This window comes from Necator americanus, chromosome V (assembly GCF_031761385.1).
Source record: "Necator americanus strain Aroian chromosome V, whole genome shotgun sequence".
NCBI lineage: Eukaryota > Metazoa > Nematoda > Chromadorea > Rhabditida > Ancylostomatidae > Necator > Necator americanus.
In genome coordinates, this window is record NC_087375.1 from 13,888,545 (window position 1) to 13,939,385 (window position 50,841).

At 39.9% G+C, this 50,841-nt stretch overlaps 5 protein-coding genes across 8 annotated transcripts; 2 read left to right on the forward strand and 3 right to left on the reverse strand.

Moving 5' to 3' along the window:
- Window positions 1-291: 291 nt before the first annotated feature.
- RB195_013812 (uncharacterized protein) lies at window positions 292-9,711 on the forward strand (the record flags this gene model as incomplete). The annotated part of the gene is made up of 13 exons (XM_064203804.1): window positions 292-420; window positions 2,272-2,338; window positions 2,520-2,607; window positions 3,933-3,989; window positions 4,066-4,161; window positions 4,401-4,647; window positions 7,472-7,540; window positions 7,629-7,677; window positions 7,926-8,018; window positions 8,076-8,172; window positions 9,330-9,395; window positions 9,454-9,521; window positions 9,596-9,711. The coding sequence occupies 13 exons, from the start codon at window positions 292-294 to the stop codon at window positions 9,709-9,711; spliced, it is 1,242 nt and encodes a 413-aa protein (XP_064059685.1).
- Window positions 9,712-10,820: 1,109 nt separating this feature from the next.
- Window positions 10,821-17,829, reverse strand: RB195_013813 (uncharacterized protein; the record flags this gene model as incomplete). 2 transcript variants are annotated; one of them, XM_064203805.1, is made up of 16 exons in its annotated part: window positions 10,821-10,950; window positions 11,274-11,410; window positions 11,597-11,677; window positions 11,744-11,893; window positions 12,139-12,223; window positions 12,710-12,822; window positions 12,878-13,000; window positions 13,060-13,197; window positions 13,551-13,709; window positions 13,772-13,915; window positions 13,975-14,057; window positions 14,938-15,041; window positions 16,661-16,697; window positions 16,763-16,782; window positions 16,877-16,941; window positions 17,611-17,829. In XM_064203805.1, 16 exons carry the CDS (start codon window positions 17,827-17,829, stop codon window positions 10,821-10,823), a joined length of 1,788 nt encoding a protein of 595 aa, XP_064059686.1. The 2 variants fall into 2 exon arrangements, with proteins under 2 accessions (XP_064059686.1, XP_013303853.2); XM_013448399.2 differs by lacking the exon at window positions 17,611-17,829 and having other exon boundaries at window positions 16,661-16,782; window positions 16,885-17,016.
- Window positions 17,830-18,528: 699 nt separating this feature from the next.
- RB195_013814 (uncharacterized protein) lies at window positions 18,529-25,956 on the forward strand (the record flags this gene model as incomplete). 2 transcript variants are annotated; one of them, XM_064203806.1, is made up of 20 exons in its annotated part: window positions 18,529-18,637; window positions 19,086-19,096; window positions 19,295-19,366; window positions 20,758-20,880; window positions 20,947-21,003; window positions 21,532-21,625; window positions 21,675-21,751; window positions 21,811-21,953; window positions 22,017-22,116; window positions 22,345-22,449; window positions 22,525-22,677; window positions 22,742-22,902; window positions 23,285-23,360; window positions 24,220-24,369; window positions 24,467-24,525; window positions 24,579-24,689; window positions 24,991-25,103; window positions 25,157-25,269; window positions 25,323-25,445; window positions 25,816-25,956. In XM_064203806.1, 20 exons carry the CDS (start codon window positions 18,529-18,531, stop codon window positions 25,954-25,956), a joined length of 2,091 nt encoding a protein of 696 aa, XP_064059687.1. The 2 variants fall into 2 exon arrangements, with proteins under 2 accessions (XP_064059687.1, XP_013303851.2); XM_013448397.2 differs by lacking the exons at window positions 18,529-18,637; window positions 19,086-19,096 and having other exon boundaries at window positions 19,298-19,366.
- Window positions 25,957-27,718: 1,762 nt separating this feature from the next.
- Window positions 27,719-33,991, reverse strand: RB195_013815 (uncharacterized protein; the record flags this gene model as incomplete). Its single annotated transcript, XM_064203807.1, has 16 exons — window positions 27,719-27,771; window positions 27,826-27,908; window positions 27,991-28,119; window positions 28,199-28,329; window positions 28,416-28,475; window positions 28,567-28,650; window positions 28,727-28,834; window positions 28,903-28,977; window positions 29,070-29,213; window positions 29,272-29,426; window positions 29,492-29,591; window positions 29,666-29,731; window positions 31,625-31,703; window positions 32,764-32,849; window positions 33,779-33,844; window positions 33,974-33,991. The coding sequence occupies 16 exons, from the start codon at window positions 33,989-33,991 to the stop codon at window positions 27,719-27,721; spliced, it is 1,437 nt and encodes a 478-aa protein (XP_064059688.1).
- A 1,388-nt stretch (window positions 33,992-35,379) lies between these two features.
- On the reverse strand, window positions 35,380-49,171 carry RB195_013816 (uncharacterized protein; the record flags this gene model as incomplete). Of its 2 annotated transcripts, none has more annotated exons than XM_064203809.1 (25): window positions 35,380-35,492; window positions 35,883-35,974; window positions 36,039-36,151; window positions 36,221-36,390; window positions 36,648-36,749; window positions 36,806-36,859; window positions 37,293-37,443; window positions 38,582-38,668; window positions 38,730-38,853; window positions 39,046-39,145; window positions 40,508-40,628; window positions 40,732-40,833; window positions 40,935-41,083; window positions 41,145-41,334; window positions 41,466-41,612; window positions 42,294-42,438; window positions 42,527-42,660; window positions 42,855-42,957; window positions 43,242-43,332; window positions 43,417-43,513; window positions 45,072-45,155; window positions 45,233-45,304; window positions 45,371-45,552; window positions 45,615-45,746; window positions 49,150-49,171. In XM_064203809.1, 25 exons carry the CDS (start codon window positions 49,169-49,171, stop codon window positions 35,380-35,382), a joined length of 2,877 nt encoding a protein of 958 aa, XP_064059689.1. The 2 variants fall into 2 exon arrangements, with proteins under 2 accessions (XP_064059689.1, XP_064059690.1); XM_064203808.1 differs by having other exon boundaries at window positions 45,212-45,304.
- Window positions 49,172-50,841: the final 1,670 nt, after the last annotated feature.

Sequence of the window (50,841 nt, forward strand, 5' to 3'; positions counted from 1 at the left end):
TCGTTTCCCTGTTTTGTCTGCTTTTTTTCTGCCCTGCTATGCTATACTGGAAAACTCGTTTTCCCCATTCCTCGAAGTCGAACCCTTTCTAAGCGATTTTGATCTAAGTGATCTTTTGCTGATTTCGACCTTGTCACGACATGACATATTGAAGAAAAACACGAAGACCCCGAAAAATTGCTGTGCTCTCTAGCACTCGCAATTCTTGCCTTTGACAATCTGCTCATAAATCACTTTTTATCGCATCTTTTTATTTTTTTCTTTGCACTGACCTTTGATTGTTTTCAGGATATGATCCTCTTATTCTGTGCCGCATTAGTGCAAATTGTCTCCTCATGGCCTGATGGAGCACCATGTTTGCATGCGGCATATGAAAGTATGAATCCTTTGGAAGCAGTGGAACATCAAGGAGGATTGCAGGTAGTGTTTCTTGATAAATGGACGAAAACTCATTCTAATCGTTTCCATTATCGCAGAAGATTCAAAATACATTATTCAAAACAAACAGCTGCCTCCATCAAATGAGTCTTAAAAAAACGTCTTAACTCATCTTATCTACGCTCTTGGTTAATCCGGTTGGATTTACGAATAGATCTTAACCCATATAGCTACGACCCTAAATGTACGAGTGACATAACAACTAATGCGCACGTTGCCCACTTCCGTGGTAGATATAAGTAAGACATCCATCGAAATCGCTTCGATCAAGAAAAGTGACATTTCGCGAACATCCAGCGATTAATACTTAGTCATAGTTAGGCGCGACACTTGATGAACAACATTCTTATGATGCAACTGTGCTCTGACTGACCTGTCACGAACAAAAGAAACAATCATTTTTATTTCATTCCATAAATGAACGACATAAATCATTTCGAATCACAGGATTCGGTCACGTTCGAAGAAAGTGTCGCTTTGTCGCGCTTAAAAATAGAAGTTTAATCAGAGGAGAAGTCAGCAGCTGATTTTTTCATTTATTAGAAAACATCCACATGCATGTCATAAACAAAAACAACAAAAGATAGACCTCATTACAGTTGCGCTCAAACTGTATATGTAGAATGAACTCCAACAATAATTTAGTTTGCTCTACACGATTAGTGGCATTTTTTCCAAACTCCTGATAGTATGATAGTATCCTGTTATCCTTCTTTTTTGGTAATAAAACCCGGTACAATTTGCATGCAGATGACCGCTGTGGATCCGCAGCATTTCGTTCATGCTTCTAACCGACGATCCCGCTGCTCTTCGCTTTGCTCCAGTCGAACGCGCACCGTGTCCACAGTCGTAAGATTCGCGCAACAGAGCTAGCGTTTGCGATCGCTGCATGACATTCATTTGCTGCAGTCGAATTGCAGAATTAACTAAGGTCCCACATCGATCGCTGCTCCGCCGCGCCACTTCGAGCACAGCCACCTACGCAACTTTGAGCCGTTTTGACTAGAAGGAACAAAATGAAATCATAACAACTTCAAAGCATGAATGATAGAATTCTATGGGGATTCTCTCCAGGCCGCGAATATTATTGTTATTAATATTTTCAATTTTATTTTTTCCTATTCAACTTAGAATGTCTATTTTGTTTGGAAAATTCTAGATGTTCAAAGATAGAGGGGAATGATTACAAGTACTATGTAGTATATTAGTAGTACACAAATATTCTAAACATGGAATTTTTATTTTGGAATTTTTATGGACATTGAAGCGATGTCATCAAATATTACATCTGTTGGTAGTTTGCCATCGTATTTCATCGTTACTGGCGAATACCTGCTTGAAGTCTTGACGGAACCAGCTATTCTTCATCTGAAAACCGATTAATCACTGCCTGTGTGACCGTGATGGTGACGGGCTGATCTCCTGGCACTGTCCTTATCGTTGGAACCTATGGCTGTAAGAGGCTTATTTAAGGAAAATGATATTAGAATATCTCTACAGCTCGTTCGAAACTATTCACAATTTAGCGATTCACATCGAGTGCAAAGCTGGTGCCAAACTGTGTGCCTTTCGTCGTATGTTTTGGCAATTTACTAAATGTATGGAGATAGAGAAACTTTTCGATTTGTTTTGGAACAACTTCAACACTTACTATGATGGAACCCATATCCTATGAGCTGACGAAATAACAACTTTAACAGCACAAAGCAGATACATTATTTCGATCACTAGTTGTTTTACCCAAGCGCTTTAAGAAAAACTAACTATTGCAGTCAGAAATAACTGCAAAGCATGTGATTTGTTACTGTGAAAACTTCTGTCTGAAATTTTCAGCTAACAGAACCACCGTACGAAATCAAAGTAGATCAGAAATGTTACTGGAGGAATCAACCGCTTACACGTAAGTAATTAAGAGCTGTTAAGCAAATTTTTCATGATATTTTTATTTGGGAAAAAAAGTGTCACTGTCATTGCCCTGTCGTTTCAATACAAGCAACACATGCACATAAAGAAGAAAATGCTCACTTACGGCATTCCTCAGACGAATATTCGTTTTCGATCACGAAAATATTCCATTTCAGTGCACCTTCAAGGTCTTAATGAGAGCGTATGGTATAAAGGATTTGTTATTCAACCATTCGAATGGAGAGATGGTCGATTAGGTGAAAGGTATGCGAAACAGAACCATGGCTGAGGATTATGGGACTTGGTGGATGTGATGTAGCTGTTTAGATGCAGAAATTCTTAGCAATCATCTAAAATTCATAGGATTAAGGAGACGACAAACATGGCGTTAATTCTTCATAAGTTGAGTGACAATGTAAAAATCAAAGTTTTCGTATAGAACATATATGTAAAAACTATCTCTGAACATCCTGTCATAATATACGTTCAAGGCACTTCTAGAATGCAAATTAGAGGATTACATAGAAAATTTCATTTGTTCATATTCAAAATCGATCAGTCGTTCTTATTTTTTTAACCTATCGATGGCATTCCACCTCATGTATGGTCGCATGGTCACGGAGATCAGAAATACTTCTCTGGTTTCAGGTCACAAGAAACCAAAATGCGTGTAACCTGGAGAGATCAGTGAAAACGGACGACCCCTGGACTGTTTCCTACGACGAGTTCTGTTGCAATGTGCAACCTCTGCGCCCCGCCCATCCTGCGGTTGGTCCGAATGGATTTTTGACGAGTCGCAGGCGGGCGCACACCAATAGAGGACGTCGTAGGAAACATCGTTCCGGTGGTCCGTTTACACTGATACAGGCAGAGATGAACGGAATCACCCTCATCCCCACAATCTACGACCCCGTATAGGCACTACTCGCCTGAAAACCGTACCACCTCACATGGGGTGATGCCTTTAAGCAGGACCTAAAAATTGCAATGTGCATGAGGCCTAGTGATTTATTGCTAATTGAGACAACAGTTTGCTGGGGGCATAATTTTTGATTTTCCTCTGGACATTATGCAATCTGCCAAAAGAAGGGGACATTGGACATTTAAATACCTAATTTTAAGTAAGATAGCAGAAAAAAGAGGTAATGCAAACAAACAGCTTTTAAAAAAAATCCAATTGGCTAGCGAATTCGGCACGAAGTAGTACAAATATAAAAATATCAATGGATACAGCAATGGTACGATTGTTCAGGAAAATAATAGCTTAGAACAACGCGGAGGTTGAAAATGAAATAAGAAAAGGATGGATGAAGAGGGTAAAAGAGAACGAGGAAAGTAGAGTCTCAAAACCCTTGCGGAAAAGCCTAGAATACGGATCCATGCTCGCGCTAACCTCGCAGTGTGCCACAAACGCGAGATCGCAGCCTTCCTTGGAGTGGTTGCTGGTACCTCTGAAGTGGCTGGGTACTTTGCGCGTAAGTAGAGACAGATCGAGTGAATTCAGATGGATCCGTGTATCCGTGATCACACATTTCTATTTATGTGATTGGATTTAATTGCTTTTGACCATCAAAATCAATCCTTTCCAGGATGGGACAACTGATGAGGTTGGACGACAACGGTTCGTGGCAACAACAATGTTTTCGGTACGACTTCTAGGAGTTAGACCACTCGGTCGCAAATGTATGAGCTTCCTTCCGTCACTCATTTAACTCTTTGTAGGTTCAAAAATTCCGCCACACATTCTCATGATGAGAAAAAGAAGCATATGCGATTATGGTGGAAAATCGATGAGGACAGTCGAACAGTGCAATTTGTGTACGAGTTTTCATCTATTTTTAACCTTTTTTTTTTCCTTGGGGCGCCATAGATTGCTCTAAAAATAACGAGCAACTTCTGTCTAAATTTCAAAAGAGTTATCATTACTGATGGAATAAAAAATCCTTCCAATAGGATGATGTTATGACGTTACTTTAATGGTGCATACGCATGAGATTTGTTCGAGTTAATGTTTTTTCTTCTTCAGATCAGAAAGCTAGTTATTGTTATTGTTACAGTGCTACTGTAGTGAAGCATCAGACGATGTTCTGGGTGAAATCCGTGCTATCGAATCCAATTCCACCGTGTCGAGTTTCAAAGACTGGCATCGAGAACTACCAGAAACCAATGCCAACACTTCCGCCACCAGTGAAACAATTCAAAATGGACACTATCAAAGCATTCGGCACCGAACGCATTCAGCCACCACCTCAGCTTCAGCTTCCGCCTCAACCTCAACCTCCGCTGCAATCTCAACGTCAGCCGGTTCGTAGTCGTACTTCTATCAATAGAGGACGTTTTCGCGGTGTGCCTCGCCCACGATTTTTCAGACCTTCCGTTCCTAGGTAGACGTTGTTAGCTTGCTATCGTGCACTTTACTCACAAATGCATATCCAGCCTCACACGGAACACTTAGAAATTTACCTCAACGTCTGGGATGTTAGTACAATCAAACATGCCTCAACTCCTATTTCTCTTAAACTAACAAATCACCTCATTACGAACTTGTCATTGAACATATACTTTCCTTCGTCGATCATACTAGCTGCACATCACATTCTAATATTTATAATAAATGCCATGTGCAAATGCTGTGTTTCTCGGCTCAAGCCTTGCTTTTAACACGACTAATCCTGGATCACCGAACTGCACTGGGTTTGTTGTGCCTTTTCAGTATTGCCGAGTGTATCGCTTTCATTATAATAAAATATTAGCGAATTACCTCACTTTTCAGGAATATCAATTCCATAGTAGCCGTTTTTCTCTTCATTAGGTAAAGGAACTGACTTTAGTATCCGGCTGAAGTACTTCAACCACAGTTGAAGCTTTGTGTAATAATTTCGTTTATTTAGGGGACTTAAATGTGTGTTGGAATTCAGGAAGTTTATTTGAAATTCAGACTGTGTTGAATATATGAAACCAAAAATTAGAAAGACATATTTCTGCTCTTTCTCTAGAAATGCGATTACTTATCACTCTGTAACTGGAGCTACTGAGGTTTTAGGAAATTTCATTAAAAACTCAACAAATCTGATAGGGATCTGAAAAACTTGTCATAAAAAGAGGTTATCTATCATAATTTTTGCCATACGGGCAAAAGAGAGTTGAATGGAATAAGTGCTAAGCAAGGAATGTGCAAGAACTGTTGCTTGCAGATGCGTCGCGGTTACACGAGCAAACATATTTTTCTTGAAGTGACCTGATGGTGAAACACTTCTAACTGATAGGTCCTGACATTGTTCATTTCTCGAAGAGGAATAATTTGGTTGCTTGCCTAGGAGTCGATAGCACTGAATCTTTACGTATTGAGATATTGAATATCCAGAACACTTGCAATTAACAAAAATGATACTGAAAAGTGAGGATTTGGAACTTAGAAGGAGTTTGATGCTTTCATAATTTTGAAACCTGCTAAACTATGAAAAGGAAAGAACCAAAATTCATTAAAGCCATCACCCCACGAATCCGGAGTGGTGCGGATTTCAGGTGGTGTATTCGTATACGCGATCGTAGATTATGGAGAGGTGGGTGGTTCCGTCCATTTCTTGCCAACTGCCGTGAAAACGGCTCGGAAGAAGAGAAGAGAGGCGCGTGCACAAGGCTAGCGCGCTCCAATCGAACTCATTGTAGGAAATAGCGCGCCGAAACGCTTCATCTTCCGGGCCGCTTTTTACGCCAATTAGGAAGAAATGGACGGAATCACCCACCTCTCCATAATCTACTATCCCGTGAACGAATACTTCACCTGAAATCCGTACCACCTCAGATTCCTGGGGTGATGCCTTTAAGTGAGCAGCTGACTGTAGAGAATACATTGCGCTAGCATACTGTAATACGAGAACCAGTGCCCCTATTTCTGATTTATTTGCTGAAAATTCCTAGTTTTGTGAACTATGCTTTTGGGGAACATTTATCATGAAAGTCATAAGTCATAGGAAAGAGCATTAAAAGGTCTTAAACAAAGGCATCTTCTGTTCTGTTCAAGATGAAAACACGGCAAAATACGAATCGCATTCATGGCTTATTTCACATAGCGCTCAAGAGCAAACAGAAGGCGATTATACAAATCTGAGCAAGTTTTCAACTCCTCTTCCTTTCCGACTGGAAATTATCTTGCTTATTTCTGACCTTCAAATAACTCGAAATCCTTTAAGCCACCAACGCTTTGTCCCCGTCGCCACTACCAAAATGAATTCGAATGAATTCGCGGGGGGGATTTCCGGAATAGCATCATCTCATCGGTATGGCTTTTTGACGTGTGAAACTTTCAGAGACAGGCGCGCAGAGATCTCTGAAAAAGAGCTTAGCTAAGTAGCGTATGAATCCACGTAACCTATTACAGTCCTTTATGAACCTACTTTATAAACTTTATAAAAGTTTATAAACCTACCTAGCTTAAATCCTTTGTGAACTCCCAAATGGGACATTTCCAACTGCACAGTAAGAAGGAACTTTGTGATCCCATTATAAGTTGATTTAAACCAACTCCTATAACATAATTGCATGTAGGAAGCCATAAAGGATAACATCTAGACTCATTTCTTAACATTGGTGCGCTCAATTGGAAATTAAGTGATCCGAAAATCGAGACTCGTGCTCCTACCATCTAGACTAAATCTTAATCTCGACGAACTGTTGGCCAGCCGTGTCCAGGGGCAAAACTGGTTACAGATACGGAAGCCGTACATGCATTCACAGAGAGTGAGCAAGTTACACAGCTGCTGATGCCATTTCGTCAGTATTCATCATTATTCGGGCGGCTGTGACGCCTTGGATGTAAATAGAACTCTTTCGCGGTCCAACGGAGTGCCTGCGTCTGGTTCCCGATCAAACATGGGTGCAACACCGCGGTCATGCAGGCGAATGTAAGTATGATCGCCTACGGTCTGGCACTCCATCATCAGCATAATATTCAAATGAAAACAGCAGAGGTGCTTCTTGCGCGGCCTGGAGATGTAACAGTGTGTGCTATTCTGTGTTCACATGCTGAAATGATCTGCTTTACTAATCAACACTGACAGCTAGAACGATAATGTTTTAAACCGTCTCTAGCTAAATGTTCATAAAGTTATATTTTTGTAAATTTAAGGATATAACATTCACAACAAGAATGTCGTCGCCAGTTCCTGTCACAACTCCCTCACCACCACCACCGCAAGTGGGTAGCCATCTTATTTTGAAAAAATTTCAGCTTAGCTGAGGTGAAGCAAAATAACAGCAATTCTGACCGTTTTCTGCTCTTTTAGCTTGTTGGATCCTCGTCTACGCGAATGAAACAGATCATACCCGTGGCAGGTATGGAGGTCATGCACCGACGTGGGTTCATGCTTTGTTCCTCGAAGAGCACTGCATGCATTCACGATACTTCTTTCGGGCTTTTTTATTAGTTCATCTCTTCCCATTTCCCATCAATATCACTACATTTTCCTAATACTCAGATTTAAGAAACCTCCAGAAATGTAGACGATCACTCTTAAGTGTTCATAAGTTAACCAGCTTCTTCTTTCCTCAACTCTTTAAGCCTTATATTTATAGTATTTCAGATGGTTTCCAAGGAAGACAAGTATCTTTTGAACCTGGACTTCAATCGAGAACAGTTTCGAACGCTGGGATTCAAGCAAGGCCAGCGCCGAGTGGTGGTTTCAAACAAAGGCGCATATTTACGGGTGTAACAGCAACGAACACAGCTTCAGACAATCGGATGACAATGACAAATACTCCTTTTCCTACCACTATTGGCACAAGAATACCGACATCACAGCAATTCTCGCAACCGTCGACACAGCGAATGTGAGTTGAAAGAAAAAATTGACGGAGTTTCTCTAGGCTAACCTACCTTCAGTATAGAAACTTCTTAGAAACAAGTCTCTACCGTATCCATCCGCTAGGGATGCACCAACGCGTTTTAGCTGCAATTCGTAATCGTTGAGGTTTTGGAACGCGTGTTGGCCTGTACAATGACTTGCGGGGGCCAGTCGATGATCAAGTCAGTGTTTTTATCCTCGCAGACAAGTCTGGCACCAATTTATCGACTCCGGAGGGATGAAAGGCCTGGATAGCACTAGGCCGGCTTCGAACCATTGCGGTCACAGCGGACATCTTATCGGTTTACTTCGTAACCGACTATGAATAAGGAAATCCTTCGTACTGTATACTTTTGCGTCTGTACTAAACGAATCAGGCGATTGCATCTCCTGCTCTTTCAAATTCGTTCCTGCCGTAAGCTCTTCCCCACACAATGACACGTGAGCTATTAAAAATCATCAGTAGCCATTTTCTAACCATGCAACCTCAAAAGAAGGTTGGAAACCGCCTCACTTTCTATGATCATCATTGCTCGTGCTTACATGGGTGACCGCACTGCAACTCATGCATCCACTCATGACCTCTGACACTTTTTTTGCCCTTTGCAACGCATTCATCGAACTCGCATTAAACGTATATAACGGTTGCCCTACGAAATGACACAAAAATGAAGCCTTATGGAATTGCGTAAGCGGCAGCGCTGAAAGAGGTGGAGCTCCTCCTCATCGCTGCAGACCGATTTGAGATAGCGCGGGTCCCACCTCGATCGCAACCGCTCAAGAAATCACACGAAGCTTTAAGTTGTTAGGACCCGTCTGTACAGCATGGCTGAAACGACATGAAGAACGGCGCAGTTGTGGGAGTATGGCGAACTACAGCGAGGAGTGGTGTCCATAAGTGTCCCCTCTAGTTTCCCTATCGCGTGCGCTTAAAGATCGAAGGCCAAGCTGCATGTTTATTGGCAGTTTGCTTCCCCACCGTTAGCTCTTGACGAATGTGACACGATGCAATTACCCATTTTACTGTTTCTTGAAATTCAACTATTCATGACTCCTCCAGTCCGACGAAGTCTTCACCACCTTTATCAAAAGTTCTCACTGTTTCAAAACTTTAGTTATTGATTAGTACGGTCTACTTTCCAGTACAATCTTACGACCAGAAACTTCATTCAGACAGCAAAATTCATTCAGTGCTTCAATCCAGACCAGGTATTCAAGTCTAGAATATAGTTCTGCTATATAGAAAATAAACAAAATATAGTTCCAGACCAAGCTCTGTACCACTACAATTTCGATCCACACCTGACGTACGACGTCCAACAGTTATGGTGCGATGTAAGTTAGGAACTACGTTGCTTACAAGTGAAGAAGAAATTCAAGATAACATTGATAATCGTATTCGTTTGCAGTCTGCTTTGATCGTGACGGTGCCGATCGTTGCGCTGATTGGGTCCCATACTGCAGAAGTGAACGATTTTATGCCTACATGAGGTCTTATTGTACCAGATCATGTGGATTCTGTTGATCTCATTTGAATATATAAATTTGGAAATTTACGTGTGTAGATTTGGGGGGAGGATGTTGGGCCAACAAAATCTTGACCTTTAGCAAACGAAAAAAGCTTTTTCTCTTAAACTAGTCAACAAAAGAGCTAGATCACTCGCAGTGTTGAGCTGCTCTTGAGAAGAACAATATACGTAATGCTTTATGACAATATAACATAACAAAAAAAAACCAAATTATCCGTTCTGCTAAGCTTATGTAACCAGATGTGTTTTTTTTTTTAAATTAAGTTCAATGCATTCCAAAAATTCCACCTATCTAGCTTTGACCATTCTCTTGAAAAACGAAAACGCCTTCAAAAATACATTTTTTTTTCAAAGCGGTAAGCAAGGACTTTTTTGCAGCACCACTAATTATACTAGGTAATTCGCCATCCAAGTAGTTACAGTCCCTTACAGCCCCTCAATTTTGTAACGATAATACAGCATAACACTCGCTATCTCTCGAACACTGTCGTGGACAATACTTCAAACTTTATTAACTACTATCTTTTTCACTGGTCAATTGGAAGAAAAACCAAAAAGGCGACAACGTATAACAGAACAATGTTACTTCAAAGAAAGCACTATTTTCTATTACCTAACATGCAACCCTATGGATAAACCACAATTCACGCGACACTAGTTCAAACCTCCCGCTCCTCCGAGATACACACCTTTCCTATTCTTTTGTGATACATAACGGTCACAAACACAAAATTACCTCCAACATTTACGAACAATCGATTTTTCTTTTTTTTTCGATGCTTTGCAATATTCGATTCTAAAAATTTCAATGCTGGAGCCATAAGCAATATTTTCCTAATGAACCCTTTAAAAGTTGAGAAGCGTTCGGTCGACACTAAGAGCACACAGTCAAACTGCGTAACATAGGACCAGACGAGGACCTTGGATGACATGAAAAAGAAGACATCTTCGTCAAGGTCAAAAGTAGAAATCTATGACATGCACATGCACGTGTTAAACTAGCAAAACGAAACGCCTTTGGAGAGACCACATTATGTGTTGCTCAGAGTTAAAAGTTAGATGAAAGTTCTGTGCCTAATCACTGAGTAAATGCCGCTGCGAAATTCTACAGAAGCATCGTATGTGGCTTCTCTAAGAATTCCTTGAAATGGCGCAACCAAACGGCTCCGACAGCACCATCAACAACACGGTGGTCACAGGATAATGTAACTTTCATAACTTTGACACTGCGATATCTGAAATTTTCCTTTTGATAATGAGCAAACAAACAATGTAAATGTAAAAATGTATTGAAGCTCTAGATTAATCAGTTATTAAGAATTCAAAGTCACTAGTCAAAAGATTTCTATCGCCGTCCTTGTAACTTCTGCACTTCTATGATAAAAGAAGCATAAGGAGCATTCGCAGAGAGCAGAAGATGGAATAAAAATTAGGAAAGGATTCCCTTTTCGAGAAAAAACATATAAAAATGATAATTTAAGCAACAATATATGAAGATCCACGAGGCTAGGAAAGTGGAAATTACAGCTACACAACAAGAAAAGTAGTGGAACATTACCCTTGCTCTTCGCACGGAACCATCTTTGTTTCTGCTCCACCGATAGCAAGAATGCACGACTGCGGAGGATTGATTATGGCAGTGAAGTCGCTAACGCTGCCAAACATTCCGAGGTTTGATACAGTGAAAGTGCCGCCCTAAATCGAAATTCATTTCTTTTCTCAGAGACCAATTTGGTGTTTTTCCTTCTTCACAATCACTCATCCTCAAAGCCTTGGAGGAATCAAAAATCGCAACATCTCATAGCTTCCCAAATAAGAGAACAAAGAAAGCATGCGTTGCACAAGAAACTATTTCTGAAAACTATCTAAAAAGATGCTAACCTGGTACTCTTGCGGCTGAAGTTTCCCTTCTCTCGCACGAGCAGCTAACTCGGTAACCTCGCTCGATATGGTAGCAAGGCCCTCAATAAAAATATAATAAAGGTCTGGAAAACACCAATATCTCCAAGAAAAAAATTCGAGACTAACTTTCGCATGAGCATTAAAAATGATTGGGGTGATCAATCCAGCTGGAGTGCTAACCGCTACGCTTACGTCAACATTGTTGTTTTGACGAATGAATGATTCCATCCAAAAGCTGTTCGCTTCTGGAACACGAAGACATGCCAGCGCCGAAGCCTATAAAATGATTTGCAGGGCTTCCGATCTATTTACTAAATCTCGAAGCTTGGCAGATGCTCACAGACACGTGTTGGGGTGCCTGGATTGACTTTCCCAACCATTACACTTCAACTTCTGAACCCCTTTTTGCTCTTGACACTTGCACCAAGGCGCTTTATTCTAACACGCGTCGCGATCGCCGGATCAACACAAGCATCGGTGCTCCAATATAATTCGATAAAAAGATAATTTTAAAAAGTCACCTTAACGATAAAATCGTTTATGGAGATCTTTGTTGAACCAGAAGCTGATCCCTTTTCTAGCAGAGCATTTAGTTTTTCACGCACTCTGAAAAGTTGCAAAATGGTACTTCAAACGAACGAAATAATGAAGCAACAGTATATATCAAACATAAAGTGTACGAAACCGCCAGTTTTCATGCCCTTATGAACCATTTCCAAAATAAGAGACCTTCAAAACTCTGGGTGAGTCCGTCTCCACAAATCATTTGTAGTTAATCAGATTATTACTTCCCAATAATGCTACATGCTTTACGAAAGATTATTCGTATGTATGAGGTTGAATGAACTACACACCAACTACTAGACGTTCCCTGGACTTTGTAGATGCAAAAATTGGGCCAAAATTGTCATCTGATCAAAGAAGAGCAATCCTTCAAGTAATGATATGTTTGAAGTTTAGATAACGCCAGCGTTAAGATTACCATAAGAGCTGTCAACTGATTAAATAATAATTTCCAAGTAGAAACTGGATGTTAATTAACTAGATATCGAACCACATTTGTGTTATTCAAAAATCTAAACACTTGCTTACTTGAGTAGAGCATCGATATTGATTTCGGAAGTTAGGTAGTAATGAGGTATAGTACTCTTGCTCTCCGACAATCGTTTTGCAATGGTGCGTCGCATGTTTGTCAACGGAATATCCTTAAGAAATTAACAATATATCTCCATTTTAAGATCACAATTTTGCCCAACTCACGGTATAGTCTGCGCCCGGAACAGATGGAGCCCTCGCCACTCCTGGTGCAGCAGCTGCACCACCAGGAGCTCCGGCAAGGTCTGCGGCAAGTATACGCCCACCTGGACCTGTTCCTGTAACTGCCTAAAAGTATCTCATTTATTGTCGTATACCGACAAGGAGAAAACAAATACGACACTCACTCCCAAATCAACACCACGTTCAGCAGCAAGTTTCCTAGCGAATGGTGTCGCACCTACATGTGCTCCTGGAGGAGGAGCAGCACCCGGTGCTGGAGTAGGAGCTGGAGGAGGTGGTGGTGGTGGAGGTGGAGCGGCAACCTAAAGAGAAATATTCAGTCCCTTCCAGATAAAGGAAGACACCAAATAATGATGAAATTATTTTTAAAAAAATGATGATAAATTTATCTGCAAGTAGCACTTGCAGAATTCCAAATTTGTCCAACAACGCTTGAGCTTGCACAACATGAGATTGTGAACAAGCTTGACCGTTGATGATTCTATGTCTGCAGTTCAAACCACCTCAAGACTTTTTAATATTCCAGAGGCTTCTCAATGTAACTGCGCTCAGCGGTTATGATCCAAATAGTAAGCAGTCGGTGCTTACATTGTCATCTTATTACCTACTTATGCATACTCCACTACCAATTCCTGAAGACAAAAAACACCCATACTTGAGGAGGAGGTGGCGGAGGTGCCGCTGCTTTAGCAGCTGGTGGCGGTTGCGGAGGAGCAGCAGCAGCCGCAGCAGGCGGAGGAGCTCCTGACGAATCATCCTTGAAGTCTTTGAATGCGGCTACATCATCTTCGCTATCCACAATAATGCACAACAACTAGAAAAAAAAACAGTTATGAATAGTGCTTAGCTTACAACATCCTGGCAGAATAAACACACCTTTCCTATGGGCACGTCCTTTGAGCCTTCAGGTATTAGTATCTTCGCTAGGTAACCCTCTTCCGGGGTTTCAAAACCCATGGTTGCCTTGTCAGTTTCAATTTCGCACAGCAAATCACCTTCACTCAGCTGATCGCCTTCTTTCTGAATCATTTAACAGAAAAGACTAAAGTGACGGTAGAATTAAAAAAATCGCACCCCACCTTCTGCCAGCTGACCACAGTTCCGTGCTCCATTGTAGGAGACAGGGCTGGTAGCGTGACGCGCTTATGTGATGGTAGATTTCCTAAAAATAGAAGTACTTGAAATGATTAAAATACGTAATTCTCGAAGCAGAGTATTTGCCACCTACAACTTGTTCAATTTACATAACAGACTATTGAATGTGAGACCATACAAAACAACAAGACACTACTGAAACGGCGCAAAAGAATTTTCAAGTAAAAATGCATGATTGTATGATCGGTCACCTTTTCAATTTAAGAATTCCGCAAGTTGGTTTTCCCATAAGAATGCTTTGAAAGTATGAAAACAAACAAAAATCTCAATTTCTATCCGGAACAGTCCTTCCTGAACAGGACTTTCCGGATATCGCTGGACTTTAAAGAAATGCAACGAAAAAAAAAAGACGGGTCACACAACAAAGGACATAGCAGCTGAAAACAACCAACGTTTTCCACACTGACAATTGAATAACATTGTTTATCCGATTAAGCGGAAAACATACACGTCGCTGACTATTGATCATGATCAATGATACAGCGCCAAGATTCTGAAAAATCTTCCAAGCTGATAAAAGTTATTTACTTTAGAAATGAGCCGAAGGACTGCACAAGAACCGCAGCGCTGATCACAGCTAAAAATGTTTATCGATCACACAGTCAAGGTTTAAAAAAAAACACCCAATATTTTTTTCTTCATTCAATTCTTCGCACAATGGTTCTCCAATAAAAAGTAGGCAGTAAAAAGTAATGCTATTTTTGGAATGGATGCAAATTTGCACATAAAAAAATCCCCGCTGAAGCCGTTTTCATGGAAAATTCCAATTCTTCGTGAGTATTTATTGATATCTCCCACTATATGTATTATTTGGTGAGAACCCTTTCTCAAGCAGTAACACAGTATATCGGACCAGATTATAGTAAAGATAGCACACCATACTTTACCTGAACAAAATAGTCTTACACCGCGAACAACGGCCTTAGGTCGTGGCACTGGCTTTGGAGGACTTCCAAACAATGGCGAAAGCCGTGAAGATGAAACCGCTCGACTGAAAAGTTACTACAGTGGAAGAGCAATGTATTAATCGCAACTACTAATGAAAAGATAGATGACTAATGAAAAAGTAACTTCGAATAACCGAAATGCTATGTGTCAAAGCGATAGTAATAATTGAAGTAAATGAAAAATTTGTGATTTGGCAAAACTCAACAGCTGGGTCCTAATGCGATCACATTTTTACGAAGCAGTATTTTTAGATACAGATTCGAAACGTGGAGTTATCGCCATCTGTTGCTATCATGCTATATAATAACGCGCTTAGTCCGTGTGTGTGTTTGTCTGTGTGTCACGAAAATACTTCATAACGATGCAAAACTCTGCACCGGTTGGGTGCCGAACCATTGCCATGCAGCTGATAGGCGAGCGCTCTACCTTTTCACCATTGTCCAAAGCTCTTTGAACATGTATGTTGGTTTTGATAAGGCAAGTTAGTTTCTCTCATATGTTAGTGAGAGTGAATAGACTTTTATGTGAATGTATACTCCCAAAATTGCAAACTATCATGCTGTACAATAACGGGCTTATTCTGTCACGTGTGTGCGTCTGTGTATGCGTGTGTCTCAGTCAAGAAATTCCTCAGAGGGAGACAAATACTATGGCGTCGGTTTGGTGCGCTGGAACCTCAACGCGATAAAATTGGGTGAGTACTACGACGTCGAATTCGTGCCCCGGAGCCAGAGAGCTGTAAAATGGGTTGGGGTGGCTCCCACGCGGTTGAAATGGTGCGCTTTTGCCAGAAAGCTAGACGGGTTCCATTGCGTCGGAGTGATTCGGGATTCTTTAGGCAGTAGAATGGCTTTGCATGGTTCTTTCGCATATCTATTTCCCAGCATGTCTCCCTAACGCTGTTGTCATCCTTTTTCAAAAGAAGGTAACACACGTGCAAACGACTGCTTAAATGCAATAAATAGCAACCAACAATTTACGCGATCTGACGTAGAACGTTATTTTTATCACTACAATAGTGATATTCACGTCATTCCGTGATAGCACATCATTCTTGCTAATAGCTGAGAACGGAGTAGACTCATATTTCGAATGATGTTTCAAATTGTGGAGGTTTGAGGGAAACATAGACGTGAAATCAAGCCGGATTGCTCTCCAAATATAGAACTGAGAGTTTAAGGAAAAACCATAAAATCATTCATCTATACTTAAGTTTTCGGGTAAAAAAAATGGATAGAACTTTGATTAAAAAAAACAATTCTAATTTCTCAAAAAAAAATGTCGCTACCGCTACTTATTATTGATCGGTGAAAACGAGCGGAGCGAACACCAAAATAAGCCTGAAGTCCGACTTTAACCGGACGTTTAGGCTGGTATTAGTAGAAACGGATAAGGAAAGATACCCTTTTTCTTCTGCAGAATTCCATACGAAGCTTACATAGGTCAAAAATTAGTTGCAAGAAAAAGATTTGACGTTGAAGGTAAAATTGTATGAAAATTATTCTATCATTGCCATCAAACCATATTCATTGGAAATAATCATTTTCTAGACTGAAAGGTAAAAGTGAAGGTGCTGTTCGAAGGAATTTGTCCGAAAACCCTACAGCACAAGCGTGTCATTATATCTTATAATTTCCTATTATCAATTGAAGAATAAACTACCTCTGCGGAACGGCCGAAAGATTCGCTGCACTCGCAGCTGCAGCACCAAATCGGAGGCCGCCGATGGAACGAAGCGGGAGTCCGCAAGTTGGAAATTTGGACATTTTTGCTCGTGAGTGATTCTGAAATGAAACTATAAACATTAGCTACTGAAACCACAGGATTTTTCTGAAACCAATTCCTAGGTCTTAATTACAAGCAACAACTAGAACTTACCTTAGTACCTCCGATGAAACAGTTCTACCGCTTGTCGAACCACAAAGCACGGCAAATGATCCGAGCTGAACACCTAGGATATAGACGTGGCAACCATCGACCCCAACCATGTCAAGGCAATTCTTCGACGAGGCAAGCATAACAGTAGTTTAGAGACAAGAACACACGTTCGCCAGAACTTCTCAACGAGAACCGCCCGTTATACTTCCAGACTTACCAATGAAAATTAAAGGTCGAGAGAATATTTTAATCGATTCACATATCCTTCCACTTAAAATCGTGCTGACATGCATTCAGAATCGCGCTGTATAATAAAGAAAAAGAGCGACGTTAAGCGATCCGGCTCGAGGTCGTTGAGGCAAATGCAGCGATAAAGTGCATATGCTTTTTTGCTGTGTGCAAGTTCGCTGCACTACTGCGCGCCGCGTCGCATTGAATATTTGGACAGCCTCCTAGAACACTTTTTTCCAATCTCCTCATCATACTGCAGCGACAGTTGCGGGCACAGCGCAGACGTGTGCAGACCCATTATGTCAAATTCTTGCTCTTCTTCTTACATCGCTACAATTTCACTTTCCTTGGAGTATCCAAGGAAAGCGAAATTCTAGCGATGTAATCCAGACAGGTTTGAGCGCTGCTCTGCTATTTTCCTAGCGAGCAAGCGGTGGTTCACCTCCACGATGTCACGCCACAAATGCAAAATTTCAAAGCACTGAAGAAAGCAAGGAAATAACCTGCAATACGGTTGGCTTCAATGCGATAGATGGCTCGGAGCATATTATGGCAACGGAGATATTAACTGCATGTCCGTCAGGGTTACAATGCAACCCAACATGAGGATCGAGAACTCCTGATAGTCCCACTCCAAAAATCCAGCTCAACTTATCGAGGCAGCGATTCCCGGCGATTTCACGAAGGCTTGCACGGTCGCCGCGCGACGTCCACGTGAGCATGCGCCTGTGCTACCAATTCGAAAAATCGATTCCTGTCACTTCTCTTTTTTTCGTTATGCTTCGTAGCAGCATATTTCGCACGCAGCGCACGTATGAATAACCCCTCAATCGGTTTTTTCACCTTTCGGAAGCATCGCCTAAGACGAAGACAACTTCTCGCCGGTCGCTAGCATCATATTATTTGTCCGTTATAACACATCTTGTTTCTTTCACCAGGTCACATTCGCGAAAACACTTATTTCTACTTGATCGTTCTATCGTTTTTAAAATCTGTGCTGCATAACAATAACAACGCTTCTCTTTCCTTCTCTCGCTACACTTCAAGAAATTTAAGAAAAGTTAGGAAAAGTTGAAGACAGATTCGGATATTCAGAATCTGGAAGTCTTCTCGAGAAAATGCTAGAAATTTGATATCCTACAGGGACAAATAGAAGGACATGGCTGACAGACAAAGATTTGTGAGAAATCAGGACGCTGTTAATAAACACGCAGAAAAGCTCTCCATCAGCAGCTGTTGTAGAGAAGAACGACCATCCAGAACCTCGTCTCGAAGATAATGCAACAAATGCCCACGTCGGCACCGCATAGAGAATTCTCGAAGCCCTCCCGACAACAGTATCAATTCCTGCCTCAACTCTCGGATGTGCCCCACAACTGCGTCATTTAGAAATTACATGACAAGCACACAATATTTGAGCTATGAAAGAGCAGAGAGTGGAGCAGATGGTAAAAGCAATGGCAATGCAGTGCCGTCGATCGAAGCGCGCCGCCCAGCAACCTCGACGCGGACGACAAAAAACGCTGTTCAGTGCAAACTCGTCCTAAACCGCTGTACAATCCTCGCTGGGCACGAAACCCACCTGGATGTTGTCATTGAAGCAATTTTCTCTCATTTGGGGATCTCAACAACTACTCATTGCGCTGAAAAAGCTATTTTGCAAGGATTCATCACGAATCATGTCTGTGGTGGTACCATGCCAGTAACCTAGTGTGACGCCATCCAAAAAATAGAGAAATCCGATTTGTTTGCTCGCTTTACTGCAAGTACTTTATACATTTGTAGTCATGACAAACTGGTGAACAGCTTTAATGAAGAACAGCTATTTTATCACTCGCCAGTTATTTAGCTACCTCTGCCTTCACAACTTGTTTACAAAGAAAAGGTATAGCAACAAGCAAACATAGTAGCCGTTATCATGCCAACACATCTATTTCGAAGGGTTGCAAGTGTTTGTTCCTGTTGTGAGTTAATGAAGTAGTTGTCCTAGTAAGTCTTGTAATCAAGAAAACTTAAGATGTTGACAATCTTAGACTAATCTAGTAGTTTTCTCTTAACAGTTTAATGCCTGCTTGCAAATTAGTCGAGTTCCTTCAGGAACCTTGGAGAACTCAACTAATTCACCTATATTTCTTAGATCGTTTTGTTTATATGCTGCTTCACTTTTCTACGGCTTTTTCTCTTCAGAGTATGGGTCTACTTACTAAAGGGAGTCCTCTCACATGGGCTGAAACCGTCCCACACATCGAATATATAAAGGTTCGTTGGATTTGTGTACGTAGCACATGATCAGTGCAAGAGCATCAGAATGTCGGTGATTTGCACTGATGCTCACAGGGTATTTAAACTACCACTACTCACTTTGAGTATTGCGCACCCGCTCAAAACCCCAACAGTAACTTGTCCATCTAGTTATTTAGCAGAGATGTAATCACAACATTCCCGTCGGAAGCTTTAATTTAGCAGCTTGTTTCAGCACATCAGCTTGCTTCCTGCATGTTTCCGATACTATCAGAATTCTCTTAGTTTAGCAGCGATGGAGGGGAGAACGTATTTAGAAGCACTCACCGACTATTTCTGGACACACCTTACTTTTATCTCCTATAACTTTAGCTTTCATGCCATAGATACTCTAAGACTAATGTTTAGGTCCCCGATTGATTTAGTTGTGTAATTCCAGAAAAAACGGCGTCACTAGGTGCTCCCTCTCCAACTACATTTCACCCTCCATCGCTGCTAAACTAGCAGATTTCTGATATTTTCGCAAACATGCAGGAAGGAAGCTGATGCATTGAAACAAGTTGCAAAATGAAAGCTTCCTAAGGAAATTTTGTGATTACATTTTGGGTAAATAAATAGAGACGGTGCACTTTTACGGGTCCACAAACTCGGTGTACCCTCTCCGTTTCCCGTCTTTTCTAGGTATCGCGAACTTACACCTTAATCCGAAAGCCTTTGTGTGCTGCTATTCAGGGCATTACATGGGAGACGACGGCGACGTTAAGCCACTCGCTCGTACAGAAACCGACATTATTTTTACTGTATATCATTTAGTCTCACTTCCTTACCCCATGCTCCAGCGGCACCTCCTCTGTCCGTTCAACGCAGGTGCTTAAATTTCTCATGAATGTATACAAACCCATTAAAGCGTTTCGCCCGCTTCTCGAGAAAACCGTCGTAATGTTGAATATTTTTTGTCATTATGATGCCTGCTGGGAAAGTCCTTTTAAAAAATCTAAGATACCGCCACGAATACTTAATAACCATGTCAACTTTCACTATTCGCTGGTTACAGCACAACTTTACGATCCTTCATAGCTGCGAAGTTCCTTGTGACGGTGCATGGACCCGTTTCTGTGGGTCGTTCTCCTTTTTGCCAGTATGTCCTTTCGTGTACATTTCCCGAATTACTTCTGAGTATCGCTGCCCTCTCACCTTGGTGGGACTTGTTGATGCTTTCTAACTTAATGATCTGTTTCCGGCGACTAACAAGGCACTTTTGCTTTTCGGCACTCTTGATGTGTCACCCAGCGATCCATTTTTGTCGTCCTCAATTTTCTCATCTTTGAGTAGCGCGAAAAAAAAACCCGAACTAAGGAGCAGGGAATTCTGTGTTTGATATTCTGCAGTTTTAGATATATCTCTTTCAGAAGCATGGTATTTATCAATTCATCAACTTGTATCACCGTTTGAAGAGTCGCCAAGGAGATCAGTTGAAATGGGGAGACGAAATCGAATATACGGTTGTGAAATTTGATCATGCAAATAAAAAGGTGCGAATTAGTAATATTTTCTCACGAATTTTCAGCGAATTATGTTAAAACGATTACCTTTTTAAGGTCAGAGTGTCATGTCGTGCAGAGGAGTTGCTTTCACGTCTACAAGCCCAAGAAGAGGTCTGTTATTCTCATACACATGTTCGTGTATTGTGCAGTTCTTGTAAGGGCATTGCAGTGTCTGTCTCCCAAATTATTCTCGAGAAAGAGAACATTAAGAAGAGGGCGAATTATAGCCTCTAAAAGTCGATAATTAAGCTCCTTTCTACTCTGAAGGTTGTTGGAGTGAAAGGCTGCCGGAATTTTAAGTCATATCAAGAATCAATATCTAGAGATATTTGTGTTTTTTAGGACGTTTCAGTATACTTCGTTCATTTCTACCTCTATTTGTTATGTATGCGATATCAAATATTAGATTTTTCCATGAAGGGACTGTTTTGCTACGTACTTTATTCATGCTTCCCCCTTATATATATAGTAGTGTCAAAACGACATGAAGCATGGTGCAGTTGCAGTTGCGCTCGAAGTGGTGCGGTGGCGGTTAGGATCGAGGGAGGACCTTTGCTAGCACCATTTTTCGCTGCAGTTCGCTCGATTCTGAACTGAACAGTGCTTCATGTCGTTTTGACACGACTGTACATCTTCCAGGTGAACGCTTTAATTGGTACCGTGAATTGCTTTCTATGGCGACCAGAGTTTGCTGCATATATGGTCGAAGGTACACCAGGAGTACCTTACGGAGGTATTTATGTCTTTTATAAAAAATTTTCCTCCTAAATCAGTCTATTTAGGGCTCCTCGCATGTTTCAACGTTGTCGAAGCAAACATGGTTGTCCGTCGTAAGGAGGTGCAGAAGCTGCTCAAAAAAGTAAAATTGTTCGATTATTTCGCAGGAATTTAGTAAAAACATTTCGTTATAATTTTTAGGATGAGTCTGTCCTATCAATATCGTTCCCTGCTTTGGGTGTTTTGGACTTCACTGTCCCACCAATGAAGCCGACTCCACGACAGGAAGGTCCCGGCCGTAGCATTTTTTGGCCTGAAGATGCTGTGTTTTGTGGTCATCCACGGTAAACGTTTTCTAAGTTTTTTTTTTTCTAAACTTTTCTATTTGCAGTTCTAGTTAGTTCCAGATTTAAAAATCTCGTTAAAAATATTCGTGGTCGACGTGGTGAGAAGGTGGCAATCAATGTTCCAATATTTAGAGATAAGAATACTCCTGATCCGTACATTGTGAGTGATAATGAGCTTAATTTTATCTGAGCTTCTTCATCAATTGAGCTACTAAAAGTATTTCTTTCCAATGTATTTCTGGATAGTTACAGCATTATCTGTGTAATCACACTTAGCTGCATCTATGCCAAAAGTTTAACATAGCGTGTTTAATCCTGGCTCACTATTGATAATTACCAGTAACGAGTTTTTCAATGGCTTTCTAGATCTGCATCTGTTTACTTCCAGGAAGACCTCAGTGCTCTAGGAGAAGGCAATATGATAAGCGCAGCAAAGCCAAATCACATATACATGGACCATATGGGTTTTGGCATGGGATGCTGTTGTTTACAGGTATTTATAAATTTTTTTTCTTTCTTTGAATTTCATATTGATCATACTATTTTCACTCCAAGTTTCTCATTCCAGGTTACGTTTCAAGCTGTGAATGTGGATGAAGCCAGATGGTTGTACGACCAACTTACCCCAATCACACCTATTCTTCTTGCTTTATCTGCTGCAACACCGATTTTTAGAGGCAAATTAGCCGATGTTGATTCGAGATGGGATATCATCAGTGCGGTAAGACTTCTTTACTAGAAATCCTGCAATTTTTTTATACGAGCGGAGATTAAAGATGTTTTAGAGTGTGGACGACCGAACTGCAGAAGAACGTGGTCTGGTTCCACTCAAAAACTCCAAATGGACCATTGCAAAAAGCCGCTATGACACCACTGATTGTTACATATATCCATGCTCAGTAGCATACAACGACATACCTCTGCAATATGAGGAAAAAATCTACAAGTAAGTTCAACTTTTTTTTTAGCATTTTTGCACTTTCATCTTTAAAAAAAAGTTCCCTCTTAAGTGATTTAAAATAATGTGGACTTCATAGGTAAGAATTACTGCAGACTGTATTTAAAAAAAGTAGCTGCATCGCTAATGTTTTGCAATTCACTAGCTTTTTTTATAATGTTGAGAAGACTCCGAAGTTATTTGCTTCTTGTTTGATCTTCGGAAAAAAAAAACCCAATAGGTGACGATCATCTTGCCCCCTGTTCACTTCCACCACCTTCTAAAAAACTTCTTCAATAAACAAAACAACTGGACATTTTGGTTAGTATATCTGAAATTATCTATAATTATCATCTTCGATAGCTACTTCCGCTAGTTTCATCTATTTCAGACAACTGCGTGATGGAGCCATTGATGAGCCACTTGCAAAACACATCGCTCATATGTTCATTCGAGATCCATTACAAGTAAGCCTCGCTCTTAATCGTCCTTTCGGAATAGTTATTATGCAGCATTTCATTTAGCGTAGTCGCGTTCCATCTGCAAAGCAAATTAAACAGAAACATTGCTCTCAGTTTAACGACCACCTCCTGTAAATTCTGAATTTTGTCTCTCTCATAATGTACTATATTCATAATTTGGTCAAAGGGACTCCAAGGCTGCTGGAATTGCCTAAAAGATTGCATCCAAAGTGGGACCCTCGCTGACTAAGATGGTACTGCAGAGATAATTAGAGGGTCCCCCGCGCCATCTCGAGCGCAACCTAATTTGCATCAAACTGCAGATGGTTTTGATACTACTATAATTCGCGATAGATATCCAAACAGTTATAGCATTCGGCGTTTTCGTAGTGTAAAAGAAGTCGTATCACAATGTGAGATACTGCGAAGTAAATTCATAAAAGTAAGGATGATTCATCGAATGCTGAATAATGGAGAAATGTATTCCTTCTGTATAGATATCTTATAAATCCGGAAAACCCCGGTTTTGCTGAATTATTCGAATAATTAAACGTTCTCAGGTTGGAAGTTCCATTTTGAGGGTTTAAGCACTTTAAATCAGTTTTAAATCGGGTTGGTTTCAAAAAACCTGATTCCTAAGCGACACAAACATTAGCATTGAGAACGCAACGTTCTTGAGAACTGTGTAAGTTTTCAAAGCAACATAAGGGGAATAATCACTTACTCAGTAGGCGCAAAAAAATTGTTTCTCATGAACGCATACTTCATACTTTACTGCGGACGAGTACTCGATATTTTAGATATTCTTTTTTATTTGGAGCTCAGTCGTTTCCTGTTCAGTCTGATTTTTTGAGTATGTATTCAGGTATATCGCGAAAGAATTGAACAGGATGACGAGAAATCAACAGAACATTTCGAGACAATCCAATCGTCAAACTGGATGAATATGCGATTTAAGCCGCCACCCCCTGATGCTCCTGAAATAGGCTGGCGTGTAGAGTTTAGGCCAACGGAGGTTTGCAGATTCTATTGTTGGATGCAGTAATGAGTCAGAGTGAAATGTGCTATTTCTTTGATAGCCCCTAAAATCTTCTTAGATGCACATTATTCAGGTTCAGCTCACGGATTTTGAAAACGCTGCTTATTGTTGTTTCGTCGTTTTGTTGACTAGGTTTGTAAAAATTCCTTAGTAATACTGCGGAAGATTTGACAAAGCTGATTTAGGGTCATAATCTCGTTCCGCCTTACGTATCTGCTGCCGATTTCTATGGTCACTGAGAATATGAAGCGTGCACAGAAAAGAGATGCTGTAGTATCTCAAAAGTTCCTGTTCAGGTTAGTGCTTCGATTCACAAATTTTGGAAGAAAAGAAACTTTGTTTTGTCTTTAAAACTTTCTACTCTTTTTTTTTTTGGTACGACTGAAATTTATATATGGCAATAACATCTAAGAATGCAAATATTAAAATATCATTCCGTTCGAAACCTCCATACTTCTCTCTGTTTCAAAAGGTTTTGAGATCCTCTTAACTAAGAACCATTTCTCGTGTTATTCATGTGAGTTTCCGTTATGTCCAGTCCCCTTTTTTATCTCCAGTGCTGTTAGATCCCAACGCTTAATGCTGTCCATAGTTTAGAAAAAGTCTCGCAACATGTGTCTCAGCACCAGAAAATCTTAAAGGAAATGCTCCACAATGCGGAGCACCAAGTGAAGAAATAGAGGAGATGACTATCAATGAGATTATCAATGGTTGATTTGTTACTTTCCTCTGTTGATCTATAGAAGAAGTGACGATTTTTCAGGTAAAGATGAAGGATTCCCAGGTCTCGTTCCACTCATCAGGCAGTACCTTGACAGTGCAGATGTGGATGTGGACACGCGTTGTACCATTTCGCAATATCTCAACTTCATTTCGGTAGTATTCGATGATTTGGGGAGAAAGCGCAGTTCTTTTTTACACCCCTTTAGAAACGAGCCAGCGGTGAGATTTGGACGTTAGCTCACTGGATACGGAATTTTGTAGATCAACATCCTGCATACAAACATGATTCAGAAGTGAAAGACGAGATAATCTACGACCTTCTTGTACAGGTGAGCATTTGTCGGTTTTCCAGAGTTTCTTCTCAATATTTCTGCAACTTCTGTTTTTATCTTCCACACGAAATACATTCCAACCATAATGAGCTATCCGTGTCAACGTCTCTCAATCACTTACTCTTCTATATGATGCCTGATCATTTCTATGCATTACGTCTATCCTCTGAAAAAAAAAATCTGTGACCGCTCATCTCTTGTGAATACCGATGCTGAATTTTCATGTCAACGAGCATCTTATCATAACAACAGCTCAAGCATCCATATCGAGTAATATTGCCTTACTCTATTACCACAAGATATTCCATCCTCAGGAGTTTTGGAACTGACCAATGATCCTTTATATTTCAATAATCATAACTTACAGATGGACGGGATATCGAGCGGTAAACAGCACTGCCAAAAACTTCTAGGATGTCATCGATCGAAAACAGACCACTTGATTCCGAGCGCGGTGCGACGAGCTGAAGAAAGCTTTGTGATGAGCAAACAAAAACGGGGCGTCTAAGCATACAGTTGTTCCTAGAGGTGTGCAGCCCCCAAAGGGACCTCAATTGTGGTTGTGATAATTATCCCATTGATTACTTAGAAATCAGATTCCTCGAAACGATTCCATGACCGTATACGTTGCTTTTAAATCCTTAAATTAATCTCTTTACATGAAAGGGCTTTTTTTTAACATATTGGATGTAAAAGTGGGTAAACAACTTACGCCTTGAAATTGTGTTGATCAGAAGTCAGAATTATTTTTTTTTCAAGAAACATTTAACTGTATTTATGTTTTCTAGTGTCACTTCTATGCGGTGATATATTGTGCCATGAAAGATATGTGGGATACATGCTAGTAAGAACATATATGACTTGCAAATAAACATGTGATGTAGTAAATGTTGTCTCTGATATGATATATGGCATAGCATTGACTGGAAGAGAAATTTGGAAACACTGTCGAAAAATTTCAGCAGGGTGCAGATTTAAAAGACTGAGCGAAGTGAAAAGTGCTCTTCGAGACCCGCATTTCAATGGTATTCCTTTCTTTTTTATAGTTGTGTTATTTTGATTTTGAAAATTCAACCACAAGGTACCTAACTAAACTCCTCGCTTATTTCCTACTTAAATCTTCCTTTCTCTCCACTTTTCATCCCCGCAGCCGCCGGCAATGCGTTGATCGCGCGGCATATGTTTGCTTAGCTTAAAAACAAGTCAACTTGTTCGTGTTATTGTGCTCTTCTGTCCAGCTTCTAAATAAAACACAGTTGTCATCTGAAATCACTACTCTTTCGAGCAAGAAGATTAGAAAATGATTATGAGTATAGTGAATCCTGAGCGGCTCTGCGTTATGTGTGATACTTGCCATAGATAACTCTTTCACATTACTTGTTAATGGTGTTTCTAAATCAAAGAAAACTACCTATACAGGAATTGAAGATATGAGTGATGAAACTGACGGTCAGAGACCACAGAAATTCGCTCTGATAGAATCGAAACCTTCTTCTATAGTTAATTTCATGTCGACATCGACAATAAAGGATGGTGTAGTCAAATTCACAATAGCCTGTTGTCGAATAAATTTTTCATTTAAAAAAAATGAATTGATTTGTACACTATATACATCATATAGCCAAGAAAAGTAGCACCTCGATAGGTTAATAAAACTAGTGCTAATGCTGGATTATGAGACTAGAAATAACAACATGAAATATTGGGAGATATACTTATCCAGACTCATTTAAATCTATGTTTCCTTATTTCTCATAAAAAAAAACAACAGACAACCAAATAAGGACAACGTAAAGGAAAAAAGGCACAAGAGATCTTGAATAGGATAGAAAGGGGAGGTGATACTAGTGATGCAAGACATTCTACAAATAACAACTAGCGCTCGCATTAATTACGAGTCAACTGCATTACCGTAAGCTCCTGCTCCGACATCAGCTGAAGCTAGTTCACGGGAGCTTCACTTGATTTCGGAGCATAGTCCAAATTTGAGTAGATTCATGTAAACGCTTTGCTCATATATTTTTGAAAGCTTTCGTTTCGAAATATTTAGAGATCCGCAATGTCTAGTAGTTGTTGAAGTGATGACGATGTGGATGAAGCTTAGTTGCTTCATCGCTCTACTGTCCTGCGAGCTAAGACAAGTGTTCATTGCTGTTCAGGATGTCATCCTGCTCCTGGAGGGTACAAGACGTGTTTCAGAAGTTAGAATGGTCAGCGCGTGTAGTTAAAGTTGATTCTATTACGGTGAATCAAGCAATTGATCTTAAAGTTCAATTTGTTCTTCTTCTCTTAAAGCTGACGCCGACTTCTCCTGGATGGGTAGCTGGAAATAACGGAACTGGTAGTACTGTGGTAAACCGCTTTTGAGAACACCAACCACGACGTTTTTGCTGGATCCATGATGGCACGATCTTCACGTGCAAGTCACAAATGTTCACAAGGAAGCAGTTCGCAATTAATCTGAAGATATTAAGCAATCTTATTCGCAAAACGAAAAACCCTACAGACGATAAATAGAATAAAAGAAGTTCATTTTGCTGACCCAACGTTGTTCGCCACTTTAAGAAGCTTCAAATCCTTCAAGTCCTGTTCTCCTTTTCTGGCTTTATCATCTAGTTTCCTTTTCAAACGTCGAGTAAAAACGCGTATGACATTTACCAGATATTGGAATCTGAAAATCTTTTGAGAAAACATTGAGAGAACTAAGTAATCTAAATGGTGACGCACAACCAATCAGAAAAATTTGGTACCTGGGTTTCCAAACACTACCAATAGCCAATAATTCTTTAGCAACAAAACGATTCTTTTGCAGTAGATTGTATACCACTACAGAAACAAGCTCCAATTCAGTAAACTCAATGTTCCATTCTCGATCATTACCCTCAAATAGACTAAAATAATGATATACATGTCATAGCAGGAGTAAGACAGGTTTTAAAAAAATGAAAGAAGATTCCAAGAAAGTACTTGATCCACATAACCATATTCGAAATCAGGGTCAGCAGAGTACAAATCAGGTAGCAATCCCTGAAAACGATTTATGAGATACTAGATAAAAATATGCTATGCTACAGAAAAGGGAAATGATTATATGAAAAATTAGAAAAAGATGACTTACACGCAAATAGTCGAACAACTTTACTACATATGAAAAATCATCAGGGTCTTCGTAATTCCCTAAGTAAGTATAGGAAGCAAGCACCTGAATATCAAAGTAATTCACAGCAAAATAGAAGTGCGTGTTTTGAAATCTCACACATCTCCTAAAACACAAATACCTTCATAATATCCTTTCTATCCGAAGCATGAATCAGGTGCAGTTTACCAAACTTTGAGAATAAATAGTTCGTCATCTTTCTTGGTAATATGTACGAAGGTCCTCTTGACTAAAACTAATCGTATTCGTAGCCACAAAATCGTTCTGAGCAAATGTGAATGTGAGAGTTATTCATACATTAAGAATGAGAACAATTTTCACAACGTTGTTGACTGTGTCGACGAAGTCTGGAGCATCATTGTCCTCATATTCCTTGAGCAAAAAAAAATCAAAGGAAAAAATCAAGAGAAACAGCTACAAGGAAAAAGTAGTTATGAAGTTAAATCGAAGTTGGACAGAGATACCGCGTCCAATTGGATTCCTCTCTTCACGAGTTCCTCCATGGCTTCAGTGAAAACAGTTAGCTTCTCCGAATCAGAGATCAGCTTTGATTTGCCCATAAACCGAAGCACTAGTTCGATTTCATCAGGAGTAGCAGAGATAAGCATCTACAAGGAAATAGCTTCTCAGGGTGTAGCATGAATTAGATGGGTTCATCCACATTACCATTTTGTAAATGCCAGAAATTTTCTGCTTCATGAGAGGAGAAAGCTCTCCTTTTAGGAGGTCGGACACTTTCTCGTTCATAAATCTGAGCATAGTGACTTTTTCATCGATGCTGTTGGCATTGCTGATAGCACAGTAGATCGCAACGAGGGTAGCTAAATGCAAGACTGTCTTACAGAAAACACACTAAAACGAAAAGTTACACAGGAAGGTTTCATACGTTTCGGATGGTTGATCAGTAGAGAACTGAGCGATTTCCGGACAAGTAGTGATTCCTGTTTGTCCCGGGCGCTCAGTAGTTGTGCAAGAACATCTCCCACCTAGGTAGTCGACATATAGTAAAGCAACTATCACTAAAAAACAAAGAGTGGGATAAAGCTTTCGGGATATTTACCTGGTCGACATAATCAGAGTTTCTTTGACAAGTGGATGGAAGGCCTTTGATAACGAGTTTTTGAACCTGAACATATTCTTTATCTTTGCTTTCCAATAGTAGGAGAACCTACACTACAATACTATGCATGAACATTGAAGAACCGACGGTGAGTGACCGTGCCGCACCATCGGTCACCGTCGCTATTCTGTAACTCGTCATAAAATAGAAATTTAAGAACAATTTATATAGCATTAGATTCCTCCCTCTGAGATCTATCTAAAACTGCCATATCGTTGAGAAAAGAGCAAAATGACGCCAAATATGCGTCTAAGAACAGTAATTGGAACCTAACATAGCCTAAGGTTATAGTTGAAAAAGTGTTCAGAGACTCAAACTTTCAGATTTGGTCAGAAAATCAAGAAATTGTTAGAGCAAAGCAAACGAAATTGTTGATTTGTTATTTTTTGAACACATTTATGCGATTTTGTTTGTTGTGTAAAATTGCGGTTCGTCCTTACTTTGAACCTTTGTAGCAAGGAGAGAATTTATCAAAGAAGCCAAAAACTTGTTATTAAGAGCCCAAGTAGGTTTGAATTTTGTGCTATTTCTATTGTATCTGTGCAAACGATCTTCACTCGTACCCTAGAACAGCGCAAAGTTTGGAAATTCCACTTTGCGTCCCCTTCCTTCATATCTTCTCTACTTTGCATTTCCGTTAATCTCCAGAACAGCGTTCAAATTAAAAGAACCTTAGCAGAACTCTTGAAACACATATACTAATAACACATAATATACTTTAGTTTATAAGGCTTGTTTTTCTCTGAACAGATTTTCTCGCTTTCCTATAACACTGTCTTTTCATAGCTTTCCTATAACACTGTCTTTTCATAGCTTTCCATAGTAAGGAAGAACAACAATAAGTAGAGAATTTCATGAGAGAAAGAGAAAGTGGAATTTCCAAACTGTTTGCACACATACAATAAAAATCGCACGAAATTCAAACCTACTTGGGCTTTTAATAGCAACTTTTTGGCTACTTTGATAAATTCTCTCCTTGCTACAAAGGTTCAAAGTAAAGACGAACCGCAATTTTACAAAATCGCATAAATGAGTTCAAAAAATAACAAACCAACAATTTCGTTTGATTTGCTCTAACAATTTCTTGATTTTCTGACCAAATCTGAAAGTTTGAGTCTCTGAACACTTTTTCAACTATAACCTTAGGCTATGTTAGGTTCCAATTACTGTTCTTAGACGCATATTTGGCGTCATTTTGCTCTTTTCTCAACGATATGGCAGTTTTAGATAGACCTCAGAGGGAGGAATCTAATGCTGTATAAATTGTTCTTAAATTTCTATTTTATGACAAGTTACGTGCAAGCTACGGTGACCGATGGTGCGGCACGGTCACTCACCGTCGGTTCTTCAATGTTCATGCATAGTATTGTACTTTCTAAATCAAATGTTCAAGAGCGCTATAGATGAGACATTCAGCTGATAGTGGTTAAAGTGAACTTCAAATAAGCAGGAAACATAGGTGCAAAGCAGATTACTACTTCGCTGTACAAACCACAAATCTAAAAAAAAGAACAAAATGTTCGCCAAAAAAATACTTTTATTCACTTTTTGGCTGTAGTCAAACCAACACTTGCACTGTACCAAAACTCTGAACACATTTTTAGAATCACTACCTACATGAAATGCAATCTTCAGCATCTGTTCGCGACCTTTTCAAGTTAGCTAGAACTGCAACATCGGTCTATTCACGAATATTTATTGATAAATGTATTCAACACGATTTAAGCGCTAGATATATAGCAATTACCGGAACTATGTACTATATAAAATAATGGAAATAAACTCTAGCCAAGGGCAAAAATTCCCCTTAGTTATTACTGCAGACGCAAATCTTCAATCAGTTTAGCAAATATGATTTAAGATCAATAGAACTATTTTTCATGACAAGAAAACACCAACCTCCACATCTGGTTCATTTAGTTGTGACATTAATGTGTTTAACGCTGAGACTCTTTTACCAGGGAAGGAATCGAAATATCTAAAACGACAGAAGTATAAGTGAGACAATTAGCATGTTATTGATGCAGTTGGCAGCAAATCCCTCCATTTAGAGGAGAAAAGAGAGAAGCAAATAATTTGTCACTGAAAGATGACCTGCTGAGAAATAATAATAGTGCCGAGACCGTGCATTAGTGCTGCAAAATCCATGCGTGTACATCTTATTTATAGTGAAGTCAAAACGAAATGAAGCACGGCAAAGTTGCGTAACCGGTTGCACTCAAAGCGGTGCGGTGGGGCGTAGCGGTTGGGATCGCTGCTAACACCGTGCACTGCTGCAGTTCGCGATGGTCCCACCTCGATTCCAATCGCTGTTTCGACCGCGTCGCTTCAAGCACAACCGCTTATGCAACTGCACCGGGCTTCATGCCGTTTTGAGCCGACCATAATTAATTGTGCGCTCTTTGAAATCGCGCTCTCCTTTGTGACTGAGACTGTACGCGCTCCTAGATCAAATGTGCAGTATCAGCTTTCTGAGCAAATCATCAGCATCATATAGTCGGGTTAATACGACATGAAGCACGGACAGTTGCGTACGCACAATTAATGGCGAACTGCAGAGGTGGGTGGCGGTAGCGAGGATCCTTAGACGATCCCAACCGCTACGCTCCACCGCGCCACTTCGAGCGCAGCCGCTTTCGCAACTGTCCGTGCCTCATGTCATTTTGACCCAACCATACAAACATGTCGATGATGTTGGGATGGATAAATCAACACACAAAAAGAATGCACTCGAGGTGATGGCACTACAATCTCGCGTCTCTGTTAGTCATCAACTATTAGTTGCTATCTAGCTTAACATGAAACCTAAGGTGATGGAAATGCCGTCGAAGACGATATTCAAATAAAACAATGTTCCCTATATCGCAGTACTTTTTGAGGCTCTCTTTCCTCTATATACACCCTTTCACAGGTTCCTTTCCACATGTCTCCTATGATGGACTTGTTATTAGGTGGTCCTAAACATCTTCTGACGTCAATATTAGTTAAGATAAGAGTTTTTTCAGTCATTTGCACGTCTAAAAACGAGTCTTTCTTACCTGAAAACAATCTGAATTGCTAACTTCTTGGTTGAAACATCCGACGATTTAACTGCATCTATGCAACGTTGGAAGTCACCAGAATCCTGAAATACCAATTTTTGTAACTTAGATGTAGCAGCCGCAAAATAGTTTACAAAATTTCAAGGTCTTTCCAAACCTTGACCATCAAGTAATCTCGAAAGAAAGGTAGAAGTTTAGGGATGGCAAATGTTCAGAGTTCCTTAACCTTATTCAAAATTACAATATGTAATTAATAAGATATTACTACATCATAATGCAATATTTAAATATTATATATTCAACAATAGACTAAGGGGAAAATGTAGTTGAGTGGAGGGACTCAACCACGCTCTTATTTCTGGAAGCTCTATCTTCCTTTTTTATCTTAGTAACTTAAACTTACATGTTACAGATCCTCTAAGAAAAATGCTTAGGTCTTAAGAACCTTCGATTTAGTTATTTAACTTCCAGGAATGAGGGCCCAGTTGAGTCCCATTCCTCCCCCACCCAGACTACATTTTCCCCAGACTGATCTCTCCACATTTTTTTTCCTTAAAGCAACTTTTTTTAAAGGATTAATTTGAAAGATCAGACCTTCCTGCAATTAAAAAATTGCCTCAATCATTTCTGTGGCTCTACTTCTTTCTCAGTGCGTACATTTCGAAACATGACAGATTTGAAAAAGGATGGCTGGAAAATTGTTTCTTTTTTTTGAATAAAAAAGAGCACTAGCAGCGCTCAACAGCTAAGTGCCGCAGATTTTATTTAACGTCCTTAGTAGCGATTATCTAAATTGCAGGCAATCTGCATTCAGTCTCCTGTTCTAAACTCAATCCACACCCAAACATTAAAATGGTGTGTTGCTATTCTTGCAAAATCGTGTTTTCGTCGTGTTTGGCGGAGTAAGTGTACCCCACAGTTTGTGAGGAGTTCAAAGACGCGAAGACGCGGAGACGAGAATGAGCGCTGCTTTTAAAAGAAATAGAAAATTGCAAAGTATAGAGAAAACCACCTTGCTGCTGCATTCATCTAACCGTTGACAAATTTCATACAACACAGGGACGTCCACACCCACCATCTGAAATCTACAAGGAGTTATAGCAGTACAGTAGTAACAGTACTGTATTCTACTGATAACACTATAGCAAGAGGTTCTGGAAAGCACCAGAAAAATAACAAAACACTACTAGCAACAGATTTTGATTACCAATCCGATGAATAGCATGAGGAGACGTGGAACGTGGTGTGAGGGCCGCAATTTTGCAATTTTCGCCACCACCCTCTACTTCATGGTGATCTTAATGATAATGTGGAGCCTGGGTCACTTTTTTTTTTGTCAATCTGAGGTCTTTTCTGTGTAGATTAACGAGGTTTGCATTTCTTATCCTCCGTGTTATGAGGACTAACTATGTATTCCACCTCAGTAGAGATTCAGGGAGCGCCAGTGGTCTTTCTAAGATGATGGTCATCCCTGATACTCTTTAAAAAAGGCAAGGTATTCCTGAGGACGAGTTGCAGGATTGTTGATTTCACAGAATTTGATATTACAAAATGATAAGTATGTTCCGTGTCATCAGCACCTCTCTTACACCTATTATTTGTGAACGACTTCACTAGTCGTGGTAAAGCAAATATGACATAGGTAACGGTATCTTAATAGTAACGGTAACTGTGGGATTTGGAAGTACCTCCACAGTTGAGATAGACATGGAAATGTTGCATTAACAGTGTGCACTAGGGAAATATGACAGTGGTGGAAATATGCTACGTACCTTGTTGATGTCGTCGCTTTTTTGTCTTTGTTTGTTTTTTGTCGCTTTTATTTACGATACTAATACGGAATTGAATCTCCCATAGTGAGACATCATAAGATCATCACAGTTCATAATCCAGTAATCCTATACTTATCCACATCATTCGTATTAGGCCGAAAAATATAATTCCTCATTTGAATCCTCAACTCTCCATTAGGCCTACCTATTTGGTTACGATTACTTTGTCCGTGGAAGCAACAGTAGCAGAAAAAGTGCTAATGTGCTTTAATATAGTTATCGTCATAAGAAAAATACATATTTATCGATAAATACCAGAATTTCAAGCTACATTTAAAATATTGAGCTAAGAAAGTGTCTCCGTTCATTGATAATAAAACGTCATGAGATGTACAATAATGTAAGTAAAGGTCACAACCCAAAATGCGCGTACAACACACCATTTCTTAATTGCGTGCACTAATTGTGTAATAAATTTTCTCAGACATAAACGATCCGATAATAATCACAGATAAGCAATGAATAAATCACAAATAATTGCTACACAAATAGTGAGCCAGTGTAAGTGAAGTGAGACTAAGGAAAACGAAGGAATTCTGAGTACATTCCGATTCGTATGAAAACAGATCGACAGATGGTTCATCAGTTGCGTAAGATGTGCGTCGAAAGACAGAAGGAAGCGAAGGGTTTTCACTCTGAACCAAACACGACGAGTCTTCAAGCAAGAAAAAAATGTGTGAACGACGTTAAGGAAAAAAGAAGCAGTGCAAGGGTATAATTGTGATAATTGGTGTTTCGTAGAAGTATGGATACAAAATAAAGACTCAGTATTATCATCACTTTAGATCTGTCTACTGTTATTTGGCACCCAAACGTATGGTCGCGCTTCTGTAGCGATGAGGTGCTGCACACGACTAAGAACTTCCTCAGCTGTCTGCCCATGCGAAACGACATCTGGAAAATAAGGATTGCAGATGAGCAACTATGGTAAGAGACATATATTTTATAGATCAAACTGGGATACTTCCAGAGATCATTTTGAAAACTCCACATCAGAAGTGTTTTAAAAGCTATTTTTACTTGCACAAAAGTACTACTGTTGCTCTTGTCTCTATTCTAAAGCGAATAAATTAGAAACTTTTGGATAGTGGAGTCTAAACATATGAATATTTAGCTGCATCTATTTTGTATTTGTCTGTTCGCTTACTTCTACAGTGCAAGCTACAATGGTAACTGAAATCTTATTTGGAACGCATCGTAACAAGAAGTAGTGTTCCTTTCCCACAAATGAATAATCTCTATTGGTTTGATGGCGAGAAAAGTAGTGGTTGTTTATTGACTTACGTGTGAACAAATCGCCAAACGTCTGCTCTAGTCGTTGACATCGCTGGAATTGTTGCATGGCCTCGTCTTCATTCAATGAATGATCCAATTGCCTCAAAGATTAACTATCATTATCCACTCAGATCAAGGACAAATCGGAAAGGCCGAAATCCTCACATAATGTGATGATGGCTGCTTGGCTTAATAAATATCGCAATTGGGTAGATATTTGCAACCGATTGCAGGCGCCTAATTGCATTCCCGCTTACATCCAAAATACAATGACGACCCTAAAATTGAAACAAAGGGGAGCTTCAAGAGACAGATAGTTTACACGAGATGTGGGACAGTTTCTGTACCTGCTGGGCAACCATTCGAACGCTGTCGATGCTCGTTCCATAAAGGTTATTTTGGAATTGGCCGGCTTCAATAAACAGGTTATTCTTTACGTCATGTTCCATTTGCGCTTTGCTGACGAAATGGTAATCTCGGCCATCAACTTCGTGCTCACGAGGAGGCCGTGAAGTGTCTGTATATTTTATTATAAAGATTTATTGAAGCAAAACACATAAAACTCCAAATAATAGCTAATTTCTAAGCTGGTCGTATTGCAGTGTATTGGAGCCCTCAGCCCTGGAGTTCTTATTCATACAACTACATTTCTTCTAACTTTCAAACCTAGTTGTTCACGAACGATTATGAGCAATGAACGTGAAAAGTCCGTCAAACTGGTTTAGCCCCACGGTTTTTCTCCTGAATACCTGCAAAGCGACATGAACAACTTACGAGGAACGCAGCTGCTGAAGCGGTCTGGATTTCTTGTGACAAGTTCGTCATTGATTCTGTCTTTCAGTGCTCCAAGGATGATTACTGGTCGCACATAATTCACTACAAACAATTGCAATATGTGAGTAAAAAAAAACTTGCTGAAGGATAGCACATACACTGTTGTTGGTCCACAACCTGGTACGAGAAGATTGGATCTTCGGTAACTCCTACTGAAATTTTGAACTTTGATCAGTAGCTAATGAGAAACAATAAAAACTGCAAGAAAGCAGACTTGGGGTTATCACAGGATCATGCATTTTTTAGGCACACTAAACTGAAAATGGTTGGCTCTGCACTCTACTCACTAAAATCACTATCGCTAGTGTACGAAGTGTACGTGACCGTTGTGCCTGTCGCTCCTAATACAAGCAATAATCATTAAAATGATCATGTTCGTTGACTTTCTGCAATTCCCTATCCTGCATTTTTAATTGTATGTCATTAACGGAGGCGAATAATAGTGTAATTGCCGACAATTCACGGCCTTTCACACTTACTTAGTAAAGAAAAAACTGCCGCAGCTCCGAACTCGTCTAAGTCGTTAGTGTTACGAAGCAGAACAAGCCGAAGGACAAGTGCACTACGTCTTAAAAAAAAACTTACGTTCTTGATCGGTGAACTCATTCAGTCGGTCAGTACTCTTCACGAATGGGAACTTTCTCGAGAATGAAAGCTGACTCTTGCTTCCACGTCTGCCATCCATTCCACTTCCAGCACTCCGTCCTAACGACATGGAACCAGCGTTGAAGTTCACCTAATTGACTTTGAGAGAAGATAACCTACAAACGTGGAAAAAATGCATGGAAAAATGAAGTTTGGCGCATTTGAATTACGGCAGCAGCGAAATTGTATCACAATACAACAATCTTTTGTGGATTTAGACTCTTCTTACCAATACACCTCATAGAGGATAGAAAAAATGGAAGGTTACGTGTAGTGTTTCTAAACATCTGTGTCTTTTGTTTCGTAAAGCGAAAAACCAGATGACATCAAATGTTCCGTGACTCTAAATTTCAGATGTGTTACAGAAACAGTGAAACAATGGTCAAATAAACCAACAATTTACGCGTCTGCGCTCCTAGTTACTAGAAAATGAACATTTTTCGAATTCAATTTCAAAAACTACTCCATTTTAAGTGATAGTATTGGACTAACTATAATACGCTACTTGTTAACTCTAGATCTTTAAACTCTAGAAATTTGAGTGCTGATTTTTTTTTAATTTCTACAGTACGTACTGAGTTCTTGGCGTGTAAGTAACGCTATGTTACATAACACACTGAGAGTAAATAGGACGAGACTTCAAATAACATTTCTCCAGACTTTCTGTACACATTGCCAGAATATTCTCAGAACCTTTCAGACAAGAGAGTTTGTCGATCTATGAATGAACATGAAAACAGACACTTTGTTGTAGACATGTTTAGACATGACCTTGGGAGCAGCAACGAACCGAAACGCAGTTCGCTTTTCTTGTACTGTTGGTCAATGTGTATTTATCCTCGTTCAATAAGTAGACCAACACATCAAGAGCATTTAATCTTCGCAAATTCGAGGAGCAATCTTGGCGCAGTAAAGTTTGGTTCCCAGTAAATTATTTGCGAGACATGTAGATGGATCTGTCGGATTCAATTAAAATCAACTTTTTGGACTGAAGGACTCTTTTCGCGCAAAAACCGGCTAGTCTGACTCACAACGACTGCAATAAGTATGTGGAGAAACAAATACCTTCCGAAGTTATTTTACTATAGAATAGCATGACCCATTACCTTAGAATAATAATTTTCCACGAAATAAGAAAAGTGGGCTAGGAAGTAGGTCTTAGAATAAGACCCAATTCCTAGCCCACTTTTCTTATTTCGTGGAAAATTTTTAGCCTCATTTAGATTCACCTGTTTTCTCCTAGCCCTTTCTCTTTTTTCAATGCGTTTCTTCGACGGAATAACTCCTTCTTGTGTCTCTTCTCCATTCTCTAGCACCTGAAAAGACTAGAATAGAGGTAACTAGGAAGAGTTAGAGGTAATGGGCTGCTGTCCTCACCTTTTTCGCCGTCCACCAATCATCATCTGACGTATTCATAACGTGCAGGACATCGCCGTATTGGAATGATATAGATCGATGTGGCACTCCAACTTCTCTACTATGGTCATAGTCGAAAAGAGCTCTAAATCGTGGAGACATTTAGATTACGGCTTTTCCACAAAACCAATACAACTTTCACACGAATATGCCGAAGGCTTATTAAATCCAGAAGACTAAAATAATCCATAAACGCAGAACAAAACATTAACACCACACACGGAGACGAACAACCAATATTCATCACCAATGTTTTAAAGTGAAAAAACTTACTCACTTTACGTAAAGATCCTTACGAGGAAGCGTACCTCCAGCAGTATTAAGCTGAATCATGTCATTCCGTAAACGCTCGATTTTTGCCTCAAATTGCTGGTAGTCTGCAATAGTTCCACAGTAAATAATGATAATCCGCTTGTGCCGCCATACCGCGACGATGGGAGAAAGATATTAGATTTGTGCAAAAATAATGCGCGTTTTCAGACATTCACATCGAAAAGCTATACCTCGCCTCAAAATCAACTTTGTCAATCGAAATAAGAACCACTATAGTCCACGCATTTTTGATAACGAGACACGAGTTTGCTTATTCCCGCTGCATGAAAGTCCGAGCTTTGGAGTCCACGAACCGGAAGTCGTTCTCGGCATCGCCTTGGTTTTGGAAGATCTTACCTGTTAGGCAGCCGTCGAGATGTTTGAAAAGAGTGATAACCGGTAGGGGAAGGTCTGGCGGATATGGTGGATGAGGCAGATCTTTGAAATGTGTGGCCGGGCATTGTCATGTAGGAGAATCGGGCCATTTCTGTTCACTAACCTCGGTCAAAGAAGTTGGATTTTCCGGTGCATTTCCTCCAGTTCTTTGCAGTACTTCTCTGAGGTGATGGGTGCTAGGTTTAAAGGCATCACCCCACGAATCTGGAGTGGTACGGATTTCTGGTGGAGTATTCGTATACGGGGCTGTAGATTATATTGAGGAGGGTAATCCCGTTCATTTCTTCCTAATTGCCGTAGAAAACGTCCGGGAAGATACGGCTTCGAGCGTTCCGGCGCACTATTTTCCACAAGAAATTGGATTGGAGCGCGCCAACCCTGTGCGGCGCCGTATCTTCCGGGCGTCTTTTACAGCAATTAGGAAGAAACGGACGCAACCACACCCCCCTCCATAATCTACTATCCCGTATACGAATACTCCACCTGAAATACGCACCACCTCGGATTCGTGGTATGGTGCCTTTAATGAAGCTGTAGTGGATTACACCTGTAGCACACCACCACGCAGTTACCATGGTCTTCTTCAGGTGTATTTTCGGCTTCGTGAAGTGCTTGAGAGTTTCATCCTTGTCCATTGAGTAACGCTTCCCGTTGACAGAAAGGAACCATTCTCATCGTACGCAACAATACAATCGAGAAATTAATTTTTCTTGTTGCGTAACAGAAGCATTAAGCAGATATCAAAACGGCGGTTTCTTTGGGACTCCCTCAGTTCATACGGCACCCTCTTGTCCAACTCTTTTATCTTTCCAATTTTTTTTTCCAAAAGGCGGACGACTGTTGAATGGTCAACATCTAGTTCTTGGGCAACTTCTCGTGTTGTTTTAAGCGGATCATCTTTGATGATTGCCTTCAAGGATTTCTCGTAAAGATAAGGCAACGAAAGCGCGCACTATTTTTGCGCCTACCTAATGGTTAAGAATAGCGTAAAGGTAATCGATTTTGAAGAAATTGAAACATAAGAAACAAACCATGAGGTCTGTACTGCAGTGTGAGTGTAACGGGATTCTGTGCGTTTTTCAGAGCTTCCGCAGCTTGGGAGTGAGTCGCATTGCGAAGAGAACGTCCATTCACTTCCAAAAGTACGTCACCCTAAACACATTTTTCATAAATTTTATATTCGGTTCGAAAGGGAAGGTGAAAGCTAATAAACTAAGACTTAAAATTACTTTCTGAGCTTAAAAAAGTAATTGACCTTTCTGACGTTACCACTTAGATCCGCCACACCACCTGGCAATACGTAGCTGATATAAATCGGTTCGTTGTCTTCTCCACCAACGATGTTGAAACCGAGTCCCTACAAAGTATGAATGACATGAAAAGTGACATGAGGAGGTGAGCATTGATTTTGTGACAGTGTAGACAGGTAGATACACTACATAAGCGTCCAAGATTTACTTGATTTCCTCTATAAAGCGGCACTGGTCTTGGATCCATAGTTATTGGAACCTGGTGCGGAACCACTCCTCCTCCAACTGATTGAGGACCCCCGTACGCTAACGCAGTTTGCGAATCAAATGAGCGGTTGAAATCTTGCATTGAACTGGCTAAACAAAGGTTACCAGTTCTTTTATCTTTGTACCTATCCACGTATTAAAAAAAACATACATCTCACTGGTGTTGTCACAGGATATTGTGGAGTACTTGGGACAAACTGGCGACTGGCAGTCTCTTCAACCGTTGCGATGCTCACATTTGGGTCCGCTTTGAGTACCAATAAGGTCACTTTGGTGCCAGTTTGCTTCAGCACATTTACAGCGTACTCGTGTGTAACGTTTTCCAAAGCAACATCGTCCACCTGAACGAAATAAACTCAAACTCCACTAACAGAATTTTATCAGAAAAAAGTAATAGCTTAAAGCAGATATAAAACTCTGAAAAATCCAAGCATTATGAACTTGATAAAAACATTTCCAAAAAATAACGCACCGCAAGAATCCGATCTCCTACTCCGAGACGACCATCGTGATACGCGGCTCCTCCGTCTATGATCTTGGTCACATAGATGTCTGTGTCACCAGGAACATGCTCGTTCCCAACTCCTCCAGCAATCGAGAAACCCAAACCTCGTTGACCCTAAATGACACCGTTTATAACCACTTCGTAAATAAAGTCACTGGCGATTCAAGGAGGTTGAATGAAACTTGTGGCTGCTTTCGGTTACGGTCTTACGTCTAACTTCGAATGATTAGAGATGAAAACGGCTCAAAGAGAACCGCTTTGGAGAAGCGAATAATTTTCACTAGGCTGCACCCTTCATTATGTTCAGTGTAATGACTGGAGTCAATAGGAATTACACGTATATAAGAATTAAAACAACAAATTGCCGAAACAATGAAAATACGAGGAATAACATTTTAAACTGCATTTATACCTTTAAAGTAGTGGCTGGGAGCAAAACCCACCATAATGGAGCCACCCATAATTTTTACGAATCTCGGATGAATTGACCTACATATTCTGTATATACCCCTTTCAAAAATCCCGAAATGACCTGTTAATAATTGAAAGAAGCCCACTTCAACAATCAAACTTTAAAACTACAAAAAGACATAGATCCACGATTTCTTTGAAATGAATACTGCCTTAGTTCAGTAGAAATGCATCTCTAAGTAATGTTTAGCAACAGCAAAACTACATGTAAGCTGTTTGGCTAATGTGAAACAAGAGTTCCGAAAAAAAAACTGTTAAATCGCCATGGAAATATTAGCAATAGATGTATTGCCAACAACGATTTCATATCACATTTCTTCATACCTTGTAGAGGTCAATAGTTTGCGCCATTCTAGCTCGAGAACTTAATCCTGCCAATGGCGTTGATTGATTAAGGTGAGATTGTGAACTACTATGAGCTGGTGGAGGTGGTGGTGGATATGAAGGTATACTTGGTGAATGAGCAGGTCTAAAATGAATAATATCAGATTCGACTCTGATGCAAATTGTTAGCTTTTATTAGTCAGCAATGACTGCGATAAAATAATGTTCCCTACCCATCAAAACTTCGAGAAACGTTGAGAGCTCCCAAGGACGAAGTGAGATCACTTCTGTTTAAATGGCTAGCTGACCCCAAAGTGGGTCCACTTGTAATTGGTAGATTCAATGCTTCACGACGTCGTTTGAGGGTCTGAAAATGAAAATGAAAATCACGAAAATAACTTGAAGGTTGAAAACAACTGCAATAGGTAGCACTATTTGGCGAAATCAAATGGTGCTACCTATTTTTGTAACGTTTGCACTCAATCAATTTCTCTTTTTGCATCAAAGTTGTCATAGCAATCATCGCTAGCTCCACTAAGTAGGAAAAACTAGTTGACCTACCAATTTGACTACATTTCCTGCTGTCTTCAAAGCGTTGACAGCAACTTCATGAGGAACGTTTACGCAATCAGTATTGTTGACTTTCAGAATCTTGTCGTATTTTCTGTAAAAATGAAGACCACGGTTTCTTTAAACTCTAAGAAAGCCCTCAAGAGATCTAGCTGGTTTATAAGAAATGTGAAAAAGAATTGTCAAGCAATTCAACGACTAGAAGACCAACAAAATTCATTCTAGGATGAGCAATCCTGTGTAATAAAGAACACCTTCGTGAGGAACCTTTACGCAAATAAATATATAAGAAAATTAGAAAAAAATGTCCAAACAAAACACGAATTAAAACGAACATTGAGATCATAGAACCAAACAAAGTTATCTTGTCAAACTCACTTCATTCTTCCATCGGCAGCGGCAGCACCACCCATAATTATATTGGTAACGTAGATTGAGGTGTCACCATCTTCCGCTGGTTGATCAGTTCCTAAAAATGATATTCACCCCTGAAGATAAAATACAAGCAACTGAAATTAAGCGGGCTTCGAACACGAAACTACACTGATCTGACCTCCAGTGATCGAAAATCCTAATCCGGTTGTGCCTTTCTCCAATACAACGTCTTCAATTTCCCACGCTCTTCCCATACTATCGATAACCCCATTGTGCTAAAATTCTTATTAAATAAAGTTGCAGCTTCTAAAGGTTAAAAAAAAGACAAAATGTGACAACCGTCCAATCAAAATTTATGGGCAAACCCAATGGAACTTATAAGGCGTCATGAATGACAGGACAAACACGAACATCGCTAGGAAAGTAGTGTCAATAATTCCCACATTAATAAGCGAATTAGATACCTAAGTCAAAGCAAAATACGTCACCGCTATCGGAGTGTCCAAAAAGGGGCCATTCTCTCAACATTAAGTGGAGCCCAGAGATGTATTACAAAATGCAAATAAGTTACATTTTTCACAACAATGAAATGATGAGTGCATACAATCCAACTACAACATCATTAATAACGCGCAAAAGATTTATGGTCTTATATTTATTTTATGCTCGAACTTTACGATCACGATCATAACAGCAGGGGAAGTTGATCCTACAAGAAAAAGGAAACACTGTAAACCAGAGACAAGAAGTAGTAAGTAGTAGAACACTTGCTATTTCATTTATTTATTTATTTATTTCTCTGAAAAAATCTAATTGTGTACAGTGCATTTCTGATTGCTTCTGACACCAAGATATTGAGCATGAAATAATTCTCAAGCAAGTAAAAAGAGATTCACAAGTATTATTTGAAAACCTCTTTCATTTGAAATCAATCAATTTTACTCATTATGTTTTGGTTTCTGAACACTAAACAAGGTTCAGCACAAATTTTTAAACAGAAGACCTACACAACTGTTTTTATTTATTGAAAACAAAACGCAACTGAGGTTTTGAGAGGATTTGCTAGAACTACTTGGCACAATGTGTATTTGTCATCAATGATTGTGAGAACCCGTGTGGTAGTCTTTTAAATATCTCAAGAATGCATCACATGTGGCAAGCAGGTAGTTGTTGTCGATCTTCCCTCACACTTTCGTGGGAGCGCATAAAAACTATATAGTCGAGTACGATTTGGTCACAAATCAGATACAAACAATATAAACCGAATCAAAAGGCAAGCTAATCGAGGAATTTGAGAGTAATCTCTACTTTCCGAAATGCAAGAAGAACAAGATATACTATATTTTGGACTTTCTTCGCATTCAAGAACAGCCAGAGAATAGTTATGATACTGGATCCTGTTGATTACACCACCACCTGAAGCCGATATGAAAGAGAAAATGAGAAATGATTCAAGATGCATAAGTTCCGACTAGAAAGGATTAAGAAATTACCGGAAACTTATCTAGTTCCATAACTTCCAGAAAGAATTTGTTCAGAGGACACAAAGATACTGGTAATCAGAAGTGGAAATTTCCTTCTCTAGGAGAAAAGTTTGGGCGAAGCATTAAATGAGCATCTCTACGATCCTATTTGGTCAATAATTGTAAAGTTACAAGCAAGCATTCATGAACAAGAAATAGCGCCACTATGTCAGCATCCGTAGGAAATAATTTGGGATCAAAAATACAAGAAAAAATGGAATTATTGTGAAGTTTTAAAGCAATCAAAAAAAAAACTTATACTAATTATGCAGAAAAAAAAAGTAGACCAAAAACACGAATGACGACACACCGTGACTGAGTGCTTCTGAACACCGCCAGGTCCGTCAAACGTCCGCGTTGTAGTTTCAGTGGTTTGCCAGCTACCGTCATTCGTCTGCAAAGCCTTATCATTAGCTTATATGTTAGAGTTATCAACATAATTCTACTTACGCTTTGACCGTCTCCACTCACAATTTGACGGAATCTTTCATGAACTACATGACTCGAAGAATACGAAGAGTTCCCGACACTTCCAAGTCCGTTCTGTAATTCCACCGATTAGATTGAGTAATTCACGCAAATGAGAATGCTAATAACAAATCCACACACCTCCGCTGTTGCAAGTGGAGCGGTTTGCGTTGGAATGAATGACTGATCAATTCGAGATGCAGATGAAGTCCCGAACGGCGGACTGACATCCAAGCGACGAGCAACTTCTTTTGACTCTGCAATCTTTTGGAACACGGATTTCCGTTCGTTGAGGAGAGTTTCCTCGTAAAACTCTTGGAGATCTGGAAGAAAGAAATCATGGTCTGTAAGGAATTGTTGGAAACGATTGAGATGAAGTGGGTACCCAGCAATGCTTGGAATAAGCTGTTTTTGAAAGTCGTTATAACACGCTCTATTGCCAATCGCAGTTCATCATCTCCTGGACGTGTGAGAAGAGCATGATACTCTTCTAACAATTCCAACGCACGGTACGCTTCTGTAACAAAAATATTGAGTGTTGTTTACCCTAACCGAAAATAAATAGGAAATTCCAAAAAAGAATTCACCAATTGAAATAATTAATGAATCATTTCGATTCAAAAGAGTCAAACTTAACCCAATCTTATTGCGTCTCGTTAAGCCCACAGGGGATTAAGAGATGTCATTATACTTGAGATGAATTACTGACGCCAACGTATAAATATGCTTTCTATGTCTTCAAAGCCGCAGAAGAACGACAGCCTCTCCAGCAGAAGTGAAAATCTGGCTCTTAAAGGCATCACAATACGAATCAGGTGGAGTATTCGTGTACAAGATCTTAGATTATGGAGAGGTGGGTGATTCCGCCCATTTCTTGCTAATTGGCGTAAAAAACGACGCAGAAGATGCGGCGTGTGCACACGGCTGGCGCGCTCCAATCGAACTCGTTGTAGAAAATAGCGCGCCAGAACGCTCGAAGCCGTATCTTAACGGGCCGTTATTTTACAGCAGTTAGGAAAAAATGGACGAAAACACCCCCTCTCCTACGATCCCATATACGGATACTCCACCTGAAATCGGTACCACCTCAGATTCGTGAGGTGGTGCCCTTAAATACAATAGCGTAACGTAGTTCACGTACGTTTGAGGAATATTGCAACTAATCAAATTACAGGGGTTCACGTTCGGTTCCGAATTAACTTTGGAGGTAGAGTCGTCGTTAGAGTTGTTAGAGTCGTCTGATCTCAGTTCTTATCGAATAGAGTTTAGCCCCCATTAAATGTGACCTGTTTCAGCATTTCCACAAGCTTTTAAAAACATGACAAAATTTATAGAAATTGTACTTTTAGGAACAAACACTGCTTGTGTGAATGCATGGATGTGCTCTACTGCCAACTTGCCCGTTAACAGATAGGCACTTCCTTTTTTTCTGTATTTTGATATGGCTTCGCGTTTGAATCGTTGCATCATGAAATTCATGTAATGAATCTACATGCCAAACCTTGCTTGCCGCTTTTCGTAGAACGCACTTCAAGAGAAACGCACTTTTTCGCAAGTCACTGCTAACGCAAACATTCATGTCCTAGGATTCATGGCTTCTTCACGGAGTGCGGTAGGTTTACAGCAGACAATCAAGGGCTTTTCATGGTTCTCACTTTTTAATTACAATGGGCATGGTAAGGAAAACAGAACAAAGCGCAATTCCCACAAAGTATAATTATCCAAGAATTGGACAAAAAAAAAACAAGAAATCTTAACCGAATAAAGAAAGATCCAAATTCATTAGCTGGTTGGTAGTTATCGTTCTTTTTCCAAATGAACAAATCTTTGTTCAGCATAAACCAGTTAGAATGTGAACGAGTTAGAAAGAGTGTTCTACCTTCTATCCGACAATACATCGTCGTGAATAGATCATAAAAACGAAGTGGAGGTTGCGAGACGATCCTCGCATTGCGATCGACGCGTTCGATAAGCATGTCGCAGGCTCCTCTACAGTGACTTCGAAGTATCGGGGATCGATGATACTTCATATGATTGAATGAATTCATATGTATGTAATAGCAAGATCAAACGAGTAACCGGAACTCGGCGTGAATGCGCAAATATCGGCCTCACTGATAACAGCTATAATTGCAGGGCGGATTAGCAGCTAGAATGCAGTATTGTCAACAGCAGTAACAGAATGGCAGAATCAGATCGATAGCTTGATCGTCGGCACTCTGATTGCTGTAGTAGTCTCAGTTGTCACAGTCAGAGCACGCAAAAATGAGTAGCAATGTTATTTGTTGGCGTAAAGACATGACTACGCAGTTACGAACAAGAAAGAGGGTACGAATTATTACAACCATGTCATCCCAAGAATGTGGATGATCGAGCATCTATACGCAGCTGCAAGCACATGATCGCCAAAATTATTGCACATAATTATCGTAATCAAGGTGCCACATCCCACTTTCTGAGGAAAAACGCTTAGTTAATAAAAATTAACTGTGACTTAGTGATATATATATATAGATATATGTATATATATATGTATATATATATATACATATATATACATATATATATGTATGTATATATGTATATATACATATATATATACATATATATGTATATATATGTATATATATATGTATATATATATATATATATATATATATATATATATACACCACATGTGCAAGGAAATTGTTATCTCTTCTACTTAAAATTTTAAGAAAGAATAATTATCACATAAATGGGCCAAAAAAACAATGATAGAAGTAAATTCTGCGTCAAAAAAAAAATAAAACTGTAAAAGCAAGCAAAATTTCAGAAAAATTAAAGTGGACTGTTTACATATTCGCACAGAGCTATAAAACACCATAACTAATGATAGCTGAAGACGAATTCGAACCATAAAAAAAGATCCTCCTGAGGATAGGGTATAAAAGAAAGCAGACAGATCCACGCACACAAAAGCAATATGGAGTAAGAAAATAACGATGGTATTTGATGGCGATAATATAAGATTGAGATCGTTGTGAATTTCTTGACCATTCTCATGTGAATGAAAAATAAGTGGAGTAAAATGTAGTTGGGGGGAGGGCAGTCAGTGGCGCCCTTATTCGCCGAGGCTCTAACTTAACTTTTTCTCTTAGTAACTTTAGATTACATGTCATATATCCTCTAAGATTAATCCTTAGGCATTAGAACCCCGATTGATTTGATTATTTACTTCGAAAAATAAGGGCGCCACTGACTGCCCCTAAACTACAGTTATCCCGCCACTGAGCCCCCCAACTACATTGAAGTCACCTACACTTGAAGTCAGCTTTAACTTCAAGCGTAGTTGCAACTTATTATTTGAAAAAAAAACTACGTACATGTGTTGGTACCTGCAACTATTGCGTGTAGAAAGCCAGAAAAGCAGAAAAAATAAACAAACAACAACATTGGAAAAGGACCAGCAAAGGAACAGCAAAGTAAATAAACACAGATTCCACTCTGAGATCTCCGTTTAAGATTGCAGACCTTCACTGATCCATATAAGAACAAAGAAAAGCACAGTGTTTTAAAAAAGTGTTCTTACGTTGGATTCCAATTTTATGTGCCCTTTCTATGCTGTGAGGTCGCTCGGTTTTCATTCTTACTAACTCTCAAAAGCAAGTTTCGCTTGCTTTGCTTAATGTTATTTTCTTGAGAATCTTTGAACAACTACGGTCTTGCTTGCTTTATTATAAAGCCATAAGCAGTGAAGCGACCCTTCACACTATGTGCAATTACATTTAACTGCTCCAAACTCAATATAGCCTTGAACAGGCATATATTGATCGTTTTCCTGCAAATGAATGCATAATTTGGGGAATTCCATAACAATTTTGATGACTCAGTAGGTGAAAACGTAGAAGAGCTTTGTAATGTAGTGATCCTGCTCTCACCTCCAGAATGGCGAACCGGCATTGCTCTGGTCTAGATGTGCTAGACTGCACCCACGAACAGTCGCAAGAAAAGAAAATTGGTGATCTGAAATGAAATGAAATAAGCATCATTGTTATTCGGAAGACGAGCAACATGAAAGATCAGAAAATCAGTAGTTCGAACGCTATGAGCGCTTCTATCATTGATTTTAAGTCGGCTTTTTTGAATGATCGAACAAGCGTTAACCAGCCTCTTAACTGTTAAGGAAATCAAAGTAAAATTGTAGTTTCAATTCCAATGCTGACTCGTAATTGGACTAAATAGGGATCACAGAAATGATTCATGACGAGTGCAGTTTCAGGAAGTTAATTTAAACCACCACAGTGCATTGAAGATGTGAATAAAACGTAACTGGAATGTAAGGATGTAGTCATGACTTTTAAGACACTACCAAAAGAGAAATGACGGCAAACAGAAGGCAGTATCGAAAATAAAGAAGTCATAATAACTGAACGAGAACGAAGTGAAAGAAGCAAACTATGAGAAATTCTATCACAAAGACAAAATATGCGAAAAGTCGGCAACAAAACACTGTTTGCTAAAACTGGCAGCAAGCAAAGCAGTACCTCAGATCACCGATAAAATGTTTCGAAATGATAAAACGAATCCTCGGAAATCCGGATGTGACCTGTTGTCCGTCGGACCTTTACGCTCGAAACCCCAAGGTGCGACGGATCGATAGTCTGGTCAAGTGGAGCCAAAAGGATTGGAGGGGTCGTCGTAAGCGTCGTCAACTACAGATGAGCGCCGATAAAGACACACACACATACCACCGACACACAGGTAGGAGCGGGAGAATGGTCGCCACGCTGCGCCTCCGCACACTCGTCGGTGTCTGCGTGGATGCCTGCGTGTCTGATCTCTTGCTCACAAACCAGCACACAGCAGTCTCCCTCCACATCTCCCCCGTTGTGCACGACCTCCAGTGAGGGTCAAACACACCGACGGCGTGCGAGAGGCAGCCGGTGGGACACAAACATTAGCAGGGCGTTCGCTAGCCGTGAGCGCTTTACCCGAGGGGGCAAGTGGACAACATGACGACGTGTAGCATCACAAAGCCAAACAGAAAGAAGTTTGGAGAAAAAAAAAACTATTCAAATGACATAAACACAAAGGCGCTCATCTGGGACATGCGCTTTTGAAACAATTCATCAATGGTTACAGCAATAAAACACAACACAAACGATACGCCGCAATCACTGAGTGCTATGTAAGAGCAAACATGTGCAGATCGCCTTATCGTGAAGAGAAGAACCAATCTTTCGGCAAATAGTACACAAAACCATCGAATGTGCAAACGCCTAGAGGGCGTGGTATAGCAATTTGATAAGCACACAAGGGAAATATTTTTTTCCCAAAAAAAAAAGAGCAGAGAGGAACGGAAGGGAATTGAAATCGGCACAAAAAATGCCCTGCACAAACGTTCATTGGTCGTCTCCCAACGTACAGGAATGATGACTCGTTCGCCGACCTCGGCGCCGTGCCATACTCCGCCCCGTAACATCGTTACCTCCTAGGTGGTTGACCTTGACTAAATATAGATGCCCACGCGCTACTGTTGGCTATAAGTGTGTGTGGTTCGAAGGAAAAACAATAGGTAAAGGATGTACTGCGCAGTTTAAGAGCGCAACATTTACTTTCGTTCTTCTCAC